The sequence below is a fragment of the Gavia stellata genome, chromosome 5 (genome assembly GCF_030936135.1).
Source record: "Gavia stellata isolate bGavSte3 chromosome 5, bGavSte3.hap2, whole genome shotgun sequence".
Classification (NCBI taxonomy): Eukaryota; Metazoa; Chordata; class Aves; order Gaviiformes; family Gaviidae; genus Gavia; species Gavia stellata.
In genome coordinates this window covers 6,318,304-6,386,616 of record NC_082598.1, presented here as the reverse complement: position 1 = coordinate 6,386,616, position 68,313 = coordinate 6,318,304, and the positions used below count along the sequence as shown (strand labels likewise).

The following is a 68,313-nucleotide window of genomic DNA, read 5'->3' as shown; positions in this document are numbered from 1 at the left end:
CGCTAAAGGCCTTGGACGCACATTTAACAGAATCTGTTTGCTTTATGGTAAAACAATTTATCTGAAGCCCTCTGGCACTGCATAAAAATATTATTTCAAGTGGGTCTATTTAAATTTTATGTTGATCCAGCTGACAACTAGGTTATAAAAAAAAGGTATAAGTGTAGCTAGAACAGAGGGAATTTTGGCAGTAACACTATAGAGAAGAAAAATCCTAAAATTGCACCGTGAAATGTTTCCTTCCCATCTACTCCCACTGTTTTCCTTTATCTAATTCTTCCTGCTCAACTTCTCCCTCAAGTAACAAATGTTTTATGCCTTTGTATCTTACCTTTCCATATTATCTTTCCCAACCAGATGCAAACCTCAACCGTCCCCAAGAATTCTCTCATTATTTAAGCCTCACCACCGCCACCCAGGATGGCAATTTTGGAATTGGTACCTGCACCATGACCTCCGTTCACCCAAATCATGGTGTAACCACACTTCAGTTTAGTGGATTAGGAAAGGTGGGGGGGGAATAATTATGCCTTCAGAGGGAACTTTTGTACCAACAGCACACACTTTGAGAAACTAGTTTAACCAACCACTACTGCATACCCTAAAAATCCTCACTTCTCTTGGGTGCAACGGTACTCTATTAGTCTCCTTGGCCACCAGCTCTGTAATGGATTTTGTTTCACAAACTCCACCTACTGAGCAAACACTTCAATGAGACATAGAAACAGGACTGGCTGGGCTATACCTAAATCTTGCATGTAACTACCTTTAGAACCGGAACCAGGTGCAAGAAAAGCATTCATTTCTCTCTGCTTTTTTTAATGAGTGACTCATTTTGAACTGAATAGTCATGTTTCTGGTCCCATCTTCATCCTGCTCTTCAACAACAATCCTGCGTGTCAGAAAAAACCTGCTAAAAATCCTTACTCTTGTAATAAAATCCTTCGTTACTTACTCTATTTTTCTATAAATTAAATTCTTAATACCTGTTCTCCCCACCTCTGACCAAATCCAGTGAGTTAAAATCCTGTCACTTGAACTCTAGTTGGTATAAGATCCGCAATTTTCTACATGTGCCCTAGACCCATACTAGCGTCATACTTTCTCACTATCAGATTTTTCCTTTTTTCAAGTTTCCCCCCTTTCTCTGTTGAGATTCCACTGCTTGCAGCTTTGCGTACTGAGAGTATGAAGTGGTGACAGGATAGCTTCCCATCTATCAGGTAGTCTAATCAAGCACTAGATTAACACATTTGATAAAAGCAATTTAGGCGACCACTTCAAGAAACTATTTCAGAGCTTAAAAACAGGCAGGCAACTTGCTTTTTGTCACCCACAGTGCTATTACAAGTTTACGGTAGCATATTATACCCAATTCTTCCAGCAAATTCTTACAAACACCAGTAGAATATGGCTATGATTCAAAAACAAAGAGCCATCCTTTTAGCCACCTCTTTGCAAGCCTTTGCTGGCTGAAGAGGTTAGGACTGTACCTGCAATTGCATTACATTAAACTGAAATAGCGATATTCTGGATGCATCTTTGGGACACCCAATCGACAAGTTGCAAAGCAAAGGAATTCCCGCATTAGCTTCTATTTCGGTTAAGCCTGATAAACTCTGTTACTCTCTGCAAAACGATACCTTATCACTGGCTGTATCAACACTACCTCCTGACTGGGGTAAAGCTTAAGGACTACCTCGACCAAAGAAGCCAGCTTCCAGCAACACAGAAGTTTTCTAAGAACACTAGCAAACTAGACCTCAATTCTGCATACCATCCCGCTCATAATACAAAATATTACCCAACTTAAGGTCAAAAGTAAAAAGGTCAAAATGGTCAAAAGTCACAACTATAATGCCAAGGAAACGAGGAGGAGAGAGACAAACAGCATCAAGGCTGCAAATCCCTGAAATGGCAAGACATTTCTTGAAAGTAAATCACGGACTCTACTAGGGAGTGAATCACATCACACACATACTAGAGAAGGAAAAAAAAAAGCCACCAACACAAAACCAGAATTGCAATCATCTCCACAAGCCTAGATCTGAACAAAAAAAAAAATACAGAAAGGAGTCACTCCGAACTAGGCAGTTACTTAAATCCCAGGATCCATCAACCAGGCACCTGAAAAACAAGTATCAGTAGAATGATGAAGACACTTACGTAGTTCACTTTGCCTCTAGCTGCTGCTCCAGAACATATTACGAACCAAGTGATGGAGGACAACAAAGTCCCTTCTGGGCCCTTAGAGATGGCCAGCAGAAGGACTAAAGCAAGGGGCCAGTACAACATAGCGCATACAAAGATATTTGTAATCACAACAGCTGGCAGAGACTAAGCTAATACTGTATAGTCAGATTTTATTTGCACTTTGTCAACATGAAAACACATCTGGACATACTTCCCCCACCCCGACCATCTACAAACAGCCTCTACAGTTAAGTGAAAATGTTTTCTTACCATTTCCTATCCTCTTTTGCTCACAGTCATGAGATTGTTATTGACGTGCAGTTATACGTTCCCCCTTGAAACTATGCAAAATACCTACTACAAACTTTCACATACATGGACAAAAGGCCGGTCCTGGGCCTTAAAAACCATTGTTTATATTCCATCATGAACACACAGCCCACTTCTTGAGATTAGGTGGCCTAAGCACAGCTCTGTTCTACTTCACAGAAGTGAAGGTATCTGATTTACCGACAAACAGAATAAAAGGGCTAAGAATGCAAGGGAAGATGTAAACAGGACAGAGGAGGAACACTTATTTAGCTCATCTACACCTTTTTGCTCTGCAAAACTTTGTATGTATTCAAATAAGTTTGGATTTGAATGTTTTTGTTAGAAAAACAAAGCAGAACTTATCATGATTTTGTACAACATTTGCCACTATTCCTGTTTCAGTTTAAAAAAAACCCTGACCCTACTACCCTCAACCCTCAAAAGCCCTTTGGGACATCGCCAATACGGCTGTTTGTCAAACTTGAACTCTAAACAGCTATTCCAATTTCAAAACCTGCATGTTTGTATGTAAAAAGCATGGTAATTCACTAACCCTCACATTTTCTTCTAGGAAATTAAAAAAATCCTCAAAAATCATGATGATTACATTCATTTGCCTACAGCAAAAAGAGTTGGGGTTTGGGTTTTGTTGGGTTTTTCTCAGATTATACTGACCTGTTATATTACATGGATATTTTATTGCTGAAGAACAATTAGCTGAGGTGAGGAGAGATCTGACAAATACAGATGAAAAAATAAAGAAATGCAGGCAAATACTATGGCCAGGCAGCCATTCTATTTTTATTTGATGACAGCAAATCTATTCCTATGCACTAGTCAATTAGAGAACAGCTACATTTAATCACAGGCTTAAATTACTAAATTGAGCATCTTTAGTATATTTTACTTAGCTCTAGTAGTCAAACAGAAAATTAATTTTTAAATATTTTCAGGGCTAAATAAATGAAGGTCTTATTAAAAATTGAGTACAGTAGAATTGTAATAAACTAGGTAGGATTTTGATGACCTGATACACAAAAGAGTGATTCTGTTTCTAATGGGTGATTAGATTTTCCTCAAAGAAAACAGGATGCCAAGTTATCAGCCAGTCTCTTGCTCTAAGTGAATGCTCAGATACACTAACAAAAAGCTTTGGGCTTTTCATTTTTAGAACAGGTTCTCAAATATAGTAGGCATTTAGTCATCCTCTTCTTCCTTTAAACTCTGGCTGTGGCTTATCACCTCATCTTTCTCAGCCAATTCAGAAACAGATTGGAAACAGCTCAGTAACATTTCTGTACTTGAGTCATTCATTGAAATCTTCCTTTTGCCAGAGCTTCTTGCCACATGCAGTTATTAAGTATTTTATTTCCCCTTGTTACATTCCGAGACTTGTTCGGCAATTTGTCTTGCATGTTTGGCTTCCCTTCAAGCATACACCAGTGTCTGTGTTTACACAGACAATTAAGTAAACAGGAGAAAGAAGAAGAAAATATGACAGAAAGGGATACGATGCTTTGAACAACTGTGAGTCGCAGGTGTTGGAAAGAGTTTAGCCTACAGACGCAGTGCTTTTGGGTCTCCTTTCCGCAGGCACAGCACTGCCACCCGGTAACGAGTCAAGGAAGGGATCGAGACTTGGTATTACCAGGGTAAGCAGACTGGCCAGATGTCACGCAGCATGACATCCGGCAGCTTGTTTGTCTAAGAATTAAAGCACCCTTTCTCCTTACTAACAACCACAGAAAAGAACGAGTACCTTAGCGATGGAGAGGTCCTGAAGTACCCCTTCCTCACTGCCACGGCCTCTCCCTCGCCCCCGCCCGTCCATCGCTGCAGCGGTACTTCCAGCCCCATCACGGGACTCATCTCTTCCACCCCTTCGCCTCTCCTCCCACCTTCAGATACTTCCCCGCGTGTCCCTACAGTTCAACCCCAGGCACAAGCTTGCAGCACCCTTGTTTCTCTACGCACCCCCTTCCCAACGCTCCGCTCCCTCTATAAACAACCCACAGCCCAACTCTCCCGCCTCTCCTCTCCGCTCTTCCCGCTCCAGCCCTTCGGACCCCGCCGAGTGCCCGTCCCCTGCAGCGGACCCCTCCAAGCCTACCCCTGCACGACCCCTTCCCCACACGCGACCCCCGGGACCGTGCAACCTCTTTCCCACGCACCGCCCCCCTCCCCGGCACCCCCAGACACCGACCCTGGACACTGCCCCACCCCCCCGAGGCACTGACCCCCGCCCCGGGTACCGGCCCCCCCAAGCAGCCCTAAACCGGGCGCTAACCCCCTCCCCAGCACCTCCACGCACTGACCCCCCCACCCAGACGGCCGAGCCCCCCTCAGCAGGCCCAGGCACTGACCCTCATCCCTCACCACCCCCCCCGCCCACCTGCCGCCGGTCCGGGCCTCTCCGCTCTCCTCAGGCTCCTGCTCGCCGGGCGCCGCGGGGGCCACACCGCCCTCATCGTCCTCCACCGTCACGTCTGCGGAACCGGCCGGCAGAGCAGCGGGAGCGGCGGCCGCCCCCAACCCGAAAGCGGCCTCCGCAGCCGCGGCATCGCCCAGCGGCGGCTCCGGGCCGCCCGCCGCCACCCCCAACAGCACCAGCAACGTGAAGGCGGCCAGAGCGCTGCGGCACCGCGGCCCCCGCATGGAGGGGCCCCGCCTCGCCCGCCGCCACCAGCCGTTAGGACATGAACGCTGCCGCCGCTGCCAACGCCGCCGCCACAGAATGGGGGCCCGCCGCGCGCCGCAGCCCTCCCCGCGGCGCCCCGCCCCGCGCCCCGCCCGCCCGCCACGTACCGGCACTCCGCGCGCAACCGCCCCTGACACCGCCGCCCGCCCCTTCGCGGCGGGGAGGGAGCTCATTGGGCCGGCGCCACGCCACTCCGCCCGCCGCTTCCTCTTGATTGGCGCGGCCGGCGTCGAGGGCGGGAAGGAGCGGTGTTTGTCAACAGAGCCGCCGGGCCAATTGGAGTCACGCCGCTCTCTCCCCTCCCTCTACCGCTGCCCCGACCAATCGAAAGCGCATGATTCACCGACCTGCTCTGGGATTGGTGGAGCCGGCGCGCCACACGTGCTACTGACTGGAGCGCCGGGCGGCGCGGCCCCGCCCCTTCCCGGCCGGCCCTCCGCCGGGCTGGAGACGTGGCTGTTCCTCCGTGTCGGCAGGGCGGGGCCAGCGGCGCGCACCACTCGGTGCGCAGGACGGGGGGGGGGGACGGGTAAAGGGCCCCTCCGGAGCGGAGTGGACTCGTCGGGCGGGAACGCCGGAGGGCGCCACTCCCCGGCGCCGCGGCCCGCAGTGCCCCGCCGGGCGGCCTGAGGGGACGGCCGGCCGAGGCGGGGACCCGCGTACGTCCGCCTGTACCCACACCAACACACATAGGCTTCGCTGCGGTGCCCGTAGCGGTCAACCCTCTCCCGAGGCCTGTGGCTTATATTGCCTCAGGCACCTTCTCCAGCCGAGTGCCTTGTCTCCTTCGGGGAAGGGCACTGTGGTATCAACCGCTCCCCTCAGGAGCTCGTTAATGGCCGGGCTGGCCTGGCTCCAGCGGACGAGCTTGGCCGGGTTGGTACATATGTGACAAAACATGGTGACCAGTAGGCCCAAGAACGGCTGCCCCAGCATGTTGGCCAAGCATCGCAGCAGCATGTTTCCTCCATGTATTCACAGATTCTGATATCCTTTATAAAGCAGGTAACACCTCTGCATCCCTCAGGGGCCGTTTTTCCCCCCTTCCAGCAGTCACCATTACCTCCCTTGCTCTGGGGAGCTGGAGGGGCTGCTCCTCCAGTTGCCATCGCCAAGGCTGGCCATTGCCCACACCAACTGCGTGCCTACGGCCTGCAATGGATTGTGCCACGACTTGCGCTGCTACCATGAGTTGTCTTGTGCCAGTACTCATCCCTGTAGAACTCATCCCTGTAGAGGTAGGTATGTAGTTTATCGAGCCACACCTTTATCTTCTTTGTAACACACCAAATTAGTTACAAACTCTTCAGTTCTCATTGTAAGGCATCTCCTCCAGCCCTTAAATTACAGTTTTCTGTCCCTCCCCTCTTCCAGTTTTTTCAGCATTGCATTTCAGAATATGGAGATTAGGGTGCTGTGTTCATCTGTATGCAGGGGTAGAAAAGGCTCTAACATATACCTGGGTGCGCCTCCCCTTTGCATAGGGGCAAAGGCTGACTGTAGGCCATTAGCGAGCACACAGCATGACGCTTTTCTTCCTCTGTGTACATGTGCACACCTGAGATGCGTGGCTTTGCATTTGACTGTCTCATGAAGCAGTCCCTTCATCCAGACCTAGTTTACCATGTGTTGAACAAGGGCCCTTGTCATCCTGATTGTACCACCCTGCTGATGTGGATGTAATCTGCAAATTGTATTAGGAGTGATTTTGTATTTACTTCCAAATGACTAATGAAAATATTGATTACGTACATGTGTAGTATAGCATACATGATCCTGGAGGGAAAGTAGCCTTATCCAGTACTGATTGATAACTGTTCTAAAAAAAAAAAACAAAAAACAAAACAAAACTATGTGGCCAGTGTTTAATATATGCTTAACTGACGCTTTATTAACCCAGTTTTTTTAATTAAAATATTGTGCAGTTCTAAGTAAAAATCCTTTTAAAAGTTTATGACATCTGCCAGAGGAAATTGAATTATTTGTCTTCTTGAAGCATGAAATGAGATTTCTATTAGACCTCTGACTGGAAGTACTAATTCTTTAATCTGAGTCACATACCAACTTTTTTTGGTATTTAGCCAGGAACTGTTCTTACATCTACATTTACTACATATCACATAACTGTCCTTTCCGAAGACAGATACCAACCTGGCACTTTTTTAGCTTTCTGGAATTGCCCTAGTATATAAAGGTTTACTAAAGATGAACGTCAACAGACGAGGGGTCTCCGCAGCCAGCTGTTTCAGAGCTGCTGGGGCACAGTTATCCCTAGAAGACAAGAGCTTCATTGGTTACTAATGGACTGAAATATATCACATCACTGTTAAGTAATCCACCCACACATCTTCCTGCTTCTTTACAAACATAGATCATAAATGTTCAATGAACACTTCTGCATTGTTATTGACATTTTAATCATGTCCATCTAGTAATGGGCCTGTACCATTACTAGGGTTTTCTGGGATTTAGCCTTGCAAGCGATGGATTTCCTCTGATGCGCTTTACTTCCAATAACTACTCTGCTTCTCCTAACTTCTCATTTATACCAACACTTTTTTATTTCCCACTTTCCCCATTTTGGCTATTTATTTTTCATTTTTAATCACTCTCTCCAGTCCACTAATAAAACAGGAATTGTCTCTCTTGATTTTGAAATTGTAGCTCTTTGATCACTCAGTGAACTCTTTTTGAAGAGCCTGTAATTGCCATTTTTAGACTTCTACCTAATTTTTTCTTCCTGCTTGCACTCTTATTTTCTGGTGAGTTGGAAAAATAGCTGTTTTAAAGCACCAGATGTATGCAAAGTCAGGTCATGAACACTGCTCCCCAGACAACCACTGAACTGCAATCCAGAGATTTTTTTATCTTTTTTTTTTTTACTTACTTCATTATAACGAAGTCCGAAAGGGTTTACCTTGTGCCGCATGCCAAACAGCTCATGTCATTTTTAGTAACTTAAATGACATTTTATTATTGTACCCATATGGTCTTGTGCTAATATTTTCTTTATTTCGATAACTCCTCTCTCTTGAGTGTCTACCAGTTCATATGTTTACAAAGAGTAATCAAATTCCTTCTGTTTTGCTAGGCAAACCAAGCCAAAGGCTTTTATTCTTTCCTTACACTTTTGGCTCTCTGCTCCCCCCTTCATCTCACTAGCCCTCCCCTGCACCTGTTCCCATTTAAATTAATCTTTCTTGCATAGCGATGTTTTGAACAGTCATGTTGAAGGGTAACTCTGATATATTTACATTTTAAACTCCATTATATTTATAGACTGTGCAGAAAAACTAGTTCTGTGCCATGCTTTTTACAGTAACTTGCCTCTTGTCCCACTAGTTATTCAAGGGGCTTAGAGACAGATACGTAGTAACCACAGACCCCAGCAAGTTTCTGAATATCGGAATACTTCACAAGCAGACGTGCACTTCTACCTTTGTGCTGGTTCATGAAGGTTTATTACACTTAAGGCAAAACAATAACCGCCTTGTGCAAGTGTCCCTATCACACCCATAAGTATTACCTCATTTTCCTGTATTTCCTCCCACCCCAGATCATCAGTCTTCCAATTGCAGCCTTTTATTTTAGGGGGGCTCTAACAGGTTTCACGAGAGTACACGTTTTCTTCTAGCTCCTCCTAGACTCCTTACCACTGAGGCATAAGGAATAACAATCGTAATCTAAAAGCTCTTACTTTTCTGTTTTGGAAACATCTCTCTAAGGCATGGACGATGTTACTCACAAATCCTTAAGACAAACACGGCAATACAGCCGTATAATTTTCTCTCTGTATTAAACATTTGTGCCAACAAAACCAAACTTCCTGCTTTTTGCAAAGCATGACTCACATTCTCCATTCTGTTTTGACTGACTGACATAAGAGATCTATTTCAATCATATGACTTTAAATCTGACCAGCCATTTATGTGGAAATCAAAGCCTGTTCTTGCAGGATGCATGGATGTTAATAAGAATGGTGTTTTATGTAACTCCACTAAAGATCTGCCTGCTTTTCTTGAACAACTTGCTCTCAGAGCAGCCGGGCGCAGCCGCAAAAGCCCAGCATGCCACCTCGTGGCTGCCCTGGACCAAGGGCCATTCGTAGTCCCCTGCAAAATGATCATTTACAGCCTGCCTTTCCCACCCAGGAAAATTCAGACCATTAAAAAGCTGCGTATCGTGTAGTTCGTATACCAGCACCCCTGCTGATTTCTTTTCACAAGCAGAATAAAACCAAGCAATTCTTCAGCCAACAGATCAAACCGGAGGTGAGCAGTGAAGTAGGTGTTATTCAGAAGAAATGTCACTGAACTGAAGTTTACAGGATAAAAAATTAGGTAGGAAGACTGTAATTGCTGGGACACGACAGGCTCAGAGAGCCACTGCCAACCAGAAAGAGAGTTTATCTGGAAAGACGAGTTAGAGATGCTCAGTCTTCCACTTGGTTTCTCCAGTGTGTTGGTAAAGTTTTACCTTCGTAGGTCTTGTTGGTTTTTAGCTGTTTCTCAAATGAGAGAGACATACAGTTGATTGGATAAACACATCTGACATCCAGAGGCTGCTAGGATTTCACTCAGGTTAGCATGCACTTTTGCAACAGGTTTAAGCTGGGCTGTCTGCCACGGAAGATGATGCTACAGGCTTCCCACTCCCAACTGATTGATCTTGCTGCCTTCCTCAGGAAAGGTCATGGAAAATTGACCTTGATTTTGTTGGTTGCTTTACCTTTCAGAGAAAACAGCTGTCTGCCAACATATGGAAGTAGCAGGAAAACTTGGCAAGCAATGGACTGTAAGGTGGGAACGCTCCTTTTTGGGGACAGTGCTGTCTTAGACCAGAGCAGCTTAAGCCAGTTACAAAACTCCAGAGAGATATTATACGTTAAGTTTGGCTGAGCCAGTTCAACCTCACTCACCTGGCAAGAAGAAACTGATTTTTTTTTGCCCGCGTGGCAAGAGGAATCAGCACAGGGTCAGCGAAATGCCAGAGCCAGCATAAACTCTGTACCCAGGTTGAGAGTGGATGGTGGGTGAAGGGAGTAAAGAGCAGGATCTTCCCTTTTTGTCAATAGCAAGCTGTTATCTCAGCTACTGTGTAATTTCCTAACATGTAATTTCAGCCTCAGATGCAGAATTCAGCACCCAGAATCATGCAGCCACCCTTACCAGTCTGATGGCCCAAGCTACTCCCTTCGTCAGCATGGCATTTCGCTAGGGTTAACACCTTGCAGTTACGACCCTGTTTGATAAGCAAAATGTCTGTTCAAAGCAAGCAGGTTCAGACACCTCCCTCTGTACTGAAGCAGAGAGGATGAGAGCTGGCTGCCAGAGAGGCTTTGGCGCGGGACAAACACAGGCTTGTACAAAAAGACTTTGAGCTGTTTGCAAACAGAGCTGGTTGTTGCTGAAACGTCAAGAAAATCCATTTCTAAAATGTCCAACGCCACCCTTTTGTGCATAGGCAAGGCTCAGCTCACCACAAATGAAAGATTTTCCTGCATTCACTGAAACTGTAACTCACCAGCAGATTCAGATAAATTGCTGTCAGAAAGCCCCATTATCTGTAAGTGGAAACGTTTGTGTTCCTCCAGGCAGACGCACTGCAAGATCTGTTTCAAGCCAAAGCCATCAGCCATTGCTGTGAGGATACAAACAGGTTCATCGCCCCATACTTAACTTCTGAGCTAACACTCCCTGCTCCGGCGGGATTTGAGAGATGCCCACATGTAAGGATGGGCTTCCTGAATCAGTGTAAAACCCCAATGACTGTTTTTTGTTTCAGACAGCAGTCAAACATTTAGGATACTGAAAGGAGTAACCCCAAACCCAGTCAGCTGCTCCTTCGGTTTTACCATTAATGTGTCGTGGAAGAACACAGTACTTAAGTCCGATTCTTTCTGAAATATATATCCCACTAGCTGTGTGTATTTACACTTTAAAATGTGTACCTTGCAGGAAAGATTGTTGCCAGCTAGCAGAAAACAACGAACGGCTGTATGGCAATCACGTGCTGCTCTTAATAGCAAGTCACCTGCTCTGTGCAGAAAGGTAAGGCCTCACCGCACTGAGATAAGCCTGGGTAATGATAATAGAGTCTTTGTTGAAATACCACCCCATTGTTCAAAGACTGGTGTGCCGACCCAGGGAAAACAAAAGGAAACGTTTCTAGCCCTTAAAAATCACAGCAGAATCGCAGAGGTTGGCAACAAAACAAGTCAGTCATGCACAGAATTAAAAAAAAAAAAAAAGCCAACAGCAGCTTTTCTGTTGTGCAAATGAAAAAAAAAAAGATTATTCTCTACGCATTGTGGGCTGACCTTGGAGCGAGTAGTGAGGGGTAAATACCTGCAATTCTCATCCATCTCGGGGAGGGGGGGGGGGGGGTGGGGTCGGGGGGGGGAGGGTGGAGGGGATTGCAGCCTGGAGAGAAACTGAGATGCCTGTGCATGGTCTTAACGTGGCTCCCAGGTGCAGAGGTACTTGAAGGTTGAGCTGCCGCTCTAATATTTTTCAGAAACGGTTTCAGCAGATGCCAACCCAGGATAGAGGAGGAAAAAATACGGCAAAAAAAAAAAGGCTTTATGGGCTCCCTGACAGAAAAAACCTCCATGGGGTTTTATCCTGACCCTCCTGCAGGGTGGGATAAGGACAAGTGAGTGCTGGTTGATTAACGGCGTGGTCTGAGGGCCAGCGTCTTGTGGGATGTGGCTTGATGGGCATGGTGGTGTGTGGTGTGGTGTGGGTTTTTTTTTTTTTTTTAATGGTTGGGCTTGATGATCTAACAGGTCTTTTCCAACCTTAGTGATTCTGTGATTTTGTGATTCTGTCTTTTGCCATGCCCATGTTCCTACTCCCGAGTCCTTCGACACAGCATTGCTCCCAGCTGGGGCAGGTCGTGGCTCGCCAGTCCTGAACCCCCAAGCAGAAAAACTTCAGAGCGAAGTTGGGGTCTGGAACACAAGTCTTATGAGGAGCGGCTGAGGGAGCTGGGGTTGTTCAGCCTGGAGAAGAGGAGGCTGAGGGGAGACCTTATCGCTCTCTACAACTACCTGAAAGGGGGTTGCAGAGAGGTGGGTGTTGGTCTCTTCTCCCAAGTGACTAGTGACAGGACTAGAGGAAATGGCCTCAAGTTGCGCCAGGGGAGGTTCAGGCTGGATATTAGGAAAAAGTTCTTTACTGAGAGAGTAGTGAAACATTGGAATAGGCTGCCCAGGGAGGTGGTAGAGTCACCCTCTCTGGAGGTATTCAAGAAGTGTGTGGATGTGGCATTGTGGGATGTGGCTTGATGGGCATGGTGCTGTGTGGTGTTGGGTGGGTTGGTTTTTGGTGTGTTGTGTGTGGGTGTTTTTTTTTCTTTTTTTTAGGTTGGACTTGATGATCTTACAGGTCTTTTCCAACCTTAGTGATTCTGTGATTCTGTGAGATCATACTACAAAGTTTGAGTAAAAGTCCAAGAAAGGCTCTTCCTTAACACCTCTGGAAGCCCACTCAGAGCTCCAGTAACCCCCCTGAGCTCACCGCATTGCCTGGCGCCGTGCAGGGCCCCCCCGCCACCCTCTCTCCTCCCCCAGCACTTCCAGGTGGAACATTTCCCATTCCTCTGCACTTTACGGGAAAGCCTCAACCCCTCCACCCCTGGCAAACCCGATATATGGGTATACATGCATGTATATACATCGATAACACAAGTTGCCTCGGGGCTGCCGGTCGGGTGGGCGCGGCGGGCGGAGCGGGCACCCGGAGCCGTGCCGTGCCGTGCCGTGCCGTGCCGTGCCGTGCCCGGTCGTGCATTGTGGGAGCTGTAGTTCGCGGCTCGCAGCACTACAAGTCCCAGCCTCCCGGAGGAGGAGGAGGAGGAAGGCAGCCGGCTCGGCCCAGGCCTCCAGCCCGTGCGGGAGAGCCCCCCGGGGGCGGGCCGCGGCGGCATGCGGCTCCCCGGCCGGCTCGGCCCGCTCCGCAGCACGCCCCTGGCTGCCCGGCCGCCGGGGAGGGTCAGAGCGGGGCCGGCGGCGGGGAGGCGCGCCTTCGCCCGCGGGCGGCTTGGCGGCACCATGGCAGAGGAGGCCAAGAGGCTGGCCGCCTGCGCGGCGGTGGACAAGCACGTCCAGGTGAGCCGGCCGGAGCCCAGCCCTGCTCGGGGCACGGGGCGCACGGACCCCCCCGCTGCGCGGAGCGGCCACGGGGGGCAGGGAACGCCCGCTGCACCGAGTGGCCGTGGGGTGCGCGGAGCCTCCCGATACACGGAGTGGCCCCGGGTTGCAGGGACGGACCCCGGGGTGCACGGAGTGGCCGTAGGGAGCAGCGACCCCGCAGTGCACGGAGTGGTCCCGGGGTGCAGGGACCCCCCCCAGTGCACGAGTGGCCATGGGGTGCACGGAGCCTCCCAGTGCACAGACGGGCTTCAGGTTGCACGGACCCCTCCAGTGCATGGAGCAGCCACGGGGTGCACGGACGGGTTGTGGGGTGCACGGACCCCTCGCTCCCCCCCAAAGCACGGACGGACCCGGAGTGCAAGGAGGGACCCCGGGGTGCACGGACGAGCCCCGCTGAGCCTCTTCCTCCTTTGCTTTGGCCTGCGCTCCTTTAGCCTAGAGAGAAGGGAGAAAGCTACTTTTCTCCTCCGGTCTCTGTGCTCGCCCAGCCCACACCTTCCAGGCAGTGGCTCCGTGCTTTGCCCGGCTCAGCACGGTGCACCCCGAGTTTGGGGTAACGTCTTGCACCTCTAAACTTTCACCGTGCACCCTCCTGCAAGCTGGGCTGTGGTGGGAGTTCAGGCTAACGCCATGTCCTGTTCCTTTTATCAAGTCTGGGGTGCTCCGCTGCTGCACCCTATTTCTGAGCACCCAAGCAAGGAGCAACAGCCCCTAATCAGGGGGTCATGTCCTGTCCTCTGCAGGGAGGGAAACACAGCAAAGGGCTTTAATCAACCCCTTGAAGGTCAGATAGGACTGGAGCTGCTTGAGGTTTGGCACAGCCTGATTGTGAACGCCTGGAAGATCAACGGTTAAAGTCACACAGTGGTTTATCACAATGTTTGCTCTGCAAGCCCTTTTGCAACAGCAGTGATGAAACGGTAGAGTCGCTGCCAAGGAGGTAGATGTTAGCAGTCAGGGGCGAAAAAAATTCCTTTTTCCTTCCTGCTCCCCCCTCCCCGCTGGGTTGGTGTCTTGAGGTTCAGTTCCTGATGGCTTCCCTGATGTCCCATAAGTATTTCACTTGTTTTGCAGCCTCTCCTTCCTCTAAGCAATCTGTACCTGCCTGCAGAGAGCACAGCCACATGCTATCTGAAACCTACCCCTCTGCCAGGCCAATGCACTCAAAACCAGTCTGTGGGGTGGGGGAGCCTGGGGGATGGACCGGCAGTTGCATAAAACCCCCCTTTCTTATCCAAAGCAAGCCCCAAAGTTGCACATTGAGGAGTTGCAGGAGGACTTTGTGTCGCAAGGCGTGGAGCTGAGGCACAACCGCTGCTGCGGGTTGTCATGAGCTGGGTGCGCTTTCGATATGAGCTAAAACAGGACTCAATTTTGGACTTTTCCCAGTGAAATAGCAGGACTTTGTGCTGTCTTACGGTCAAGCAAACTTAGAATGATGTTTCTGGCCATGTCCCACCTGATTAAAGTTCAGGGCCTGGGTAGCGAGGCTGATTAAGTAAAATATGCAGCGGCTGGGGTAATATTGCAATGCTTGCCGTGCAAGTTGGCTTGAAGCAACGGTGGAGAAGCAGGTTAGAGTCACCGCCAAGGAGTTAGATGGTCTCAGCTGTCAGAGAAAACCTGTCTCCCCTTCAGCTTGCATTGGGAGGGTGCAGCTGCTGTTTGTAACGGATAGTTTTGTGTTTGGCCGTTAGAGCTGTCGCTGTTAACGGAGAGAGCAACATAATCTCCGAAAGCAAAGCTGCAGATGCAGACTCCCTCCCTTGCACGGCAGGGATGTGTGGGAGATGCCACTGACTTCAGGGTTTAGTTATGCTGGACAAATCTCGTCTGCTTAACTGTGCTGTAAATTGGTGGCACCGGGGGCTTGGTACCAGTACTAGATCAGGCTTCTTTCTTGGCATCCTCCTTCACACCCATCCCAATCTGTGCCAACACAGCAGCTCCTTGTGCAGCCTGCAGCAGACATAAACCTGGGGGTGGGTGGGGGGATTAGGAGAGGAGAACTTTTTTATCTTGATTTTTTTTTAATTAAAGCCAGATTGGTGTGTTTACCCACAGCGCTTGTCCCCGGGCAGCTGTAGGAGTGGAGTTCCCCAGTACTGGAGCGGACACCAAGATGACCAACCTTGGAAGCCGTGGGCTGTGCTGCCGTGATGGCTCGGAGGAGCGGGGCTGGCACGGCTTTAGAGCCGTAAGCTGCTTGGGGAGAGCTGGCTTTGCGTTTATGCAACACCTCCAAAGGCAGGCCCTGTTAGCGTCTCCATTAGGAATGAAAAGATGGGTGATAACTGTAGGTCCTGCTGCCCCGGAGGGCTGAGGATTACCGAGGAAAACTGAGTGCACCCTCAGCAAGTTTGCTGACAATGCCAAGCTGTGTGGTGCGGTCGATACACTGGAGAGAAGGGATGCCATCCAGAGGGACCTTGACAGGCTTGAGAGGTGGGCCCATGTGAACCTCATGAAGTTCAGCAAGGCCAAGTGCAAGGTCCTGCACGTCGGTCAGGGCAATCCCAAGCACAAATATAGGCTGGGTAGAGAATGGACTGAGAGCAGCCTTGAGGAGAAGGACTTGGGGGTGTTGGTTGATGAGAAGCTCAACATGACCTGGCAATGTGCACCTGCAGCCCAGAAAGCCAACCATATCCTGGGCTGTATCAAAAGAAGCATGACCAGCAGGTTGAGGGAGGTGATCCTCCCCTTTTACTCCGCTCTGGTGAGACCCCACCTGCAGTACTGCGTCCAGCTCAGGGGCCCCCAACATAAGCAGGACATGGACCTGTTGGAGGAGTCCAGAGGAGGGCCATGCAGATGATCGGGGGGTTGGGGCACCTCGCCTATGAAACCAGGCTGAGATAGTTGGGGTTGTTCAGCCTGGAGAAGTGAAGGCTCCAGGGAGACCTTATAGCAGCCCTCCAGTACCTGAATGGGTCCTGCAAGAAAGCTGGAGAGGGACTTTTTACAAGGGCGTGTAGTGATAGGACAAGGGGTAATGGATTTAAGCTGAAAAGAGGGTAGAATTAGAATAGATATTAGGAAGAAATTCTTCACTGTGAGGGTGGTGAGACACTGAAATGGGTTGCCCAGAGAAGTTGTGGATGCCCCAACCCTGGAAGTGTTCAAGGCCATGTTGGATGGGACTTTGAGCAACCTGGTCTAGGGGAAGGTGTCCCTGCCCATGGCAGGGTTTTGGACTAGATGATCTTTAAGGTCCCTTCCAACGCAAACCATTCTATGAAACTTTGGGCTTTGCACTGTATTTATCTCCTGCTCTTTGCCCACATAAATGCTAGTCTTGGAAACTTACGTTGGACCAGCCAGCCTGTGTGGTGCTGCTGACAGCCATTTGATATGCGCTGCCTTGTCGGCATCTCCAACATCAGACAGCGTCTCTTGACCCCCAGGTTAGCTGAGACAATGCTCTGGTCACTGCTGACTCTGCTCCTGGAGTCCGTGTGTGGATCCTCAGCTGTGCTGTGGCTCAGTGCCTTGGTTTTATTTGCTGGAGTTTTAGTAAACAACCTGAAATGTCTTTTTTTTTGCATGGGGTGCTGCTCCTCAGTGCTGTGAGCTGGACCTGCCCCTTGCACACTGACCTTGTGCTCTGCTTCTCGCCCCTGTTTTTAAAAGTGGATGGGTTTTGGCTGGTTTTGCCCCTGATCTGGCTGGGGTTGGAGCTGAGGAGAGAGAGGTGGGAGCCACAGTAAGGCAGGGGTTGTGACAGCACCAGTTTAGACTGGCTTAAACTGTTTTGATGGGAAACCCACTTAGTCCAAGGTCTTGCCACTGCCTAAAGGAGGGTGCTTCACCCCTCATCACTGATAAATGCTCTTCCCACTTCATTACAGTGGAGTGGCTGATGCTGAGGCTTTCCCCATCCCTTTAGAGCATCCAGCTGCTCCAAGAAGCTGTCCCACCCTGTAGAAATGAGGGCAAAGAGAAGAAACTGCCTCTTCCCAGGTCGAAACAAGTCTTTTGGGAACACCATTACTGCCTGTGTTCTGCCAGCCTCCACGTAGCTTTGCTTGCCCCTTCCTTGGCTGGCTGCGCTTGGCTCTGCCTGGCAGGCAGGTGAAACTGAGAAACCTTGGGAGCTATCGGGTTTCTGTTGCAGGCGTGCAGCTGCGATCTGTTGCTTTCCCCATCTTTTGCAGAGTCACAGTGGTTAGTGAGGGCTGGGATATAAGCCGAATCTCTGGTTGTGTGCTGGGTTTTGGAGAACTTTTGGTTTTTTTAAGCTTTTAACCTGCGGAAGCTGGGGAAATCATTAATCCTAGGCAACCGTGACCTGCCTTGAGCTCCCCCTTTCCAGGCAAGCTTACATGCCAGTATGATTTAAGCTGGTTGAAATGCTGCAGGTGTGGGTTTTTCCTCAGCTGCTGAACTCTGGATTTGCTGCACATGGACATTGGACAGGTCTGGAGCTCTTTCTCCAACAGCTCTGTGCCTGCATCTCTGGCTCCCTTCAAGTCTTTCTCATCTGAAGTCTCCATAGGGATATTGGGCCTCCTTAAGTCAATTTAAGCTTTGGATCCCATCCAAAGAAGGGGAAGTATGTTGAAAATTGGAAGTGTGTAAGAGGCTGCAGGTAGCTCTCAGTGGGTGGGAGATTGAGCTGATAATAAACAGATTTACACTGCAGAGCATCCTTTTGCAGAGGTAACACAATTGCACTCATCCACCCTCAGCCTGCAGCACCATTCAGAAGCGTGTTTGTGTTATGGATGAGATGGTAGTGATCCTTCTTAAACCAGACCATAAGCAGAGAAAGTCCAGGGCTGAGCTGTGGTTAAAATGTGATCCTCTTCAGCATATGCTGCCAGGCTCACCCGTCTTTCAGGTGTCTTGCTGAACTCTCACATAGGCAGTTGTATACTGTTTTGGAGGGCGGTTTTTATTAGACTCAGGAACAGCTGCTGTGTTCTTTGCTGTGGCTGCTGGTGCATCCATACTGTTTACTAACAATACCATTGGCAGCATACCCATGCTTTTACTGTGTGGCTTCCTTGGGAGATGTTATCTTGAGGTTGTTTCAGCTTCTTCCTCTGTGGTATTGTCTGAAACTCCCAGCTTTCCGGCAGCAGAGCGTGCATGGAGTGCCAGCAACCAGCAATGAGTGTGCATTGAACACCCTGAGAGTCAGCCTGTGGTGGTATTTAGCAAGCATGTGTCCTTTAAGGAGAGGGCAAGTTGCTTAAAATCCCTTAGCCGCAGAGAGTGGTCATGCCCTCGCTGGCGCAGTGTGTTCCCGTCCTTGCCGGCAGCATGCTAAGACGTTGTGTGTCGGCATGCATCTCTGGGCAAGGTTCCCCTTGCATGTCTTTATCACGTCGAGTCTACTGGGAAAAGCAGACAGCCCTTGTGCTGAGCCCCCAGTAACAGTTCTCCTCTGTCTCTCTTTGATTTGCAGAACAATCAAGTTCTTGGGATTGGAAGCGGTTCTACAATTGTCCATGCAGTGCATCGATTAGGTAGGATGTTCCCCTTCACATCCCTCCTGCTGCAGAAAGTCCCCTTGTCCAGCTGTCCCAACTACTTGAAAAACCAGCTAAATCGTCTGGATGCTCACTTAGAGCTGATGTGTCAGGTCTGTTCATTGACTGCTGTCTCCTCCTTGAAGCTGAAAACTGGGTCTTGTGCTCCAAATTTATTGCATAGGGAGTCCTGAGGAGGTAATGATTTGCCACCTGTTCTCCCCATACAGCCAGGCAAAGCACTTTACTGGCACCCACCACAAACTGGAGCTAAATCCCTCTGTTTCCTTCCAGCTCTGCCCAGTCCTAACTTGCTTCGTGGCTTTGGGCCATGCAGCTGCTCTGCTTCCGTTAACCCATTTGTATGCGGCTGACTTGTATGCTGCTTGCTCACATCCACATTATTCACACTGAGGGTCCTGCTGAGGTGTAATGAAAATAGGGAATGTGAAATCCTGCTGCATTTTTTTTTTTTTTAATACTCTACAGCTAGGTTTATCTGTTTGCCCCAGGTGCAAGTATTGTCAAGGTGTGATTCAGAAAATTTCAGCAAAATACTGAAGCAAGGCAAATGCATTTTTGCAAAGTGAATGTGAGGGTAATTATCGTCACGCCTCATTACAGAGGGTGCAGAGGTTTAAAGTTTCCTTTGCGGGGCACTTTCAGCCCTAGGGCATATCTGCTTGTGGAGGTGCTGTACCTAGTCCTGCTTTGCTGTCCTTGGATGCAAAACAGAGCAGCCATGCGTGATGGGTCTGGAGTACAGCATCAGCCCTCTTGTTCATGGGAAGCTTGCTTGGACACAGAGTGGGACTCCCATTCAGAAGCAGAATTCAGTGAATCTCACCTGGGTGCTTCCGTGTTGCTGGGAATTCTCCGTGTGACCCTCAGCTCCCTTGGGCAGAGCTGTCCCCAGCCCACTGCGGGTGAGCGGGGCTGAGGTCTGAGCACAGCGCAGTGCTTTGCTTCTCAAGGAAACAGCAGAGATGGTGCTGTGCCTGCCCCTTGGCACTCACCTAGCCCCAGGCTGTGTGTGCAATACGCTTATTTGTCTGGGAGCTGCGGTTCAGCTTTCTGGGGTTGGCTCATATTGCAACCACTCCCGACTCTAACACAGAATCGGTCTCTAAATAAATGGATATAGTATTTAAAGTGGAGTGCCTGTTTCAGGCTGCAAAGTCTGACTTTTCATGTCTACTGAATGCATTAGCACTGGGATGTGGGTTGTAACAACATACAGCCTTATGTATCGCATCTTCAGTCCTTCCAGCAGCAACATTACCTTGAAGCATGTAGCCCATGTGCTTGCTCTGGTGCAAGAGCTGTTGCTGACTCTTGGGCTGTTGGCTTATGCCTAAGTATTGTAATTACTAAGATATCATTATGGATAAAATGTTATTTTAGTAATAGATTTTAGTCATTTGAGGTTAACTTGAGGGAGGAAATATCTCCTTCCATTTAATGGAATACTGTATTTTATTAGTCCTCTCCCTGCTATATATTTAAATGTTCTATAATAAATGGATGTGATGTCCCCAAGGCAACAAGCCAGAAAACCTTTTAGACAGCTGCTGAAGCTTTCTGTTTACAAGGAGCACAGCAAAACTTGTCTAATGGAGTGAGAGAGGGGAGTGGAGCTAATTTCCCAGGTGATGATTTGCTCACGAGGCTCCTCTGCGGCTGGAGACACAAAGGTTAATGGCTCATAGTGTCTTGGGCTGAGCCAGGGTGGGTGTTTAAACATTTCTGACTGTAGAAACTGAGCCTTAGCCTATGCAGGGTGGCACCTGTTTGCATTTTGAGCGTGACTGAGTTATTTGCAAGCCAAGCAAGTAATTGCAGTGATTCAAAGGGGCTGCTCTGAACTGAGACTTCTTAAAGCGAAAGCTGGTGTATTTTTTTCCTTCTGCAACAAACAAACCGAGGCTTCTGGGTTTTTTCCTACAGCTGAGCGGGTTAAACAGGAGAACCTGACAATTGTCTGCATCCCTACGTCTTTTCAGGTAAGCGCTTTCCTCCTTTGCTTTCTGCTAGTCCAAACATTCACGCAGGAGATCTTCTCTTTGGCTGCGGGAGGCAACCATGCCGCTCTCCGGACTGGCTCACTGTGGTGTGAGTTAACCAAAAGCACCAGTGAAAGCAGCCGTGCTGCAGCCTGCAGATGGACCTCATGAAGCCGGCAGTGATGGTGCTGTGTTACCCTGACCTGAGCTGCAGGGATGCCGTGGTACTGGGAGGCGTGTTTCAAACCAGTGTGGTGATGCTGGTTTTGTCAGTGTTGGTGCGTGGCTTGATCTGGATCCTGCTTGCAGAAAAATGCTGTTCAGTGGTGAACCAGACTCATAATGCCAAACTCATTGGAGACACTTAGTCTCCTTTGATTCCGTATCAAGCCCTGAAAGCTGTAAAAATCACTCTGCAAACAATAATAGCAAGCTCATGTGTTTTCAGGAGGAACTTGAAATGCATCAACTGGCTTTTATAAGAAATTGCAGAAGAGAAATCAGCTTAATCTTTCCTTTGCTGTGCAGCTTTTGCAGGGATTGTTTCACGCCAAGCTAGCCATTGAGAGGTCTGCGGGGAGAGGGAGAACATGGCTTGGTGGTGAAACGCAGAGCTACTGGGGAAGCTTCTGAGCTGCTTCCACGCCTTCAGGCAACTGGCCTTCGTCTCTCTGCCTCTATTCCCTGAGGTGGGAATATGCTGCAGAGTAGCAGCTGTCACCCTGTCCCCTTCGGGCAGGGAGAAGTGACATGATGGGGACCACCTGTGGGGTTTTTGAGGCTGGGTGGCAATGCCCCGGTCTAGGAATTGGGCATATGTCCTCATGGTCTTGGTGTGGACCTTGGGATTGTACTTTTGTCACAACTTTTTCACTCTGAGGGCAATCAAGCAGTGAGGCAGGCTGCCCAGAGGGGCTGTGCAGAGTCCGTCCTTGGAGGTTTTCAAGACCTGAGTGGGTAAAGCCCAGAGCAACCTGGTAGCTGACCCTGCTTTGACCTGGAGGTTGGATAGAGACCAACCTGAATGATGCTAAAACCCTATGAAAACTTAACATCCTCTTACCCTGCAGATGTTCTTTAAGTGTGAGTGTGGGGCGATGGGACTCTCTCTTTTCCCAGCTGTTGCAAACAACCAGTGGCCAACTGGGATATAATACACACTGCTGCAAATGGCAGAAAGTAAACACTAGATATTTTTGTTTAACCTATATCGGTACTTCTGTTGCATAAATACGCTGTAGTGACAGTCTGTCTTTGATCTGTCTAAAATGATCCCCATCCTGAGGCACCATGTCCCATTTGAACCTAGGAAAGCTCCTCTGAGTTCAGTCGTTAGGTCTTACAGAAAATGGTTATAAAACTCTCGTGGTGAACATGTGCTGGAGCCTGCCCTGCCTTGAAATGTTGGGATAGGTCATGTAACCCTATGGAGTTTCTTACCAGTAAAACAAGGTTGCTGTTAAAGGGAAGACAAAGATCGTATGCCTGCATGAGCCAAAATCCCCGAGACATGGGACTGCCTTGTATCTTTTGCAGTCTCTTAGACCTCAACTAATTCCGGGTGAAGCATTCCCAGGTCAGCAAAACAGCATCTTATTTTCGCTACGTACAGGTGTAAATGGCTGCCTGAGGTCACTGGCAAGGAAGAATTGGTTTCAGTGGGCTTTTATTCTCCTCCCTTCCCTGTTGTCAGGTTGGGTTATTCCATCACCATCAGTAAAGCTAGAGCCAGGGTAAGTATCTGTCCCTTGGCTTTTGTGTTGTTTCTTCTTTCCACCCGGATGTGTGCCGAGAGCACGGAGTGAGACCGTTCTTGGCAAGTGCTGCGCAGTTACTGCCGCTTTCCCCCAGTTGCGGGAGCTCTGCTTTTGATTCCTGCTGGTCTGCTCCCATCACCTTGCAGGCAGAGAGCCTGAAGAGAGCCACCTCGTTTCCACACTGCTGACTCTAAGCCTGTTCAGGGTCTGGCCTCCATGTGCAGCATAGTGTTTTTCAACGCTTTCAGTTCCCAGATCCCTGAAACCTCTTTACACGGACACCATGTAACAAATGTAAACCCACTGATTTTTATTCTTTTAATTTTGTGAGTCCTTAGGGCAATTCTAATGCACATATCAAGAGCCCACAGCCCATGGGGGTTAAAACTGCATGCTATGAAATGCCTCGATAAATGATTCAAATCATATCTCATTGTCAGGAGTACCACCTGCTAGTTCTTCTTAATGTTTCTGGGATGCCAGTACATGTGACTGATGCACTTTGTTAGCGTTAGTGGGTAAAATTCAGGGGAATCAGTTGATCCAGGCTATCGCACTGGGGTTTGTTGGACTAGCTACAGCATGGTAGGCAGTTCAGGCTTGAGCAGAGGCCATGCAAGGAGGGAGTCTCACTCAGGTGATGATTTGTAACACAGAAAATTCAACCAGTTCAAGGTTCTCTGAGCTTGAATGCCTGTTTAAACTGATGGACCGAGTGGAGGGTAACTCTGGGTGCTCTGAGTTGTATTGCCACTAGAGGGAAATACACAGCCACTTCAGGAGATCAGAACCACCAAACAGCTGTTTCAGGAGGCTTCCCACACTTTTTCCATGAGTTGTACTTTTCTTTTTTGCTTTTTAGTTTGCCTCTTTCCAATATGAAAAATATTCTCATTGTTAGTCCTGTATTGCTATGGTGTAAATATTTCATTTTCTTGCTCCCATTTTTCAGTCAAAGGAAGTCAGAGGGGCTGGATAGGTGCAGGGAGAATGATGCCCAAGCTGAAACAACACAGGACTCGGAAATCCCGTATCTGCTGTAATGCTTAGATACAAGTGATTCCCACCAAGCTGAGGGGGCCTCCTGCTATTTAGTACACAGAGACCTGAACCCAGGAGTCCTGTTGCACCATCTGAGCATTTTAGTTCAAATCAGCAGCAGGGTTTTCTTTTGATTAAAATAATCTGATCTGGAAGCATATTTTTTTCCTTGCTGTGCGTTCCTGCTGCCAGCTGCAGCCTCTCCACCAGCTCAGGGTGAAGCGGTGGAGCTCTCCCAGGGAGACTCCATCCTTGCCGCAGCCAGGGGAATGACACCATGAGTCTGTTTTCCTTTCCTGCCTCCAGTAAACGGTATTTGCTGTCTTCTTGGTGCACAGGCCCGTCAGCTGATCCTGCAGAACGGCTTAACACTAAGTGACTTGGACCGACATCCAGAGGTAAGTGGGACCGCAGAGATGAGTCCTCACCCGACCTTCCTTCAACCTGGTCCTTCATAAAGCGTCAGGCTCCTTTGTCCTCTCCTGAGGAGAAGAGTTTAGGCATCCATGCTGCTGAACATGAGCGAGAACTAGCTTAGTTTATTTTTTTTTCCCCAAGCCTTAGTCTTGTCTTAGTGCTTGTCCCTTTAGATGGCAAGTAGGCTGCTGAGTTGTGTTTCCTCCAGGTGTTTGGCACCTCTTCCAGGCTGAGGCTTGCTGGCCTGAGATGGGGATACAGCGTTGCTGAGGTGTTGTGACCAAGATTTTCCCCAGGAGCCTCCCACCCCTTAGCTGACAACACTAGAGGCTAAAGTGATGTGCCTTGAGAAGGCCAGCAGTTGGTTTTGGTTTTTCTTTCTCCTGCTATCACATGCCTGTGGTTTAGCTGGGGCTGGTATCCTTGGGTGGCTGATCAGATGCTCATCTCTGGTCAGGCTGGCATCAAGGCGGTCTCAGCTTTAGCGACATTTCTGGCTGCTGCTTGGGACCTGACACCCTCCTGAGCTGCGCCCAGAGCAGCGCCTTGACGCTGCATGGGAGAGGTTTCTACACCAAGTTTCTCCTCTTCTTACAGCTTGATGTTGCCATCGATGGAGCAGATGAAGTGGACTCTGACCTCAACCTTATCAAAGGTGGCGGGTGAGCCTTGCTGTCCATCTGTCTGTGTGTGGTGCTGGTGACAGGTGGCCTCTGAGCATTCTTTTCTGGCTGTGGATGTCTCTAGGGTGGGCTGGAGAGGCTGAAGGGATCCTCTGCAGGGCCGTGTGTGCACCTGCAGAGGGAGATGGCTCCTGACCGAGAGCGTGCGCAAGGGACAAAGGGGATAATGTGATGGGGCAGGGGAAGGAGTCCTGGCATGGGGCAACAGCAGCACCAAAACCAGCAAGAACATGATGGAGGTGACTGGACTTTAGGACCATCAGGCACACTGAAAAGCAGTCTGTTTTCTGATTTTTATATTTTTTTTTCTTCCCCTTTGCAGTGGTTGCTTGACGCAGGAGAAGATAGTTGCAGGATACGCAAAATGCTTCATCGTTATTGCTGATTACAGGTAAAAATATTACTATTCATTATAACTCTCTGTCCCGTGGGAGGATTCGGATGATCCTGTGTTAGGCCATTTTTGTCCTTCCAGTGGGTCAGGGGAGCAGGAATAGGTGGAAATGAGCCTGACTCCCAGTGCTTCAGCAATTCAGTTTGGCTTTTTTTCTTAATATTCCACTCAGCAAGCCTGCTTAGGAGTCAGCAGAGCTTGTGGGGAAATGGCTGCTCTGCTCTCTGAGCTCAGTGATTGTCAGCGTGGAATAAATTTCCCCTTCTGTACATACAGCCGCAGGGCTGTGGAAATAACAACTCGTGTCCTGCTTGTCCAAAACATGTCAAAACAGGGCTTATGAGTGAATAGAGCATCACACGTTAAAGTGCTTCTTCCTATACGTGTGCACATGTGAACTGATCGCTGTGCCCTCCAGGGCCTTATGCCTGAGGGGTTTGCAAGATAATGTGATAAGTGCGTTATGTTAATGGTGTTAGCAATGCAATGTCTGAACCTAATCCCACCTCAAACTGTGTCCTCAGGAAAAAATCAAAGAGCCTTGGGGAGCAGTGGAAGAAGGGAATTCCTATTGAAGTCATCCCCATGGCTTATGTCCCTGTCACCAGAGCCCTGACCAAAAACTTTGGAGGTGCTGCGGAGCTGCGTATGGCTGTTAGCAAAGCGGTATGTGTCCCTGCTCGGCTCTGCTTCCGCAGAGAAGCCACCTGAACGTGGCCAAACGAAGGACCAGGGGTCTGGCCTTTCATCTAATCGAATCTGGGCTTTCACTCCCGCGAGTGGCATCTTGTGTAATTCCTCCTAATTATACCTTGGTTAATGAACTATCTGTTTAGGTGTTCAGGCTGCTCATGGAAAGCCTCTCTGGCTTATGTCTCCTAAAGCAAGCATCCCTGAGCAGGGAGGGGAGGGATTGCCAGCCCAGATCTGACCCGCTGCTCTGCGGGGATGTTGGGGAGCTGGAGGGCAGTCTGCGCTGCCAAAGAGGGTCTGAAGTTGGGGGGGCAGCTCACGCTCCACCCCAGGCTCCTTTGTACTACACAGAGCCAGACTAAATTAAAACTGAAGATGCTTTGTCTCCGCTGCTGCTGCTGTACTATCTTGACGTGGGCAGCGGGGCTTTGCCAGCCGACATCGCCTGGCAAGGGAAAAGGAGGACTGTCTGCAGTAACGGCTGGAGTTAACGCCTGAAGGCTGAACACTTGTTTTTAATGTCTCTAATCCCAAGAGGCTGTAGGGACTGCATTTGGGTGCCTGAAAAGAGCAAACCAGTTGTTCTCTGTGAAGTTGAGACCAGCCTTGCTCGGGGAATGCACATCGGTGCTGCTCCAGCACGAGCCGTGTCCTCGGAGGATGCTGGTCCCTCCTGGCACGTGTGGTTGCATGCCCTGCTCAGTGCTGCCGAAGTGCTTTGTGCTCAGCTGTCTCTGCTCTCTTGAAAGGACCCAATTTTTCCTTCTCTTGGGCTTGAAAGAGTGCTGGGCATGTCTGGGATGCTGAAGGCCAGCAATTCTTCAACTCCAAAACCTCCCCATGGCATCCAGCAGCACGCTCTTACCACTGGGCCGGAGGGGTCTTATTTTGGCTTCAGTTGCCTGTAGTAGCCCTTTTTAGGACATTAATGTAGTTTTACTCTTGTGATAAGGATCCCCTGTTGCAGTGATGAAATTGCATCGTTTCCCGCTTCTGCATGATTATCAGTATGCAGGAGAATGAGGAACGAGCAGTTGCCTTGCGTGATGGTTTTACTTACAGGCTTATTGTGGACTTCCCTGATTTACTTGAATGATGTCTCTCTCTAAACTGTTGCAGCAGGGCTGGCTGGTCCTGGTGAGAGGCTGTGACAGTCCCTGGCTGAGCTTGGTAGACAAGGAGCTCTCAGTGTGACAAATGTGTTTGATTCCCAGGGCCCTGTGGTGACAGACAACGGGAACTTCATCCTGGACTGGAAGTTTGACAAGGTTCATGAATGGAGTGAAGTGAACACTGCTATAAAAATGATACCAGGTAATGTCTGTGATTTTTTTTTAAAAAAGCAAAAGCTAGCTAAGGCTTGACCTGTGCAAGATAACCCTGACCATGGGAGCTCTCCCCTGGATAGGAGGAAATGTGTGTGCGTGTTTACTGCCATCTCATGAGTCTCTACATTTGTTTCTACTTCAGAGGTCTATCAGGTGAATTAGTGTGACTGTACCCAAGTGGCATGCCCATATGGTGGTGAAAACCTGGGGCAATGCCGACTTCTGACACTGTTTTCCATTAGCCACACCAATCCTGTGTTCTTCCTTACTCTCCTTGTGCCCATTTAGAGAGAGGCTTTTAATGGAAACACTGTTGGACTCTGGAAGGAGGGTTTGCACTGGTATTTTCCAGAAGCTGCTTTCAGTTCTGCATCCTGTTACTGTTGTGTGGTCCTACAGGCTCACCTTGCTGTGAGGGTGCAGCGTATCCTAGCTATCGCTGTAGCTATTGCTGTACAAGAGACAAGCAGTGGCTGATCGCACTGTTTGCAAACAAAACAGCCTCTCTGCAAGATCTCCGGCCTTGGATGAGACCTGCTGCCCAGACCAGAGCTGCTTCTGGATGATCCAGATCAACTGCTAGGATGCTACCTCTGCCTTGGCTTGTTCCGGTGTCTTTGCTGTCTGAATAATTTCCTGGCACTTGCTCGCAGCCAGCAGTAGATGGCAGGTTCAGACCTTTTGCAGGAGCAGATCTAAATGAACCAGTTACCGATCTAAATGAAACGATGACCGCTGTTGGTCTGGGCTGTCCCTGGTGCAGCGCTCTGTATCCTAATGCAGTTGCTGCTCAGAAATGGACCTGCTAAGGGGAAGAGAGCATCTTCCCTACCCAGAAGTGGATGAGCTGAACTGTTAAAGCCTAAATACAGTGGTGATAGCAGGGCTCTGGCCACCTTGCGCTTGTGGTAGCCCTTGTTCTCCATTTCTTTGCACCTTTCTGGCCTCTGGCTGTGGATCAGTGATCACTGTGAAGCTAGGAGCACCCCATAATTAAATGCAACCAAAAGTACATTTGCAAATGGGCTACAATTTGAAGAGGTATATCAGATCTGCTGAGTCTTAACACTTGAACGAGTGTTATCCAGGTGTTCTCTAACAGGATCATTTTTTAGATGTGTTTAAAGGCAAAGTGAGTAAGCCTGTGGCTGCATGTAGCTTCCTCTTGTTCCCGCGGGTCTTCAGATGGCTGAAAATGCTGTGCTCGTGATTGTGTTAGTGTAATGGTGGTGGCTGGGCTGGTGTGAACATTGCGGGGAACTTTGGGAGTTGTTTCTACTCTCTGGGGAGAGTTTCCTTTGGGGGTGGCTGCATGGAAAAGACTTCCCGGATGCTCCCTGTATGGCTGATGCACCATCACCCACGTTGGACACCTCTGTCCAAACGTCTGGTGGAGGCATTAGCACCTTTTAATGAACAAAAACATGGTCAGAGCAGATGATTTAAGCAATGGGGTGGCTCTGGCATTAACCAGCACATGAACTCTTGTTCTGCAGGTGTGGTGGAGACAGGACTCTTCATTGACATGGCAGAGGTGGTGTACTTCGGCATGGAGGACGGCTCGGTCAGCGTGCGGGAGAAGCAGCCTCGCTGATGCTGGCGCACTGCCTGCTCTGCTTCGCCTTTGGCCAGTTTGATTCAGCTGTTGTAACGGTGCCAACCTGACGTTTTGCCTTAACGAGCAGCGGTTATTGCAGAAGACGGATGGGAAGTTGATCAGAATCCGCTGACGTGATACTGAATGTCTTTTTTTAAAAAAACAAAAAAAATTATACTCTATTTCTATATATATATATTTTTACTTTACAGGAATGTTGTCTTTTTTTAAAGAATCATTTAAACAAATTGCTTTAACGTTTTTATTTTCTAAGAAATACTTACCAAAAAGAATACTCCTTGTTTTGTGTTTTCGGGTTTATTTTTTCTTTTTTTGAACAGAACTTGAACCCTTCTGGTTGCTTGTAGTGCTTAGTGATTGAGGTCAGAAACACAATCCTAACGCATCTTTCCTAACCACCCTGGCTGGGAGGGTGATGCAGGTAACAGGAGCACATCCAGTCGGGACCTGCTGATGCCTTATTTGGAACCTTTTTGGTTCGGTATTTTATGCCTTTTAATTTTCTATACCACTGTTTTTTAATAGTTCAGGATGTCTAGTTGTCCTCTGTGCACATGACAATTCTCTGAGCCTAGGGTGGTCTCTACATCCCTCTGCCTGGGACATTATTAAGGGCCTTTTAGGAGATGTCGTTTGGAGATGTTCGTCCTTTGAGCCAAATTCTGCTCTCCGTTAATTCAGTACCTCTGATTAAAGTCTGTTCCTGTAGCCAGAGATGTTTGGGACTTTGCCCTTGTAAACAGAGAGCAGAACTGGGTCCTTGATGAAGTTTACAGAATTGTATTTGAGCAGCTTAGGGCAGCATGGAATACTGTTCAATGGCAAATTATTTGATTTGGAATGAAGGTTAATTATCACCCCTCGCAGCTGGTTGATTTGTGGAAGGATAGAGCAGAATGCACAGGAAAACTGAGTCTTCCTGCCTCTATTTTCTACATGTAGCAGGACAGAGACACTCATTCAATATCTTGTTCTCAGTGTATAGGTGCTTTGCATGGTTCTGGTGTCAAAATGCAAGCCCTCTCTTTGTGTTGTAGACACTGAAATAAAGAGCTGTTATACCAGATTCGGTGGTAGTTTGGTTCTTAAAGTAACTATTTGGTGGACAACAGGGCAGATCGTCGTCAGACTTTCTGCTGTAGTTTTCCCCTTACAAGGGTCCTTCACCCAGGCCAAATTCACCCTTCTGCATTTGATTTCTTTTTGCTTAAGGTAAATACATTATTTTAAATTAACCAGACTCTCTAATCAACACTTCGTAGCTGCAGTGCTTGCTTCGTCACTGTCTTAAATTTGCATGTCTAAAACTTGCACATCTAAACCTTTTTTACAAAAAGGAGCTATTTTTACATCTTTAAATCTTCCTGTTCCTGCACATCTATTCTGTTAATTCTGAAGCACTTGTACTGAGCAAACTGGCTGCCATCCAGCCAACAGCTTGCTGGAAACAGTGGAATATCTCTTCCCGCAAACCTGATGCTGCAGAAGCCGTTCGCAAAACCCTAGTTCTTGCCATGGGCTGTTTTCAGATGCGTCTTGGGCTCCTAATGTAGTCCTAGATAAACAGAGAGCAATCGAGCAAAGCTTTGTGCCCAAGCGCCTTCTCACTCAGCATGCTTCTGGAAATGAGATTAGCAGGAGCAAACGTTGCTGTTGACTCTCCTCTCAAACAGCTCCTTCTCAAAAAGCCAATAAAACTATTACCGCACCATTACTTTCTGGCCTTGGACCAGATGTGACCTCATTCAGCTTTGTGCTTAGCAGGGTCTTGTTAAATCTAAGCCTGAAAGTGGTAGGTCTGATTCTTGAGCTTCTCTGGATGCTTGGGATGCAGGTGGAACTGGTGGGTGCTTTTGCAACAGATGTACCTGTTGGCGTGGGAGTTTGAGTGGGTCTTGAGGTGCGTGTTATGGGTGCAGAGTTTACTGCAGAGATGGAATTCTCTGAAGAGATGGAAATCTCTGAAGTGCTGGACAAAGTTTGGTGTCTGAACCAGTTCTGGAGGCTTTGTGCAGATTTCTTTCATGCAAACTTCCCTAGCTCAGATTTTGCAGAGTCAGTAGATGGATTTTTTGAGTTAAGGGGCTCTTAAGAAAGGTCTGGTCCTTTCCCTCAGAGGCTGCCAGGTTCCCTGACCTGTCGTGACCATCCACATCTTTGTCTGCCAGCATGTGTGGGCCACGTTTAGATGTGGTGCAGGGGGTTCATCCACTCAGGAGTGGCTTTGGGGTGCCTTGGCTCTGCCCCATCGTGAACACAGCCTGCTTACGCTGCCTAGCTGTGAGCATGTTTGATGAAAGCGTACAAGCAGCAGAGGTATTTCTAGTCCCTGGTTCTTGCTTTTCTAGGCTATCACCATTACCATTGTGTTTGGTTTTGGAGAGAGAAAATGGTTTATAGGGGAGCATGCCATGGTAGACCTTCAGGTAAGGGCAGGCACTGCAGGTACCCACGACTTCCCTGGTTAAGAGCAGTTCAGCTGTGGCCACACCGGTGGGCTGCTCCCAACAGCTCTTGGGCTTGAGTTTGTGTTTGCTGAATTTTTTTTTAACACCCTGGCCAGTTTGCACTGTGGTATTTGCTTTTGACTTTAATTTTTCAAGGTGCTCTTCAAAATAGGCTTAAGAAGCTTTTACAAATGAGGCTGCCACCCAGGAGAGAGCTGGGGTTGTTTAGCCTGGAGAAGAGGAGGCTCAGGGGGTACCTTATCACTCTCTACAACTACCTGAAGAGAGAGAAGTAGAGAAGTTGTAGAGAGAGTTGTAGAGAAGTGGGTGCTGGTCTCTTCTCCCAAGTGACTAGCGAAAGGACAAGAAGAAATGGCCTCAAGTTGTGCCAGGGGAGCTTTAGATTGGATATTAGGAAAAACTTCTTCACCGAAAGGGTTGTCAGACACTGGAACAGGCTGCCCAGGGAGATGGTTGAGTCACCATCCCTGGAAGTATTTAAAAGACGTGTGGATGAGGCGCTTAGGGACATGGTTTAGTGGTGGACTTGGCAGGGTTAGGTTTACGGTTGGACTTGATGGTCTTAAAGGTCTTTTCCAACCTAAATGCTGCTTGATTCTATCCCACCCTGCTCCTTTGCAGGTTGGGAAGAAGAGCCACGACATATTTTTAGAAGGTGGCATTGGGGAAAAAAAAAATCAAAAGCAGGTGGAAGAAGGTGTCCTTTTAAAGCCCAAGGCAGGATGGTTGTGGCTATTTAGGGTACGTTCCCACAGTGGGTCCTGTTACCCGATGGTAACCGTGGTGAGATGATGCAGTCCAGCCCCTGCACGCAAACCCTGGCATCGCCTTTTGGACCGTGTGCAGTGGGTAATGCACAACTGATTTACCATTAGCGCTGAATTATGGATTAACTTGGCCCTGGAGAAAACATGTTTTGAGAAAGCAACAGCAGCACTAAAATTAATGAGCAAGAGAGGTAATGAAACATTAGTCCCATTCAAAAAAAAAAAAGGCAATATAAATATGATAAGAGAGTGCTTCATATTCAATTTAATTAACCTTTGGTTAATAGGTTAAATAATTAAGCTGAATTAATTAAACTAGGTAGAAAGAAATTAAGTGTTTAGTTAAAGTGAATCACCTTGTTCCACATTATAAAACAAGTATTACTGTGTGTCAGGTTTTTATTATTGTCACTGTAGGACAGGATTTATGATCTGACATAATTGTTATTCTGAGAAATGTGACATAAAAAGAGATGAAAATAATTAAGCAGGCAGCATAAAGGACGTGTATTAAACCTGGTTTGTGTATTAAACCTGGTTTGTGTATTAAAACAAACGATTACAGCCAAAGTGATAGGGAGCACATTATAACCAGTGAGAAAAATTAGCTGTAATGAATATTTGTAAGCTGTATTGAGTATTAATATCTTTTAAACATAAAATCACATCCATCTTGTAACCAGGGAAAACCTTCTCATTACTTACCCAGTTAAAGTTAGTTAAGGCTGGAGGAACTTTTAATTCAGGTGGTTTTAACCAAAAATCGTGTAGTGATATCAGCTTTGGTCTAGCTGCACCAGGAAAGGAGGAGGAAAAGGAAAGAAGTCCTCATTTTCAAAGCAATTTTTCCAATTTATCAAGCCTTGTGAATCCTCCAAAACTTCTTTGCAGTTTTATTTCACTCAGTACATCAGCAAAAAGATGATGCATTTCAGCTTGAAGACAAAACTTAAGACCTATAAACTGCCATTTTTTGTACCTAAACCGTCTAAATTTATTCATCTCCCCTTCCAGTAACTTCAATGGGAGTTGTATCATCCCCATATCTCCATAACCCATCAGGATTTGGACTGTTAAAAAGCTCCTAAATAACTATGGAACTTGACAGATCCGTTATTTAGGTATCTTGAATCTCGTGTGGGATTTATCTCCTGACAGGGCACTCTAAACTACCACGAAATTCCCTAATGAAAATTTTTCTGTAGAAGAGTCTTTGTAACATCGTCTCTGTAGGAAAACTGATACCAGGTATTTATTGTTTTCAGTTCCTAGACTTTCCTGTTTGTATTTTTACAGCTACTGACACAAACATCTTTTAAACCCCCTTAATTACACTTACAGCCTTATGAAAGTAACGTCAGATCATCAAGGTAAATGTAGTGAGCAAAACAGGAAAGGATCAGTGACTTGGCTTTGACTATAAGAAATGACATAAACTACTTTTTGTAGTGAAAAAAGACAAGACTTTTTACCAGAATGTCTTAGGCTAAGAAGTTTTCTAACATAAATCATCAATTGTGTTGGAAAGTTAGATGCTGCTGCTGAATTACATTGTTTCTGGTAGCAGAAAGATGAAATATAGTGGAAGAAAGAAAGTGATTATTATGCCATCCATCTCCTAACTGTAAACCTCCCTGTACTTTAATATCCAAGTTCACCTGGGGTGTTGAATTAGGAATATTCTTAATCACGGTAAATTCAAAGTTCATCTCATGCTGTATTGTTAAAAACAGGTGCACATAAATTTGATCATGCAAAAAATGTCACAGAAGGTGAAGGAACGGTCCTTTTATGGTACACCAAACTCAAATTCCTCATGGTGGTCTTCCAATGCAGGATTAATTAAAAAAAATACTAACATCAAGTATCCTTTCTACTTACGAATGTCTCACAGGTTTGCATAATCTCTTATTGAAGCTATTACTGGAATGCCTTATAGATCAAAATCATTAATTCAACATTAATTCCCTTAAAACATTTTCAAAGCCTTAATTTCAGTAATTTGTAAGTTATTTGCCTGCCACAGTGCACTGTCTTCTTGTAATCAGTATTTAATAACCTGTACAGTTTAATCCCAACGTAACCTATTTGGCAATGACAAATTAAATTGAAAAACCCCGCTGTAAATCTAGATGGTACACTGTGATGCTTTTCTTACTATCCTAATTCCTTGCTGGAAAAAAGACAGTCTTGCCTTCCTCTAATCCTTACATGAGTTGTTTTTCAAAGGGGAGATTATCATTCTCTTCTTTACTTTTCTATATAGCTTAGTGAGGGCTGGACCAGATCAGTGAAGAGTCAAATCCAACATCTCATAAGTAATGTACCAAAATCTTGTATAATTGAAGAGCAAGCAGATATTCACCGTTTCTCTCTACTGAGATGGTCACGTGGCTTCAATACATGATCCGCTATATAAGCATCTTGGGGAAACTCAGCCGCTTTGCTGCAGACCACCGCTTACTTTTTGGACAGGTTACTTGCAGGTTTCTCTGCAGGTCAGCTGTGTGCAGAAGGCTCCTGTGGTTGTGATTTATCATTTATGAAGAAGTTTCTTCCATCCTTGTTTGAGAGCTGAAGCAACACGTGTTGACTCTGGCCAGGGTTTTGAGGTCTGCACTGCATGTTTTTGCTGAGGCTCTACATTTTTCCTGTGGATTTGCTGATGTGACTAGCCCTGGCTGTCTACAGCCCTTTCAAGCATGCCGTCACTCAAGCCCCCTCCCTGGACTCTCCTGGGCAGGAGGCTCCCCAGCAGCAGAAGGCCACTATCGCTCCCTCATCTGATCTTTGGAAGCTTGTCAAGGGCTTGCTGTGGGGCAGGAGCTATTATTGCACAGAGGTCCATCGGTCCCATGGATCTACCAAGGTTTAGGAGGGATACCTGGGCTGGAAGTATTCACCCCTGAACTACCCCCGCTTCTGTGCTCTCCTGCAATGACCTGGACAAATGTCCACCAGGGAACTGGTGGCATGCGCCTCTCCAGTGGCTTCTCTTGTATAGTCCATAGTAACAGTGTTTCTCTACACATGGTAGTGAAGTCAAAATGGCACCGACTTCCCCATAAACAGTGTGAGGTCACCAAGGACATGGTGACAAGCAGTAGCTGGAAGAAAACAAGCACGGCTGTGGCCAGCCAAGCCTACAATTGTATCTATCTTTGGATGCAGGGACTCATCCTAGGAGCCCAGGGCAGGATCTTCAATAAAATCATTGCCCGGATCCAGGATTTTGGCAGCATTGTTTGTATACATCTGGATGCCACAGACAGGTCCAGCTCCGTGCACTACGTTTGGAACAAGGTACTGGTCATTCTGCCAGGGTTGGAGCCCATTCTTATCGGAGGGCAACAGATGGATTAAAGGAAGTGAACAGTATCTACAGATCCTTTAGAATTATTAATATCTCATCAACAGTGACCTTTCTATCTGGGTTTTAAAGGAAGAAAAGGTTATACTGGAAAACCAATTGGGGAATAGTAATTGGGAACATAGAGAATTTTTTCTTTAGTTATTACTTAACTCATTTGGAATTACTTTTAATTAGGAAGGAGTAACGTTGGTAGGTATCTGCAGAGAATCCACCTGAGTTGTACTTTACTGGAATATTTGAAACTCAATGTGGCATCTGGGCGTTTGCGCTAGCTGGGAAAGCAGAGCAGTACAGTCAGTGCAAAAGATGCTTCACAAATTATTTTGTTTTGAATGTTGTGTTATAAAACTGATTAATCCCTTCTTTACTTGGCCGTATCTCTTGGGTATCGGAAGCGGAAAGGTATCAGACAGTTTTATGTGGGGCTGGAGAGATGACTTTTTACTAAAAAAGTTTGTTTTTCAACTTGAATAGAAATGAGTGTTTCAGAAGAACTAGATCCCTCTTATTATTGTGTTTCTCTGTGATAGCCATTGCTGTAATTTATACACCATGAGGCTCTGCCTGTGGTGAAGCCCTTGCAGCAGTATCTGTCTTCTGCGTGCATCCCTGGTAACTACAGAACTGGGATGCCATGAAGGGCCTCCTCCCTCCTCCACCCCCTCGCAGCACCCCTTTCCTCCAGGATGGAAAAATTGCTGAAGACCATTAAAAAACTGACTTTTAATCCACAGGTTTGTTTTATGGGGTATGCATTTTCCAGTGCAGATCTCCCTCATCCTGGTTATCCCGGGAGAGTGGGGAGCTCCATGCTCCCCAGCCTGGCTGCTGCCTCCTTCCTTCACCCTGTCCACAGGGACACCAGCTCATGAGACAGGTTGGGTTGACATGTTGGTACCTCTGATGCCTACAGGTGCCCATTGGGCTTCACTTCCAGTTCCTCAGATGCCCTGCCTGACCGACACCGTGGCCTCACCAGCAGCTAGGTTGGCCAAGGGCTGTCCCTTCTCAGCACTATGGGCTTTTTATCACTTTTAAAGCAAGTTAGCATGAAACTTTTAGCAGATTGAACACCATTAGTTGTAGAAGAATAATTAGAAAAATCTTCCCTGCTCGCAGGATTGTACAGCTGGAGGTGCCAGAGTCACCATCACTGGAGGTGTTCAAAAAACGTGTGGATGTGGCACTGTGGGACATGGTTTAGTGGGCATGGTGTTGATGGTTGGACTTGATGATCTTACAGGTCTTTTCCAACCTTAATGATTCTGTGATTCTGTGTAATGTTTTGTCCCATGTGTTAGTCAAAATCACAGCAAAACATTATTCACAGGTTTGGTATTTTTAACTCTTTGCTGCCTGGGAAATGTCTTCCCTTTACTGTTTTTCAACTAAATTAGTTTTGGGTCCTGTAAAAAAGATAAAAAAGATATGATGTTTCTTTTCTGGAAGTCAGATGGACAAGTTTTTAAGCTCCCAGGCAGGCAGCATTTCACATGGGGGATCATATGCCATTTCCATATGTGTTTTGTGTTTTAACACAGCTCTTCTATGTGGTTTCAAAAAAGTGGTGCAGTCACTAAGTGCTTAATGTGAGTTCTTGTAGCTTATTTCAATCACCCAGATTGGGAACATTTTGGTTATAAAGGAACAAATAAGCTTTGTTTAGTCAATGACCACCTAGAAAACTTGAACATTTCTGGATTAAATAATACTTGAAGTTCCAAACTGAGTATTCAGTAAATGAGAGGGAAAAGAAACCTGATACCTTTTGAGTCTTCATTTGACTAATTTAAGAGAAATCTATAAGTTACAACCAGTGTGAGAGAGAGTCCACATTACACAGTTACTCTGCGGTGGATGGCTGACTTTCCCAAGAAAAATTGAGTGGAGGAATTCATGCCCTAAGGCCTGTATTTACTACTTGAGGAGTAAGTTAGATATTTAGGGATGCCATTATTTACAGGATCAATATCACTATTTAGCCAGATGGCTGGCCAAGCACGGACAAATATTGTCTGCTATACATTTATCCATCTATCGATCTACCTCGGCACCCGTTTTGCTGATCAAACAGACAGCTATAGCAGGACCAGGAGCAACTTATTCCTAGTTTCACCGCATCCGTAATAGGATTTGTCTCACATAACTTCCCACTGAAAAGCTACGTGAGCAGTTAGCTTGAGCAAACGTGGAGCCCTGTGGGAAGAGCCGAATGGATTCACCCCATCTATTTTAGGCAGGACCCATCACCTCCTGGGAGTGCCTACCCCAGATAAATGCAACCCACATCCCCTCCTGCCTCCCAGTCTGTCAACATCAGAGAACCATGATAACCCTTCAGCAAAGTATTGCATTACTGAAAGCAGAAAACGCAATTTTAGTAGAGATGAGTCAAAGTGAAGAGGATGGATACAAAATTTTTCCACATTCAGAATATTCAGTGGAGGATGCAGAGACATTTTTGCAGATCTACTCCAGAAAATATGCAGAGTACTTCATGTCAGTCCAAGCTGTTGCTCACTTGCTAGGAAAGTGTGATCTAGTAAAGGGCTTATATTGATCAGAGGGCGATGACCCACAGCTCCTCACCTCCACGCAAAGCAGGAACGACTCCAGTGAGACAGGTAAAGCTAATGAAAAAGAAATGAGTGTTAGCTGCAGATGGATCCAAAGATGGAGAAGGAAGATGTTTTGAAATTTTGAGTGAGATGTCATTTTAAAAATCTAGGTGATTAATAGAAAAACCCCTGACATGAGACATTTACTGGGCTTGTTCTACACCAAGGTGTGCTCAGCGGGAGGATATGGAGATTCACGTGCTGAAGGTCCCATAAAACCTGGGTGGGAGTGGGAGATGCTTTCTGGGAACCAGCCAGGGCACGGCAGAAATGCAACAGCCAATTTTTGCAGAGTAAGACCAAGAGCAACGTACTCAAATTTATGTTGTTTATCTCCCCACCAGATGGATGGTGAAATGTGGCTGTGCTGGGGATGGGGCTGCTTGCCAGGCAGCCAGTCTCTCCCTGCATCCAGTGCTTGCCACCGTATCAGGCCTGCCATCGCCTTCACCACCCGTGAAGGTCTGATTTAATGCACTCAGCAGCCAGGTTGCTAAAGAGCATTGCTGGCTTGTGACCAAACCTGACCAGCCATGGGGTTGGTTTTTTTGCGATACAGTTCCAAGAAGACAAAAGAGACGAGGGCTCTCAGTTTTCACCTGGCAATATAGTTGTCACCCCTGTTGATAAACAGATGGTTTGAAACCATCCTGTTTTTTCTGGAAATGGGCAAGGACTCTCTAGACAAATATATGTAATGCTTGGGGAGGGCAGTCCGCGCAGTGGAGGCAAAATACACAATGAACCTTTGGTGTCTTGAAGATGATCACCCAAGACATCTGTCATACAGCTCCATCCCTCCATGCCCCGAGGACGGGCTGGTCCAAGCGGCACAGCTTGGGCAGTGCGCAGAAGGGAGGAAGCCTCCCTGGCTCTCACACAGTGCTTCTCCAGGCTGACATAGGGCAGGAGATGGGCTATATCTGTAGCTATGATTATTAATGTTTTCATCTAGGAATTGCTAGATTGACTTTGGAAAAGCTGGACTACATATTGAGGGTAGGAGGGGGGAAAAAAGTTTGGTTTTGTTTTTCTATTCTATTCTATTCTATTCTATTCTATTCTATTTGATATATCCTACCTGGGGTAAATTACGGGCTGAGTTTCTTTTCTCTCCGGACATGAAGGGCAGTTGGCACCAGGGTTGGGTGAGCTGTGATTTGGTATTATCTCAAAAGAAAGCATCACTGAGCCTAACAAAAATGCTCATTTAGCAAAGCGTGTAAGCATGAGTAGACCTATTGGCCTCAGCTGGTTTTAGTCTGCATCTGAAGTCAGACAAAAAAAAGCATTGCTATAAAGTGCGGAAGAGGAATTTGACTAAAGCCGCTGTAATAAATAATCTTGTGACAGGCAAGTTGTGCAAATTAGATGAATGTAGACAAAGAGGGTGGGAACCATCTGGCCAAGCTTCGAGGTGGGTGAGGTAGTTCAGACACCTTTGTGCCACCCTGGGTTCACATTACAGTCCATCAGTGGAAAGCCATGGGCCACCTCCTTCCCCATCATCCATCTCCTAACCTGTGGTCCACCTCCTCTTCTGTGGTCCACCTCCCCCTCCGCAGTCCACCCCAACGTGGAGGAAGCAGAGCCAGTGTGGTAGAAGGCCACCGTGGATGAGCAGGGGACACTGGGCTGACCTCGAAGGCAACAGGCAAGTGCACAGGCGGTAGACGTGGGGAACTAAAGACAATGGGAATATAAAGGCATTGCTCCAGCTTGTGGGGATAAAGATGTTGGATGGATATCCAGTGAGCAGATGACTCAGTCCCTGCAGCTAGGACCCTTGGTGGCTTTGCCCTCCTGCACTCTCAGATGATGCATCCACGGTCTCCTCCATGGCTACATGTGCCTTTTCACATGTTATAATTTACTTGTCATCTTTGACTGATTAAGACTTTTAAGATGATGGCTATCTGAGACTGGATTACAACCCTAGCTCTCCTTTATACAATATTTCCTTAATTTGTTTAGTCATAAGGATGATGTAAATAACTGAGAAATGGGGCATTTTAAAATTGAAGTCAGTCTTCTGAATGTCTTTGTGTGTATCACCACAGAAGGTAGGATTTCCTTATTACTGCAGAAGTATATCCAATCCAAATCACATTTTGTCACCTGCAGATGTATGATGAGCTGCGTTTCACTGTGGCCTTCGTTGGCACTTGGGCTTGTGTAATTCTAAACTTGTGAATAATCCCAGCGATTTTCAATATTGCAAATATTTCTGTTTGATGGTAAACGTCCCTGGGTATTTCAGTGGAGTGTGAGAGTAGACAGCTAAAAATCCTCTGCTGTACCCATTGAAGTGGTGTAACCAGGCGGAAACCCCACTGAGCCGAAAAATGCCCCTTGCTCAGGAAAAGCACTCTGCGCCTGCGTGCTTCCAATGCTTCGTGGTGGGACATCTCCCAGAGAGGTGGTAGAGCCGTGGGTGGGAGAGCCTGAGGTGGGTTTCCTCTGTTACCCACTGGAGGTCTGACCAAAAGCTCACTCGAGATAAAAGTGCCATTTATTTTTGCGAGATTTTTAATCTTTTTCCTGTTAAATGCACTCTTTTAGAAGAGGACACTCAGGATATGAATTAATTTAGCTGAAGAATTTAAGTGGTGGGACACAAAGTTCCTGGACTTTTCCATTTCATCTCCATTTTAGGGATGAAGTTAAACCAGGTTTTTCCTTGGTTTAATCCTGGCCTTGGATGCAGAGTAGGAGCAGCCAGAGCAGTCAAGCCTGAAATACCATCCTGGTGTGTAAACTAGGCTGGATGCTGATAGACAGTGTGTGAGAAGCAACGTGGAAAGCTTATAGCGGTCTATATGGGTGGCAGCGTGGCACTGCGCAGGTGTCAGCTGTGCACATCTGGTTTGCACGAAAATTCATCAGCACCAGGCTGGAGAGGAGATGCCTGCAAGTTTTCCTGGTGGGTACGTGGAGGTTTCCCTGCTCCGTGTGGAAACAGCAAGGGGAATTACCACTCCTCAGCCCCGGGCTGTCTAAACGAGCTCAATAAAAAGCAGCCGGTCGCTGCTGTGAAGTGACACGTGCAGCAGCGCTGGGCAGGGATGTGAGGATCTGGTCGGCATTTGTCGAGAAAGCAGATGTGATGCTGTGGAAATGAGGGAAAGTTGAAGCTGTGCAAGGCTGGTGTATATTGTACAAATTCAGCACAAGCGAGAACCGAACATATCCACTGCTTTTTGCAACATGCAGTTTGTTCTGACGATCACTTTTGTCTTCTTTTTTTCTTTTTTCTTTTTTTTTAGTTGTTTTTAGTCTTTATTTTTTACCTTCAGGGAATGCTTTAATAGCAATTTCACAGGAATTCAGTTTTGGGTTTGTTTGTAATAAATGTTGTCATTGGAGTGAAAAAGGAATCCACAGGAGCAATTACTGGTCACGACAGAATGAATAAATGAATGAATTATCTTCAGCTTTATTATTATTTTCATGTGCATAATGATGACACAGGCTGGTGCACTGACTACAGTGTGTTTAGAGGAGGAAGAAAAATTCTCTGAAGGCCTGTGGGAGATAATGAGTTCGAACCTCCCTCTGAAAACGGTGTATTTTTCTCATGTGGTAACCTCAGTGCTAAGTCCTGAGGATGAAAAGGTTCCCACAGATGACACCAGAGGAGACAGAAATCAGACTACCTTGGAAAGGGAGGAAGAATATTCTTCCCCTGACCTTCACATGGGCTAAAGCAACTGTGCTGGCTCCTTTGTGTTGCAATCGTTTGACTCTCTGCCACAAGTTGCTAAAACAGAGCAGAGATAGAGCCAACCTCTGTAGCAGTTTGGCACTATAATTAGCTCCCTTTGACAGAAAATGCCCCGAGTTTGGCTTAATTATGGTCAGTTGATGTTCTTGCTATTTCTTTACTATTTCAGTAGGAGGATGCAGGTGTTCCTGAGTTCCAGGACCAGCGAGCATCAATAACCACAGCAACAACACAAATGCCATGTGCTAACTCTAGAGAAAGTACAAAAAAGTTACTTCCAACACAGAAATTATCAGAATAAGGGAGAAAATAATATCCTTGTGGTCACTTTGCTTTCCTGCCTTCAGCAAAGTTTTTTGTGTCCCTCTTCAAACCTCTTCTCCTCCCTGATTTTCTGCTGTAGCTTCAAAGAGTCAGGGAGGTCCTGCAGCTTTGATAGCTTCCTTCAGACTGAACGAGCTGCAGAGTCTTTTTGTGCCCACCTGATCCAACTGGAGGATTTCAGAAGTGTATGAATTCTTTGCTCAAGAAAGGTCCGTCCTAAAGCGTCTTGCACTTCCTGAGGATAAAAACCTGGTTTTGCTTAGTTGCATGGTCCTCTTTTTTTTGGCTAAACCTGCAAAGGACCTTCTCCAGCCAAAGCTGTTCAGCAGAACAGCCCTGGGAGAAAAGCCAAACAGTGAAGCAGCTGTGACATCTAGTGGCACTTGCGGCTATTTCAGTACAGAGACACACACTATAAATATAACCATATTGATCAAAAGGACAAGCCTTCATGACCAACCTGCGCTTTTCCTTTTCCTTTTTTCTGCAGGAAAAAAAATTTCATCATTTTAGTCATGTGGTGACTATACTTCCCATGGAGGAGTAGGCATGGTCAGCCATCCACTGCTTTTTCTCTGCTGCAACTGAGTTTGAAAGGTTTCCCAGAATACAGGAATAGAAGAAATCGCTTTAAAAGAGAGATTTGAATGTCATTAATTCTGTCTGTTTTCACCAGTGCCAAGGCAACTTCAGGCACAAATAGAAAAATATATTAAACAATGTTAAAAATGTAAGATTAGGGATATTTAGCGAAAGCTGATTCTGCATGTGTGTGTATTTGTGTGTGATTGATATAATAGATGAAGATGTGTCTGCAGCTTTTAAGGATATATATAGTCAGGGGGGATCTCACAGTGACCACAAGGTCTCAAGTGCTGCAACTGGAGTGACTTCACTGCTGGTGCTCCAAATTTAACTGCAAGTATGTGAAACGAGGATTAGCCCCTGTGTACTTCATTTAGACATTTGTCTACATTTTGTGGACATACAATTTTAAGAACTAATCCTGAAGCAAAGAATTTCAGTAGAACATTAACGTGGTCCTGCAGAGCTTTGCACAGTGACAATGCTGAGTCAGTGAGATTTCAGCAAATTAAAAAACCACAAAGAAAAATCTTCACTTTACAAAGAAGCTGGGTACTTTTTATGCTGTCAGTTATTTTTGCAAGGACAAAGGTGACTTCAGCACAAAACCCCTCCAATTTGAGCAAAATACTTTTTTCTTTAGGTACAAGACAAATCCTCCTGTGGGATAAATCTATATTTATATTTTATTCTGGGGTTGCTAAGCCTCCAGAGAAACGGTAGACAGAACTTCTACTCTTCATCAATTCCACAATGCCTGAAAACAAAAGCAATTTTAGCACAAAAAAGTCCAAAAGATGCTTTTGTGAAGCTGCTGTAGCCAGCACCGGGATTTGCAGACTGTGCAGGTGACCTGTCTCACTACTGCAAATGCTCTGCTGGCATTCAATAAAAGATAGTAAAAACGTGTAATTTGTCAGCTCAGCATTTCTTAAGTCTTCAACATATATTCAGAATTAAATAAGAGTTGGAACTGAGCTTTGCTTTGCGGTTTCATACTGAAAGTGCGTCTCCAGGGGAGGTAGGTGAACGTCAATGTAACTAAAGGGATATCTGCTAGAGGGAGAGGTTTATCAGCTGGGGCTAATAAAAGCCACCAGTTCCCGCTCCAGGACCGCCCAGCCCAGCCAAGTGGTCATCCCGAAGGTGTCCTAGTGATTTCCTCATGAAATAGCAGATGATGAAAATGACGGGGCAATAAGGGAAGATGGAATTAGCTGAATCTGCTGCTTTGTGTGGTGAAGGAGCTTGTTCCATGTGTTTTCTGACCTCTGGGGACACAGGACCAGACCTGATCCATTATAGGCTGTGCTAGATTTAACTACGCTAGATTTAACTTCTTCTTTGATGTGGCTTTCAGGTGTGCAGAGAGAGGTTGTTCCCACTCCTTACCACCCTCTTGTTTTCTGATGCTGATTTTCAAAAGTATGGCTTTCTTAAACCCCACAGGGGTAAAAAAATAAAATTGCTCCATGCCTAATTATGCAGAGACAGAGGAACCAAAGTGTTTCAGGGCTACTGAGGTCAAACGGGAGCTGCCGATTTCCACCGCTGCAGCTCTGGCCCTTAGACATCAGGGTTGCACCAGCTTTCAGCTTCGCTCATGCTGAGCTGCACCCCACAATCCTGAAGCCTTAAACACCAGCATGGCCTCCAGGGCAGGAAAGGTGAGTTTATTTATCACAGGGATTCATTGTTACTCAGTGGAAGTCTCTTTCAGGGTAAAGATTTATGAGCCAAGTTGGGAGGGAGTGTTGATCTGCTTGAGGGTAGGAAGGCTCTGCAGAGGGATCTGGACAGGCTGGATGGATGGGCTGAGGCCAACCGGATGAAGTTCAATAAGGCCAAGTGCCGGGTTCTACACTTCGGCCACAACAACCCCAGGCAACGCTACAGGCTTGGGGATGAGTGGCTGGAAAGCTCCCCCGCAGAAAAGGACCTGGGGGTGTTGATCGACAGCCGGCTGAATATGAGCCAGCAGTGTGCCCAGGTGGCCAAGAAGGCCAACGGCATCCTGGCCTGTATCAGAAATAGTGTGGCCAGCAGGAGTAGGGAGGTGATCATGCCTCTGTACTCGGCTCTGGTGAGGCCGCACCTCGAATACTGTGTTCAGTTTTGGGCCCCTCACTACAAGAAGGACATTGAGGTGCTGGAGTGTGTCCAGAGAAGGGCGACGAAGCTGGTGAGGGGTCTGGAGCACAAGTCTGATGAGGAGCGGCTGAGGGAGCTGGGGTTGTTCAGCCTGGAGAAGAGGAGGCTGAGGGGAGACCTTATCGCTCTCTACAACTACCTGAAAGGGGGTTGCAGAGAGGTGGGTGTTGGTCTCTTCTCCCAAGTGACTAGCGACAGGACTAGAGGAAATGGCCTCAAGTTGCGCCAGGGGAGGTTCAGGCTGGATATTAGGAAAAAGTTCTTCACTGAGAGAGTGGTGAAACACTGGAATAGGCTGCCCAGGGAGGTGGTAGAGTCACCCTCCCTGGAGGTATTCAAGGAGCGTGTGGATGTGGCATTGTGGGATGTAGCTTGATGGACATGGTGCTGTGTGGTGTTGGGTGGGTTGTGGCTTGTTATTGTTGTTGTGTGGCGTGGGTTTTGTGGGTTTTTTTTTTGTGGGTTTTTTGATGTGTGGTTTTTTTTTCTGTTTTTTTTTTTTTTTTTTTTTTTCCCCCCAGGTTGGACTCGATGATCTTACAGGTCTTTTCCAACTGTACTGATTCTGTGATTCTGTGATTCTGAGCCAAACCCAATTCCTTACGACAGATGGACAAGCCACGAGGAGAGGCTTTCCTGGCGTAGGCATTTCAAGGGACCTACATTCCATTTTGCTCCCGTGTCTTCCTGGATGGCAGAGGCTCTGCAGGATCCTGTATCCTGCTCCAACACCAGAAGAACCTCATGCAGGGTCACTGAGAGCAGAATTTGCCCCCAACTGCTGTTTTCCCTTTGTGAACCCCTCCCATTTTCAGATCTGCTCCATTCCTGATGACCAGCAGGGCAACCTGATCATCTGGAAGAGCAGGTCTCCAAGACATGAACATTTCCAGGCACCGTAGGGCAGCCCCAGGTCTGACAACTGTGTTTTTAATAAACGGGATCGTTGTGCTTGGCTGCCCTGTCTCCAGGAGGGAGAAAGGTAGTGGGACGTGTACAGCTGCTCCAGCTACAGCCCAGTGAACTGCTACAAAAGCCCATCAAATGCCAAGCTTTTCTTTAAGACCTGGAGTTGCTGAAGCATTTCTGGCAAAATTTAGTGAATAAAATGAGTAAGCTCTGATAAGCCCCTGATACGTGACAGAGCCACGCTTGCTTCATATCACACAGCAAAGAGGAAAAAAAGGTATTTAGATGAAGATGACCACAGGTCTTCAGCAGCATCTTCCTTCCTAGAGAAATCCAAGCCATGATGGACTTGAAAGGGTCAGTCTGGGGCTGGCGGGTGTCCATCCTTGGGGACTTCCCCCTAAAGTGCTTCTGATGTTGATGTTGTGACCCCAGCTGGTGCCAAGCTGAAATTTGAGCCCCTGTTTGTGAAGCACCATAGAAATGTCAGGCTCTTTAGAAATACCAAGCCATGGCACTGCTGAGGGAAGAAGGGCGTAGTGTTTGTGCGCTTATTTATTTTCATTTGGCACTACTAATACTGAACACCACCCCCCACCCCCCACCCCCCCATACTAATAGCAATACCACAAAAGTTTGCATGATGTTTCAGAAGCAGAGACCAGAATATAAAATTTGTTTGCTGAAAGCAGTATGGGGATTGCGCAGAAAAGGAGCAAGTGAGATGACACCACTAACACGCGCCTTTCCCTCCCTGCTGTAAACTCTCAGCTGGTCCTTATCTCTGCTGTCTGCAGTTACACCAGAAGTCCCAGTAAGCCCATTTCTAACTAATTCCTTAGCAGATGCTCTCAGCCATAGCTCTGTTACTGCAAAATCACAGGCGGTATGGAAAAAAAAAGTGGGTGAAAGCACAAGTGTGGCTAATCCCTCCAGAGGGAATCCTCACCTCTGATTTTCTCTGTGCTTTCTACAAAGGAAAGGCGAGCAGTGGGCCATCACCTCCTGGTGACTCTCCCAGGGCTGAGATGCTGGGACTATTTTTGCTTACAACCTGTAAATTAAAGTATAGAAAACCCACAAACTAGTCTGTTTTTAGAAGGGTCAGCACCCTTAACTGCTGGAAGCTGGATACAGGTGAGGCCAGGGTTTAGCTTCATGCTTGGGTCCCTGCTTTGATCCCAGGGAGATGGCGGGGAATGACCAATTTATTTGCACATTCTTAACTTCTAGTAATAAGAGGTGATGATGCCACTACAGCTGACAAGATGCATGAGGATTTCAAGCTGCAGCGCTGTTTCAGTGAGGGTAAGAATAGGAGACAGTGAGCAAACATCAGCTGGTGCCAGGAGCATAGGTCCGGAGTCATCGCTGATGAAAGTAAGGGCTAAACCAGCTGAAGAGCTTGTCCCTAGGTTAGCAATCCCCTGAACACAGGCTTTCCCTCGAGGGATGGCCTTCCTGCTAAACGTCCCTGCTGGAAACTGCATTTATCGAAGGGATGTCTTTAACTCTGGCCAGCACCAGGAGACAAATCTGTTTCTGATTCTGAGTGGGAAGTCTGGGGTATATTTTACGCTATTGAATATCTACCCACAAAGTCCATTTTGTGGCTTTACCAACTGTGTTGTTTGTACAGCTGCCAGGCTAAATACAACCGCAAGTTTTTTAATACATCTGAATTTACCATACGGATCAAGTGTGTGACTCTTGCCATCATCCCAAAGGATTTCTGCCTGGCGTGAAGTTCACCACAAATTTCGTGGCATAAGGGGCTGCAGTCTCAGGGCAGTGAGCAGCCGGGAGGGAAATGATGGAGCACGGCTCTTGCTGGCACCAAAATGTCCTTGAACGGAGCTCCAAACAGACCTTTTATCCTTGCTCCACGGAGGGGAATGCCACTTCTTACTTCCCATTTAATATGCAATCACTATTTGGAAAACTTTGAGGTTTGCTGTCTTTATGCCATCATCAGGGTGCACGTCCTGTTATGGAGAGGTCTTCAGGAACATGACGTTCCTGACCAGCATTTTCTTCAGCTCAGAGCTAAGTGCAGACAGTCCAGGCACTTCATATTCCTGGGCAGTTGTGCTGTAGTGAATGCGGAAGAACTTGGGGTGCAAGAAGTTTGTTTCAGTTTTGAGCTTCTTTTTCGGGAAGTGGCAAGAGGTTGCTGAAGTACTACAAGCACCCACACAAATCAACGTTTCAGAAAAAGATGTCAGGAGGAACTACTGGACTGGAGCAAAGGAGAAGGCAACCTGCTTTCTACCGCTCTCATAGCATAACATTTAACAGACACATGAATATATTGATGGGCCAGCTATGGAAACAGCATCTACTGAAGCTGTCAGTGAAATGCAAAGCTCAAATCCGTAAGAAACTGGTGGCAGCATTTAACCTCTGGCTGCACAAATGTAAATGTGAACAGCAAATACCCTGTGATACACGCTGGCAGCGGGATTCCCCGGGTGATCATTTTACATCGCCACTCTTTGGCAAAGCAGTAACAGGGCTCCAAGTCATTTGTCATGACTGTGGGGCAGAAAGAAGTGTTAAAGGCTTTATTCAAGAAAAGCAAATGTACTTCCAGTTTCATGCTGTAACAGACCACTCTGTGTGGTCTGTAGGTCCCATTATTTCACAAGCTTGGAACTGAACCGTTCCCCAACCACTGCATTAGCCTGCCTGTCCCTGCCTCTCTTATTTAGCAACACATTTCACTGGGTTCAAAATACTTTTGGGTGAGAGTCAGGTCCAGCTTCAAACACCTCCTGCAGACATACCCACCGTGCGCTGCCTCCACGTGGGTGGGTTTCTAAGCTCTTGTTGCAACCAGTGGAGACTGTCCAGCACTGCGAGGGCTCCAAGAGAGCAATTCAACCTTCTCCTTGCAGCAGACACCTATAGACAGCATGGGAACTGCTCTCTTGTCTCTGCTGACTGCATGGACTAGGTTTCCATCAGCACAACAAGAGCTGGGACGGCACACACGTGCACACCTGCCGTGCAGAAACCTTCAGGTGGTTGAATCTGGACCTGAATTTCAGCCTTAGCTGCACACCGTTCAGACAGCACAGACTCATATTAGGTGTCTAAATAAAGGTGTCTAGTGCCATGTGGGGTGCCCTAGGGTACCTGAGACTGGCTAATGGGATACAGGACTTACGGGAAACCCAGACTTTCCTGGAGAGGCAGAAGGAAGCAGGACAGGGTGCTGCAGGGCAGCTCATGCTGCACTAGATGCCAGTCCACAAGCAGATGAATTGAGCTGCAGTTCAGACATACATGTCTCCTGTGTTATCTGCAGCGAGACCAAGGTCAGTATGAATCCCAGAAGTGGATATACATGGATTCATACATGGAAATGTGCGTATGGAAAAGAGGATGCTGTGTGAGTTAATGAGTGAGTTCCTTGTGTGGATGAGTGAGGGTGAGACTGGCAAGAACTTGCTGTATCCATCAAGGCCTCGTGGACAACAGAGACACGGGGGGTTGGTGCAGGTGACAACTATATCTTGGTGTTTCTAAGTGCCAGTGTCTGGAGCACAGTCAGTTTTTATTCTGTGGTGTAATATCAACCTGGACTCTGAGGTCTAAAGAGGACACCCTGAAAAACCTGGATGTCTGAAGTGGTTTGGTGGTCTTAGTGCTAGCAAATCCAGTGATTTATTTGCATTGTGCATTTTTGGTTGATAATGCAAGTAAACAAAGCATTAGCAATGACTTCTTCTATTGAGAAGAAACTGAGGCTGGGAAAGATTGAGTGATTTCAGCGATGACCCAGAGGAAGCGTGCAGCCGGCCAAGCACCACACCCAGGTCCCTCAACTGCCCAGCCAGTATCTAAGGGAAGAAAAGAGAGACGTTTTACCATTAGTTTTAAGGAAGTACCAAAAGAAGTTGCATTTTGTGCATGCAGTGAATCTCCCTTTCATTTAAATATCTACGAAAGGGACAGTGTCTTTTTGTCTTCTGCTACAGCTGGAAATCCTGGGGCAGGTAAACATTAACATGATGTTCCTTTGGGCTTTTTACTAGCAAAAGGTCAAGTCCTCTGCAGAGGGATACTCAGCAGAAAGTCCTGTTTTTAGTATCAGGAAGATCTGCTTTCAAACAGGATTAAAGCCCAACTATGAGTAAGAAAGCAAGAAGAATGTTTTCACTAGAATTCAGTTTGTCCCTGGGTTTGTGATTTTCATAAGGTTCTGCTCCAGGATCTGTATTGCTCTTAAAATGAAGTTGCTTACTTAAAAATGCATTAGGGGGAGACTCCACCCCTTATCCGACCTTTGGGCTTTCTGCAATGGTTGAAAAGTATTGTTCTTGGATTAAATACCCAAACCTTTCTTAATCTTTTGGCTGTCACTGACACCTGAGCGTTGCTAATTGCTGTATTGTTTCTCCCTGGGCTGAATGGTTTCTTTCTAGACAGATGATTAAATCAGCTAAATTGATGTTGGTGGGTCAGAGTGTTCTTTGACAGGAACCAAACCACTGTGTTAAAACAAATGAAAATAGGTTTCTTTTTTCTCAATTTCATGTTTGTCTGGCCAATTATGTATTGTACAGCTGGTTTCCGTACCCTGAAACTTGTACTGTTAGGGTGATAATGACTTGCATCAATATTAAGATTCAAAAGAGTCTATACGCATTCAGGTTTTGCAAATGACTAAAGAGATGTTTCTGCTACTGAGATTTGGAAAAAAAAAAAACAACCACCCAAACTCTCATCTTACACAATCCTACTAAAAAATTGCAGGTGTCCTTATTTTGTCATATTGTTTGACTTCATGCCTGAGTTATTTTAAGTTCATTTGATATCCAACAGATGGGCTTCTGACACTGCATAGCTTAACATAAAAAGGAGAGAAAGAATAACCCACTGTATAATTCAGCTGGGGTCAAAAGCTCCAGATCTCCCTCTTGATAGGACTGGGACTCTTCTCTGACCCCTGGCAGTGGGACAGTCCTGCCTGTCACTGCCACCTAGGAACCAAGGTGAGGGGGATCACTTAGAAACAGCTGGGGTTCTTACTGTTCCCTTTGGTTTTCTACTATCCAGTCTCGCTCTTTTCTTTTGTGTGTTATTTTTTAGATCAGCTTCTCTCTCTCTCCCCCTCCTGAAAATAAAGTTTTGTTGAGAAACTGCTAAAAGCAAAATCTTCCTGTATGCAGAATGATAATACAGTCACATCTAACTCAAATTCTATAATCCCCACAAGAGTCTGAGTGAAAGCCTCAAGTCAAGGAAAAATTGATTTGGAAATGGATCCAGGTATAAATCTTTCAGTAGTGAGTGGGTTCCTTATAAAATCAGTGTGTATATCCTCCTAAGGGGATCATATATACCTCATAAGAAGCTGAACATTTGGTTGCTTCATTTACTTATTATGGCCTCATTCTCACCCCAGTTTTATGGACATGAAGTAAATGAAATAATGAGGATGAAATCAGAGTATGACTTTGCATGTTTACTTTTGTCCTAAAGGAATACTCTGTCTCTTCTTGCCCCCCTCCCACATGCCTCTGCCCACAGATACACAAATACATGCACGTGTTGTTTCTGAAGGCAGCTGATGGCATAGGTGATGAACTGACCTGTGTCTGAAGCTCACATGTAGAAGTTAAAGCATTTTAAAACCCCTTGTGGGAAGTCTCATTGCAGAGTTCAGTGTTTTCTTCTGACACTGATCTAAGGTCAATTTACTCATGGCTGCAAGTATTGCACATTTTTTAATAAATGAGCTGACTTCACAGCTTTCCCTGATTTTTCTAACTTTGCTACAAGTCCCAGGTACAGCTATATCCTCTGGTTGCTCTGGAGATGCCTCTCCCATAATCACTGTCCCTGACACATGCTCTTTTTGTGAATGTTTGCCTAAACTCCCTCATCATAAAATACAAGCTGAGCCTTTCTTGTGGTTCATTAACCATTTTCTCTTCCACAACAAATGCCTCCTGAAGTTTAGCAGAAAGAAAATGCTGCTGTTAAGAATCTCTGTAGGGAGGAAAGAAAACACTAATTATTGTTTCAGAACTGCGTTGTTTGATTTATTCAAATGCATTCCTTTTCCTGCTCCAGGATCAGCCAGGCGAGTAAACTATCCATGCTGAATGAGAAAGAGGATTGTCAATTCTCCTTCGTATTTCTAAATTATTTAATCTCAAACCATTTAGCCCCAATAAAGAAGTGGGTGCTCAGGACTGCTGCTTATCAGGCTATTGCAGCCGAGTTCTTCTTCCAGAGACCATCGCCTGTGTCCTCCTTGTGTTGTCCTCGTGTCTTGCAGCATTTACTTAATGTCCCCCCACCTCATCGGGATGGAGGTTTTGCTCTCTTTCTACAGCATTTCACACAAATTAATAGCAAATGAGGTCAGGTTTGTAAAGAGGGCTTACGTATTTCATTTGATTGAGCAATTAATTAATATGTGGCTTTACGTATCAGTTACTCAATTAGAAAATACCACCTTTCCCTTAAAATTGTGACTTTTTTGGAATTTGCATGCCCCACAGCCACAGCACGCAGTGAACCCTCCCTGTCTGCAAACCCCTTTGGCGTGTTTGGAATGCCTCTCCTCACCTTTACCGACCACCTATTGATGGACCACGGTGGCTTTTAACGGGCAGCCACAGCAGGCACCCATCAAAAACTGGTTTTGGCCTGGATTTAGCACCAGTCAGGAGCTATCAGGGCTGGCTGTCACCTTCCTCCCGCGCTGCGATGGTGGCAGCAGCTCTGCCACAGCGCGGCCCTGTCCCCCGCCTCCCCCCCAGGCCGCCGCGGACTACCACACCCACAATGCCCCGCGGAACTCTCTCCGTCTTTGATTGGCTGTCGCCACTGGGGGGGCCCTCCGGGCTGAGCCAATCCGCGCGCGGGGCTGCCCGGCGCCGCGCCGGCGTGGGCAGTACTCAGGCGCCGCGCAGGGCCGCCCGCCCGCTCGCCGCGATCCGCCGGGCCGGTGTCATTGGCGAAGGGGACGATGTCTCACTGCAGCCGCGCCGCCGCCCGCCTCCTGGGCCGCTTCCTCCGCCGTGAGTACCGAGCCGCCGGCACCCTCCCGCGCCGGGCCGCGGGTGCTGCGGGGCCCTCCCCGCTGCCTGGCAACCGCTCTCCGCCGCGGCCTGCTTCCCCCTCGCCGCCCGCGGCGCCCCTCCGCAGTAGGCCGCGGGGCCTGAGGCGGGGGGGGCCGCTGCTGCCGCCGCCGGGGCTCGGCCGCGTCCGCCCGCCACGGCAGGGGAAGGGGCTGGGCCTGCAGCGGGGCAAGGTCACCCGGGGAAGAGTCCCGCCTATCCTCCGGGGTATCGCCAGGTCTCTGGGCGCGGGGGTGCGGCGAGCAAACCCCTCTCCCAGGCCTCGGTCTGCTGGCGGAGCTGGGTCTCCTCAGCCTCAGCGGAAGGCCCAAAGCCTTCCAGAGTGCTGTTGTCCAGTGCCGGCAGCTCCTCTTCCAGAGCGTTAGGGGGAGGGAAGACGGAGGCAGGCCCTTCTCGGAGGTGCACGGCAGGATAGGGCACGGGGCATGCCTGGCAGCAAGGAAAACTATTTTTAAAAGTTAGGAAGAGTTTCCGCATTGAGGGTGGTCAGCCGCAGGTATGGGGACCCAGAAAAGTTGTTCTTGCCATTATATCCCTGGAAATACTGAAAACTCGACAAAGCCTAAAGGAAGCTGATAGAGTTGGATCTAGTCACTTCGAGTGGTGGTTTGGACTAGAGACCTCTTGAGGTCCCTACATTATCCTATGATTTCAACACAAGTTGGTAAAGTTGGTTTTGCTGTCAAGAATAAGAATATTAGCCTTTAATTATGGAGAACACAAGCAGTCTGAGACTATTACTTCAGCTTGGAAGTTTTTATATGTGTTCTTCTGAAGATCACAATAAAAAATAAAGTGTTTTTTTTTTTTTTGTCTTTTCAGTATGCTTTTTTTTGTGCAATTAATGCTGCACCCTCTACTGAAACAGTATGGGTATGCCTAGGCGTAAGAGCCATTTCTTGGAATCTAAACTGAGGAATTGGTGCATTAATCTTGGTTCTTGCAGCTGAGAACAAATGGACAAACTTAAACCTATCTGATTTCACTGCACGCGAAGTTTTTTTGTCTCAGTCTGGTGGTAACTTGCAGGTCAGGGTCTAGTAACACGATCCCACAACATTTTACGCTGGTCTGAGTTGTTCCTGTGGCACACCTACCATCCTCTCAGGTGTCCAGCCATTCCTACCTCTTGTCCTCCATGAGCAGGAACAGAAAACTGTATTTTCTTACTGTACTGTTAATTTGTGCCAGTTCAGCTCTTTCAGTTGGCTCCACTGAGTCCGATGAGAATTGGTTCTGGTGGAGGGGAATAGCACCTCCAATTTAGCTTAATTTATACTCCCAGCAAAGGTACTCTTGGGTGCAGTTTTATGTGTTAAAACCCCACATTGTTCCCTTTACAAATAGCATTAAGAGGTTTAGGGAAGAGTGCTTAAGATGATTTTGAGGGGTGGAGGGGAAGAAGTGGCTCAGGAAATGTTCTGTTTGCAATGGTTCATGAATTCTTTTAAAGAAACTCCTGAAAGATGAAATAGTCCTTCATTTGAAACATTTCTTTGTTTAGTTTGGTACTCTACAAAATGTTAAAAGACTGCTGAAACCTTAAATTCGGACTTTGTACATACAGTTTCAGTAACAAATAATTAACATCTGCTTCTCTTGGTGATTTAAAATCATGAGTTTCTGGTGTGTTCTGTTGCAAAAGAGATGCAATATCTATTTTTGTTGGTGCATTGCTGAAGCAAACATGCAGGGCGTGTATCTGTAAGGTTCAGTTCAGGAAGTTGTGAAAACATAGTGTGAAATATGTCAATGAATAGTAATCGCTTGCTCAAAGGTCAGCTCAAAGCACTGTTTGTATATGGACAGAGTCAAGAAAGACCTTTGCCGGATATACCACATTTTGAAGAGGGTCTCTGTAGGCACCTTAACTGTGATTGGGGAGTCAGGATTAGGGATCTTATGTTCTGGGCATGTTGGAAGGCTTTGTAGAGCTCTTAGATAAAAAGATTACAGTGAATGATGTGAATAACTCTGGCAAAGAATTGCTGCAGAAATAACGATCTAAATTGAAGAATTTGTTAGTTGTTTTTTATGTGAATAGTGCGGGGGGGGAGGAAAGCTCCCCAACCTTTAGCTGCACACGTTCTTAGTGGAGTATACATGGGGAAAAACAGTTTGTTGCCTTACAAGAAGTAGTTGATTTGTGCTGAGAAAGACGTGCTTGTTTCCTCAAGGGCCTGCAGTTTCACTGAGATGCTTCACTCTGTTTCAGCTTCATAAATTTGGGAGAAAGCTTTTCTTTCAAATGCCACCATATCTCCCGTGACCCCACGTAGCCAGAAATGTCTGTCGTGATGAGCGGGGATTTTTGATTAGGAAAGAGAGGTGTGTTGAAAGGACTGAAATGTTTCTGAATGTCATTTGCCCATTTGTCCTAGTTTTGATTAATGTGGTCAGTGTAGTGTAGCCATTGCATCTGTCCTTTACAGACTGATTAATTTACTTAATTCTTCAACTCCTATGCCATGTTCATAAATTGGGTTTTCCATAATTAACAGAAATTTGGCAAGGGAAGGGTGAGAGAAGAGAGACTGGGAAGCAACACCTAGAAATCCTTCTCTGAGCGCATAATCCTCTTTAAAACCAGGAGTAAGATATTTTGGGCAGTCCCTCAATAGCATGAAAACTTCTTTGTCAATAAGAATCATCATTTGATAATGCAACTGATATCTCAAGGCTGAATTCTGTAGATGGGTTTGGGGAAGGGGGAGAATTATCCAAATATAATTGTGTGTGTGAATATATACATATGGCCTGATAATGAAGACTAAAACCTAATAAAGGACTGGGGTGGGAAACTGTGTGTGGAATATTCTTGTTAATATCAAGCTTCTAGTCAGTAAACTCTGAAATTTTCTGCAGCACTTTGGTCTTTGCCAAACTTTTTTTTAATGTCTATACTTTTCTGTAATGTAAGAAGCTGTCCAGAACTGTTTCTGTTCTGTCCTCTTCAGGCCATGCATTTGTAGGCAGAGGAAGGAGAAAGGAGATGGTCATGAAAATGCAAATTAAACATGTACAGAATATTGAAAGGATTTCTCAGAAACCAACTGAAGGTCTGTAACTGATGGAAAATAAGAGGGAGATGAATGAAAAACCCCACTTTTTAGCACTTTGATTAGCGTTCTTTGTACCTCAGTCCTTCCCTGAGTTTCCCCTGCACCGACCTCAATTTTCCCTATTTATATTAAAGCCCATAAGATTTCTTAGGCTTTCTTCTTTCCTTATATAGGTAATAGAAAGGAAAAGGAGTATCTTCCTTCATCTCCAAGTTCTCTGGCTATTTCATGGAGTAATAGAGGAAGAATTTCACTTATTACTTTTCAGTGTTCTGGCAGTGTGGGTATCTGTTCAGGCCCTTCTAGAAAGGAATCTCTGCTGTTTTGCCATGCTTTTGTATTGTGCTTATTTTGTGAGCACCCTCAGATGCTACCTCAGTTTCCAAACTTTTTTTTCTTTTCGCCTGGGATAAATGTGGGCAAGAGGGAGGCATGCTGACTTGGATTCCTGTCTGTAGCTCTGGGGAATCTTACAAGAAGTCCTGAAAAAAACAAGTTTTCAGCTTTTTAGAGTTTGAGTGAGGAAGATATTTAGCCCTTGGTATCTGTGCTGTCAGCTGGCTTGCACACCACAAATAAGCTGGGCAAATGTCGCTTGGGTTGTATAATTTTGAGAGATATGTACCTGGGAAGTGTTGCTGCTCAATGAGTGCCTGAAAGCTCAGTATAAACACTATTTACGTTTGATATGTGCTTTAAAATCCCTTGCAAATGGGTACGTTTTCTTTTTAACATGTAAATTCATGTTTGGACTTCGTGATAAGTAATAGTGTATTTTTCTAGAACAGCTTTTTAGTTGTAATACACAAGTGAGATTAAAGTCCTGCTCAAGGCTACAAATCGTGAGTTTTCTTTTAAGAAGTGAATGTAGCTGGGTTTTGCTGTTACTTGGACTACAGTGAGTTCTGGGCTCGGCTGGGGGCCTTGTTCCCTGGAAATGCCAGAGTGACTACCAGCAGCGTGTGTGTTAGAGGTAATTCTCTCTCTTGGTTTCTGGTAAAGTTTCTTTACTGTAAAACAACTGATATTTTATATACAGGCTTATACCCCTCTGCTAAATTTAGATCTTCCTTTTCAAATGTATCCTGCAACAGCAAGGTTTTGGGATTTGAGTACTTTTCATAACTACTTGGTTGTCCTCTACAGTGGACTAAAATAGCTTCTTGCCACAGTACGTTTCTTTAGCTATGTAGAAGCTAAAGTACTGGAAAGCCAAAATAAATGCATCTTGTTATTTGCATAACTTCTTTTTTATAAACTACAAACTATGCAAAACAGGACAGGGATGGGGCAGAAGTGAAAGGGATTGCCTGGGAAAGATTATCCAGTTTCTTATTTTAGTTTTAATACTCTTTTCAAAAGATCTATTATGGGTCTTTGTTGGACACAGTAATGTTATGTTACACCTCTGATTATACCAAATACAGCAGTTCAGTGTGCTTTTGGTAAGACTTGGATTTGAGAAGACTTGTCTTTATGTTCTAGGACTTCATCTGGAGCCTGCATCTTTGTAACTTGGCCTGTAATTCAGACATGTGCATTAAGATAGTACCACCAATGAATTTGGCTTTTACTGGTTCATGGCTGAATCCTGGTAACCAGAAGAGCAAATAATTTTTTTTTTTTGGTCCTGTCTTCTTGAAGGAACATACATTTACACTCGGGCACCCTAATTTGTTCTAGTAAAAGCAGTTGCCTGAATGGGCATTGGAAGTTGTGAAGCAGTACAACCTAGTGAATGAAGGTCCTGGGTGGAAATTGAGACTTGGATTCTATTTCTGACTCTTACCTGCTGTGAACTTAGGCGTGCCATTTTGATTTTCCACCTGTTTCCTTCTCATCTTACATCTGTCTTAACTATTTAAATTGCCAGCTGTTTGCACCCAGGACTTACTGTTTGTACCATGTAGAGCAGAACCTCATCTTGACTGATGCCTCAGCTGCTCCCACTGTGCTGATAACCGGGGGTGAACTTTACTGCTGCAGACAAGACCATGGGGAGAAATACAGACCTGCATCATGTCAGTTTAAAAACCCACCAAAAGTCATACTCATCCTGCTCAGAAAGTGCACTGTGATTTTTTTTAAATTTTTTTTTACATTTTTTTCCAAAATTTGTCATTTCTCAGACATGTGCCCATGCTAAGCTGCCTCTCTCCGAAGACAGCAAATGGCTCAAGCCTATGGCCAGGCTTTTTTGGACCAGCTGTATTTTCTCTGAAACAGGGCTCTTCAGTCATGTAAGAAGCACAGTTTTCAAGAGTAAATCTATACAAAGCTTGGAATTAAGTTGGTTTGTAGTTAGCAGTGCATAAAAGTAATTTTTTTTTGTGTGTAATTTGATAGCGTGGAAAATGCTCAGAAGCTTCTTATCCTTGAAAAACATACCTATATAAACTTCTCAAAACTGAAAATTGACAAACTTAAGCTTTCAAAAACATTCTTGTGCCAGGTTATAAATATCTGAAAATAGATATGGAATGGACAGCTGAACTGGAACTGTAGAATTGCTTTTATAGTATAGAGAAAGAAGTGACTATTTGTCAAATGTTTGGTTTTTTGTGGTTTTTTTTTTTTAAATACTGAAATTACTGAGTGCATGCTGTGTGCAAGCAGTCCTTTCTTATTTTGCAGGTGGATTTGTCAGTGTTGTAACACAGACAATACGTGTAAAACTTAGATTTGTATTAGTTTTGTGTTGCCTGTTTATTCTTCACCCTTGCAGGCCCACCCGAGGGCTTTCAAAACATGTACTCTCATACTTCTGGAAGCCCAGACTGTTCTCCGCAAGGCATTGGTGGTGGTAGGTCATGACTGTAACAGCTTCTTCACAGGGGGATCGTCCTCTGCTTTTCTCAGGGTTGGGTTTCACCCAGTCACATCCCGTGCCCATGAGGGATTGCTTGAATGGCTGGGATGGGGTAGACTGATGCCCTGCTCTCCTACCCGGCAGGCCAGCTGTTTCTTTGCTTACTTTGTCTCTCCTTCGCTGGAGGCAGGCTGCTGTTTCTCAGTTGTGCCTTTGAGTGACTTGGTGTTGTAGCGCAGATGCAGCCTGCAGCGTGTTGCAGCCTTGCCTAGGAAGCCGTTGGCCAAGCACGAAGACCGTGCTGTGCTGTCTTCTGTAGCTGTGGCACTGAACAGCAAGACTTTTCTCAACCCTTGCACGGACAGCCTCAAAACCCTATTCATTAAATCTTAGCTTCAGACATATTTTGTCCATTGCTGCTTTGTATTTTCTCTTGGTGTAACAAGTTCTGTAACAGTATTTGTGGATAAAGATGTGATTTCGGTTAAAACCCTGCAGGTCAGTAAGCTGACATGCACTTTTACCACTTTTCTTACAAGTTTACTGCATGTTAGTCTGTACATTTCTCTTTAAAGTCTAGCAGAATTTTACTTTATGTTGGTCTGAAGATGAGGTGCTGCCACAGCTCCTTAGAGAACGGCAGGAGGTTCTTGGAGTTGAAGTCCTGTGTTTCTGTCAGCACTTTTTAACAACAGAGTAAGGACCTTAGATTTGGCAATAACACTGATGTCTGTAGGCTTCTTCTGGCATGGTTTTATTTTTCTTCTCACTTTTTTTGGAGTAGAAGTAAAGCATAAAAGCAGCGTATCACTAAAATTTAGTTGGCAAAAGTACTTGTGGAAGAGTCCTATGTAGCTCTGTGATAGAAATGTCTTAAATTTTCTGTATTTTTTTTACTACCCCATAGAAATTGTGTTATTACAAGATGTTAATAATGCATCTCAATAAATTCTGTGCATTAGCAGTTTATATTGAAGAATACTTTTTTCCTTTTTTCCACTTAATAGCTTTTGCTTCTTTTCTAAAAATAGAAAAAGAAAAAAAAAATGCCTGCATTGTTCAGGCATGCCTGAGCAAGTATTTGGAACAGTCCAGGGACCATGATTCAGAATCTTTTATTTTTATTCCAACTTCACTTTTTACTTCCTCAAATCTTAAGTGGTAAAGTTTTAAAAGCGCTAAAGAGGTATATAGTAACCTAGTGGTATCAGTTTCTGTATTAGGATTGTACACTCCTATGTTCGCTGTAAGCACAAAATACGTTTTTTATCTAAAACACTTGCAGGGGGTAAATTGGTTCTGATCCCCTCAAAACTCTGGTATTTGAAAAAACTTATGGCAATGAATATAGGCAATGCATGCATCCTCTTTATACCAGAAAGCCTGTTTTTCCTCCTCATCTCAGGCTTTCTTGCATGGTAACATTCTGTGCATTTCTTTTTTAATCATTTGGTGTCGACATATCTTTCCCTTCAGCAGAGAGGCAGTCATTCTCCTTGTCTTTTTGATACCACCATGCACTGTGCTGTTTTTCTGTAGTTGTGTTGTGTTGTTTTCTTTTTTCAGGACCAGAGTTGTGAGAACTAAATTGAAACTGTTTCTAGTGGATTATCTGGAGAATTGTATTTCCTCACGAGCCCAAGTGCATTTCAAGCAGTGATGCCTAGGCTCCTGTAGCTAGGTGTCTGTTGGAAAAAGGTCTCTTGCTGTATGTCTTGCTTGGCATGAGGTTTCACTGGGCTGAGGGACCCTTGACCTCTGCAGTATCTCTCATTGTCTAGTATGGACTGTGCTATGTTCACAGAAGGTATAACATAGTACCTACATTGTAACAGCCTCTGGGATATTGGGATTTTAGTTCTGCTTTGTCAATTTGCAGAATTTCTTAGAGGACAGAAACCTGTTCATTTGCAAATGAAAACAGTGGTTAAGATGATGTTTCCATCTGTTGTTTGTCGTGACTGGAGTTCTGATATTAAGTACCCAACATGAGAAATACCTAGCCTGATTCCTAGCAAGCTGAGTAATCTCAATGATAGGTAGAGTAAACTACAGGTGTTTTATATCTTAGAATAACAAGTCCTAAATACTTGCAACTTTCAGAGCTGCTTTTTGAAAACACGGGCTACTGGATCAATTAATCTTTTGATATAAGCATTGATATATATGCACTTATTTGATAGGACATTTTTTGACTTAGTCTAACAAAGCAGTGGATTAATGTTTTGTCCTCTCTTTTCTTTTTTTTCTCTAGTGCAACAGAATGGAGTACGACACTGCTCCTACTCGGCATCAAGGAAAAATCTGTATATTAACAAAAATACAAAGGTTATCTGTCAGGGTTTTACAGGCAAACAGGTATGTATATGAACTATTTCTTCTATCACCCTTTCAGTTCAGAAAGTTAGTTGGCCAAAAAACCATAATAACCTATAAAATGGATTATATACTGGCTTTGCCTGTGTTAATAGGAAGCTGGACTTCATGATGAGGACGGTCCCTTCAGCACTGTGGTTTCCTTTCTTTGGTCCAAATAGACTTTTTTTTTCTTAAATTCAATAGACTAGATAATTTTTTTTCCACTTGTGCACAAGCTTAAAACTTGATTTTTGAGTCATCTCTATTTTATTACTCTTGATTTTTGTTGTTGATTTTGGTCTTAAACCTTTTTATTGTCTACAACTGAAGGGGTTTCTTTGTAAAGGGAAATTTGCAAAAAACTACAGAAGCCTTACCATTTTGGAAGTGCCTCTTTCATAAATGCCTTTGAATGTTAATGCCGATGAATTAAATTTCTGTTTTTATTTCAGGATATTTAATAATTTTCTCACATTCACTTTTTTACACGTTTGCAAGGGGAGAAGTCTGCTTTTGCTAAAACTATCAGCTAGTTATGGGCGAGAATGCTGATTTCTTCTATTTCATTATAGTGTTTGTCATCTGCCAGACTTGATGTGGAAAATAAAATGTGACTGCTATGTCTGCAGGTGTATTAGCAACACACAATAAAATATCCTTTAGCATGCAACCACAGTGCTCTGATTTAAAAGAAGCAGCATAGCATGTTCTGCATCCATTTAAAACATGTTGATGCACTCTTCAAAATAGCTGATTGTCTATCTGTAGTGCAAAGTTCCCTTCTCATTGTAAACTTAAGTGCCATAAATTGCCTTCAGAATTATAGATAACATTGACTTTTTTGTTTCATTTTATTTGCTATTACATGCCTTTTAACTTTACTTATTTTCTTTCTCATAGGGCACCTTTCACAGCCAGCAGGCGTTGGACTATGGCACCAATCTAGTTGGAGGAATTTCTCCAGGGAAAGGGGGAAAAACTCATCTGGGTCTGCCTGTGTTTAATTCTGTGAAGGAGGTAATTTGCAGCAATGACTGGAGGGCAGACAATTTAATGCTGCTGAAGGGCTCCTTATTTCATTGCTCACTCTGAAAAGACAAACGTTTGAGCTGTGGATGTCACTGTGCAAGGAGTGAAATAGAAGCCTTGTAAAAGAGGGAGCATTCAGTGTGGTCAGGCATGAGTTTGACTTCCGCTGTGAAGTTCACAGAGTCTGGATACACTTTCTTTATGCATGCAACTGTTTTCTGATTGATTCTGGTGTGTATGATGAATTTTTAGTAAACTATTATCTAAGGGTATTTATGATGGTGTTCATGGGGCAGATCCTTTCCAGACAGTGGTTAGTTCTTAGTTCCCTAGTTGTGCTGTATGTGTCCCATCTTCAGTGAATTTAATATTTGCTTTGGTTATACTAAATTAATACATATCCATTTACTTAATTTATGTCTGTGAATGGACGTATTTTAAAAGACTAGCTGTCAAATGTTCTCTTCAGACCCACTAAATGCTTGCTATCTTTTTTGTTATGTCCACTGTAGGCCAAAGAACAAACTGGTGCTTCTGCCACTGTTATATATGTACCTCCTCCGTTTGCTGCTGCCGCCATCAATGAAGCAATCGATGCAGAAATGCCCTTAGTTGTATGCATTACTGAAGGTATTCCCCAGCAGGATATGGTTCGGGTTAAACACAGACTGCTTCGGCAGGATAAGACTCGACTAGTGGGCCCGAACTGCCCTGGTGTCATCAATGTAAGTGACTTCTGGATTTGCTGCAAGGCTGAACCATTCTTAGTGATGGTTTGAATGTTCCATCTGACTTCTCCCACTCTTTCCTTAGCCTGGAGAATGTAAAATTGGTATCATGCCTGGTCACATTCACAAGAAGGGAAGAATTGGTGAGTTTTTGAATATTTATGCATCATCTAAAACTAAAGTTTGGTGCTTTAGTGCTCTTACTCATGAGGCTAGTCGCATCCTCCCCTGAAGACAGTTGACAAGCTGTGTAACAGCTTGTCTCTCCTTGAGTTTGTAAATGAACTTTGCCATTATCAATCCTGAAGGCCAAAGTCAGTCAGTTTACCATAGCAGGCACTGAGTGCTGATGGTGGAGGCAAAGCAATTGGAAAAGTTTCCTTAGGTAATGTGATTGACTTAGTTTCCTTAACACTCTCCTTTGAGGATGCATCCATTTATCTTGAAATTTGAGAGCACTAAGCTCTCCAACACTATTCCTTCCAACAGCTTGGCTCCTGAGGACTAGGATCCTACAGCTATAGTGAGCTCAGTATTATAGCAAAGAGAAGAGATTACAGGCAAGTTCATAACATGATAATTTAGACAACTATACCATCACGAGTGGAAGTAACAAATATACCCGCTTCTCGGAAAGCGGAATTACGGTCAGAAAGGCAGTGACTTGTTCATGATCATATGCTAGTTACAGACCCTGTTGCATGCAAGTCTCTTGTCCTGACTTCTGTTGGTTCCTTGTTCTAAACTATAGAAATAACAACTTGATTATTTATAAAATGCTGTTCAGGAGCTATAAAGAAAATTCTTCCAAAGTATCCATTTCTACTTAAATAGAGCTTCAGAAACATTGTTGTAGACAGCATATGCTGCTGTTATCTGTCAGCAGAGTAACCAATTTAACTTGAGCACAGTACCCTTTGCAACATTGCCATTTTTTTCAAGAAAAAATGTGTGTTTACTGTGGGGAAAACCTGTTCATTGCTCTTGAGCTACATGGACTCAGTGCAGTCTTTCTAACACAAGAAACTCTCTCTGCTACTTAACCACTTCTGACTTCAGAATAAGCTTTACCTAGTGAATGCTGGAGGATGCGTTAACACTCGTGTCACACCTCTAGCTTTCAGAAGTACCTATAAACCTGGAATTGAAAAATCTCATGTCTGCAATTATACCCTTTGTAGTTTTTTTCAAGCCATTGCTCTATGACTGTAAAGGATAGCATCAACCGACATTGCCCTGAGCTCCCCTCTGAACTAAAGGGTCTGTTAAGATTTTCTGAATGTATACAAGAAATGTCTTGTAGTCACAAGATGCTACAATCTGAATGCAAGGCACATGAAGTGCAAAAGAATATTTTATATCCTGAATTCAGTCGCCCCACTGTTGCTGGAAACATTTTCAATGGTGATCCAAGGATCAGGGAGTAAAAATGAAACTTTGCCATCCTCCCAGCTTTGTCTAACAATATGACCTTTGGTGATATGCTCCCCAGCTTTCTATTGCTGTGAGGCATCCAAGAATCATTTGATAATCTTGGGATGCAAGCTATAAAAATAGCCACGGTCTTTGGACCTTTATTTGTAGCTTCTTTGAGGCAATCTGATCTAATAGTAAACAGGAAGTCCTTTGCAAATGTAGTAAGAAAAACCTTTGCTAGTAGGTATCTGCTGTCCAACAGTATAAACGGTTGAAAAAACTAAAGTTTTAAGTCTAGTGGTGTATTTTTTTCCTCTGTTCATGCAATATACTTACTATATTCTTTGTCAGAAGTCTTGAAGTAGATGGAAGATGATGTCTGTTTTTCCTGGAAAACTTCCCTTTTGTATTATTAACAGAAATCTTGATTAGGAAAAAACGAACAAAAACCCCATGCGAATATTTTGCCCCTGGTCTACGCTCCATATTACTTTCCATCCTAAATTTAAAACTAGGATTGTGATCTTTTGTAATATTGTAATGTAAATGCTGAATGTATTGTAGAGCAATGAGCTGCAGCAACAAATACCTTAATAGTGATAACTGGCATTTGGGTAGTGTATTTCTGTTCTGGAGGTTCTCTTGTGTGCCTGGCCATACTGGAGATGTCATTAATACAGAATTCTTTTGTTAACTGTCGAGCTGGAACTCTGTTTCAAGTTCACTGTATCAGCTACTCGCATGCAAGACAAGAAGTATATTCTTCTATTTTGTTTCCAGTTTTCTTTCCTGGTAAAGCTGTAGCATGAGGAATGCTGTCTCAGCCAATATTACTGACTTTCTGGGCAGGTTTAGTCTGTTGACAATTAAGTGTCAAAAAATTTCAACCAAGAACTGGTACAGATAGAATCTTACATAGAGTTCTTATATTTTGGCAAGGAGAGCTGGAAATCCTGGCATCTTATGTTCAGTTTATTAAGGTGATTTTCATGAATATAAGAACAGTTGCCTCTAGTCATGTGCTTAGCTATGTTAGTGTTAAGTTTATCTCCTTGTCTTTCCTGAAGGTATTGTGTCAAGATCTGGAACCCTGACATATGAAGCTGTTCATCAGACAACGCAAGTTGGATTGGGGCAGTCTTTCTGCGTTGGTAGGTTTCCTCAGAAACAGCCTATTGCACCTATACTAATGTGCTTTTTCTTTACAAGAAGAAATCCAAAGTAATTTCTTTTTGCAAGCATAGAAATTGCTGAATGGCAATTATGTTGAGAAATGAGATCCCCATGTGCTGTGAAGAGTGTAACACTTCTCTATTATCATTTCCACATCAGATTAAAAAAAGCCTAAAAACCAGCTTTGAATGCAGAACTGTCAGGTCAGCAAATATGATGTCAGTCTGGAAACAGATTTTCCCAAGAAATTTAATATTATAAAGGGATAGGGCATTGTTAGGCATTTAGTTGGGTACGTTAAGTAAATTCAGTTTTCTTACAGCAAAATTCTAGAGCTGGGATCTTGGTCCTGCTGTGTCTTATACAGAGCCTCTGTATAAGGCATAATATTTTGTGTATGGTTTGAAAGGTGATTATTCAAGTATCAAAGCTTTCTGTAAATTGTGGGGGAGATATTTGGAGCAGGAATTTGGCACTCTCACTTGGGAAGAGCCTTCAGAGCTGCCCCTCTTACGAGCCTTTGGGAATACTCTTCATGCTGAAATTTACTTTGCAAGTTTTATTGTAAATGCAATATCATCATCTTGAGTAAGCCTTTTTTTGTGGTTTTAATTTTTTTTTTTCAGGGATTGGAGGTGATCCCTTCAATGGAACTAATTTTATTGACTGCCTTGATGTCTTCCTGAAGGACCCTCATACTGAGGGGATCATATTGATTGGGGAAATTGGAGGAAATGCTGAAGAAGATGCAGCAGCATTCTTGAAAGAAAATAATGCTGTAAGTCTTAAACAGCTTGCTTCCAGACACCTTGGTAGTTAACCATGTTCTTTTGCCATGTCAAAGAAAACTCAGTTCAATCTTTATTTATAAAAAAACCCAAACAATCATACTTTAATAAAACAGTTGATATTAGAAGCTTTATCCAGATTAAATCTAACTGGAGAGCAGTGTCAACTTTAGATTTTTAGTCCTGTAATGATATTTGTAGTGAACATTCTGGTTTTTGTAATATACGTGGCTCTATAGAGAGAGAGATATTTTAAAGTTTCTGATTGCTTCTAGTTTATGATGCTTATCAGAAGAGAAACTTCCACACTCTACAGGCTCTTGGTTCCATGTCATCTGAGGTTTCTAGCTGCTTAATATCTTTGCCTGGCTAGTTGATATTTAAAAAAAAAAACCTGCCATCTGGAATTACTTTTTGTCTCGCTCTCCCCCATGTAAAACAGTATCTTTTCTTTCTTCACAGGGTCCAAATGCCAAGCCAGTAGTGTCATTCATAGCTGGTCTGACTGCTCCTCCAGGCAGGCGGATGGGACATGCTGGAGCAATCATTGCTGGGGGAAAGGGTGGAGCTAAAGAGAAGATAGCAGCTCTTCAGAGCGCTGGTGTTGTTGTCAGCATGTCTCCTGCTCAGCTAGGTAGCACCATATACAAGGTTCGTTGCTTGGAAATTGTTATACATACTCATCCAGAGTGAGAAGCTACTTTTGAGGCAATGAGAGTTGGGAGTACATCTCTTACCCAAATATTCTGTTGCTCTGAACTCGGTTAAACATAAGAACTCTATTGACTGAACAAGCTGCAGTTATTACTTAGATAATATGCGCACGTAGTTTTATGTAATGTTGCCTTTATAGAAGAGTAAACATAGCAAAATAGAGAAGAGATTACATTTTGCTTTCAAGTGTAGCAACTTGTAGAATTGTGTTTTCTGTATGCAAAGAACCTGGATTAATTTAAAATATGAAAACATTACTTGAAAGTAGGGTATTTGAGGAAGGCAAGCCTTGGCATATAGGTCTATCTATTTTAAGTACTAATTCAGAATTATGGCTGAATGCATACAGCTGAAAAACTTCTGTATGGAATAGGATTATTTGCATTTTTCTTAATTCTTGTCTAAAAAAATGAATTGATTCATAGCTAGAGAAAATGTGCAATTCAGCTGTGCGAGGGTGGGGTTTTTTTTTTTGTTTTCCTGTGGTGACCATATAGTATAGCATCTTCACAGGCTACTGTGAGAGTCTTCCCTTCTGTTGTGTTTCTTCCTTTACTAAAATTGAAAAATCTTTACGTCATTGCTTCCCTGGCTTGAGTTCTTTACCGTAAGGATTCTACTGCAGTTCTTATGCAGAATTAGTGCTTTTCAAGCCTGTTATGCTATGCATGGGTGCAAATGGTTCCTTGACAGCATTGCAATCTGAGTGTAGTGCACTGACTGCAGTCTAGCACCACTAGTTTTTCATAGCCAGTTTGTTAATGTTATTTATCCTCCTTTCCTCTAACTTGCACACATTATGGATTTTATATTTTCATTTTTAATTCCAGCTTTTAATTCCAAAAATTAGATTTGCTAAGATAAATACAAAGTAATTTAAAATAAAATCGTAATAGAAGCATTTTCTTTTTTCCCCACTGGTAATGTTTGTGTGCTATTTGCAGGAGTTTGAGAAAAGGAAATTGCTGTAAGAGAAGACACTTCGGAATACTGTCTCCAAAACATCAGTGCAGCACCTGGCCTCTGCTTATCTTTTGTCTGCTAATCTTCAGTTGTCCAAACGACTGACACTGGTCTATGAATTTGACTTGGAAGCCATAAACCTCCTGGCTAAACCTGTTTTTGATGTCTCCTTGGTTCAGACATGATCACCTCATTGTAAATCACAGCAAATTAATAAATCTACTACTAAACCTGATTCATCTTTTGAATGCCTGAAGCAGAGCCGTTTCTTCAACCATCATAAACAAAATAATCAGCCTTGAAGGTCTGAATCTTTTGTAACTTAAGCACTGCCCATTTTAAGGTAAAGTTGCTTATAGAGATGCTTTTAAGGATCAAGGCACTGACTTTATGCACATATCACACTTCACTTTATTTTTAAAAAATCCAGTCTTACCTGTTTGTTGCTGGCATGTATGTTTGTTTGAACAATAGGCCAAAGTTTC

The 68,313-nt window shown here is 45.3% G+C and overlaps 2 protein-coding genes across 2 annotated transcripts; both read left to right on the top strand.

Annotated features, from left to right (window-relative positions):
* The first annotated feature begins 13,130 nt into the window (after positions 1-13,130).
* On the top strand, positions 13,131-28,925 carry RPIA (ribose 5-phosphate isomerase A). The gene is made up of 9 exons (XM_059817967.1): positions 13,131-13,313; positions 18,772-18,832; positions 20,783-20,838; positions 23,975-24,034; positions 24,651-24,715; positions 25,059-25,127; positions 25,655-25,796; positions 27,038-27,137; positions 28,648-28,925. Exons 1-9 carry the CDS (start codon positions 13,131-13,133, stop codon positions 28,743-28,745), a joined length of 834 nt encoding a protein of 277 aa, XP_059673950.1. The 3' UTR covers positions 28,746-28,925.
* A 23,714-nt stretch (positions 28,926-52,639) lies between these two features.
* On the top strand, positions 52,640-68,063 carry SUCLG1 (succinate-CoA ligase GDP/ADP-forming subunit alpha). The gene is made up of 9 exons (XM_059817584.1): positions 52,640-52,728; positions 60,914-61,017; positions 61,918-62,034; positions 62,559-62,771; positions 62,860-62,917; positions 65,258-65,341; positions 65,990-66,141; positions 66,614-66,802; positions 67,810-68,063. The coding sequence occupies exons 1-9, from the start codon at positions 52,677-52,679 to the stop codon at positions 67,834-67,836; spliced, it is 996 nt and encodes a 331-aa protein (XP_059673567.1). The 5' UTR covers positions 52,640-52,676; the 3' UTR covers positions 67,837-68,063.
* The last annotated feature ends 250 nt before the right edge of the window (positions 68,064-68,313 follow it).

What these genes read in the sequence shown, in the direction of transcription:
- SUCLG1 (XM_059817584.1), top strand. Translation starts at nt 52,677, where the DNA reads ATGTCTCACTGCAGCCGCGCCGCCGCCCGCCTCCTGGGCCGCTTCCTC. An exon ending in TCTTGAAAGAAAATAATGCT is followed by an intron (nt 66,142 to 66,613) that starts GTAAGTCTTAAA and finishes CTTTCTTCACAG; the next exon opens with GGTCCAAATGCCAAGCCAGT. An exon ending in TAGGTAGCACCATATACAAG is followed by an intron (nt 66,803 to 67,809) that starts GTTCGTTGCTTG and finishes TGCTATTTGCAG; the next exon opens with GAGTTTGAGAAAAGGAAATT.
- RPIA (XM_059817967.1), top strand. Translation starts at nt 13,131, where the DNA reads ATGCGGCTCCCCGGCCGGCTCGGCCCGCTCCGCAGCACGCCCCTGGCT. An exon ending in CGGTGGACAAGCACGTCCAG is followed by an intron (nt 13,314 to 18,771) that starts GTGAGCCGGCCG and finishes TTTGATTTGCAG; the next exon opens with AACAATCAAGTTCTTGGGAT. An exon ending in TGCTATAAAAATGATACCAG is followed by an intron (nt 27,138 to 28,647) that starts GTAATGTCTGTG and finishes CTTGTTCTGCAG; the next exon opens with GTGTGGTGGAGACAGGACTC.